Genomic DNA, 65,665 nt, shown 5'->3' on the forward strand with positions numbered 1-65,665 from the left:
GGGCGACCCCCGTGAGCGAGGAAAGGGATTCTCTCAGGGCAGTAATGGAATTCTGGATCCTCTGCAGGTCCTCATCGACAGTCATCTGTAGTTGGGCCAGTCCTTGGTGCTGTGTTGCGAGGGCCGAGATGCATGTGGCCGCGCCGGTAGCTCCTAAACCAAGGAGCATTGTGATGGTGACGCCCGTTATCACTTCTCGCTTGTGGAGCCATTCGGGTTCCTCGAAAAAGCGGTACACCTCTTCTTCCTGGAGATACAAGACTCTGGGGACAATTAAAACTTGGACACAAAAGTCAGTGGAATGATTGAATTTATCAAGGAGTACGCATGGGCTCACCCTGGATTGATGGCAGACCCACATTCCCGATGCAGCTGGGATCACCCACTGGAACTTCCTCCTTTTAAGTTTGACGAATTCCCGACAGACGTCGCCCATTTGCTTTGCCAAGGTTGCATTGCCAAAGCATTTGCCTTGGCCCGCAACCTGACTTAGGGTAATACCTCTCCGGGGGGTGTCCCATTTGCATTGGCTTGGGTTGTCTAACTTTGTGAGAAGATGAGTGGGAGATCGAGGGCAACGCCTTCGTAATAAGGAGGTTGTGCATCATAGCATAACCAGCATGATTCTGTGAGGTTCAGGTTGGATCAGTTTAGCGATAAAAAGGTAGCATTTAACACACTGAAAAATGGATTGGAAAGGGTAGGTTTGGCTAAAGGATCGGATGAGGAAGAGGTAGATTTTGGCGTCTGTGTTTTGCGGCTAGGGCTACGGTTAGCCGCGATTTCCTTCCTGGGTCTACTCTTTGCCAGACCCGGGTTGGGTCCGACTGATTGGGATATTGGAGGTGGGAACCTGATAATTTGTACGTTCACCCAGACGCTGCAAGTGATATGAGCGTACACAGTCCACACTTTGCCTGTGGCCCAATTGTCATGGGTCGGCTGCAAAACTGTCATCGTGTAGCCCGTGCAAGTGTGCCATACCCTGTCTCGAGGCAAGGTAACGTATCTGTCCATATCAAATTTCGGTTCACGACAGCCGTGGGGAGCGTATTTAACTTGCAGGAACTTATCAGGCTGTTGTGGTTTCCATCTATTGTCTGATTCATCCCCCCTAGGGAATTGATTCAACACTAGCAGCGTGGTTGATAGTATGCGTGCCTGGTCACCCGGGGGAATGGTATTGGTGAAGCCTTCTGTCTTTGCCAGTACTTTTAGTTTAGTTTTCAGAGTCAGATTTGCTCTTTCAACGATGGCTTGTCTGGTGCTGTTGTATGGGATGCCGTGTACCAAGGCGATGTTCCGTTTCGAGACGAATGCTTTGACCGTCTTTGAGATGAAGTTTGTACCGTTGTCTGTTTTGATTTGTTTTGGGACTTCAAGCCATGCCATGGCTGTCAGCCAATGTTGGATGGTCGCTTTGGAATTGGTCTTGGGATGCTGCATGGCCACGATCATGCCGCTGTATGTGTCCACGGTAACTGCGAGCCACACTCGGGGTTTTAACAGCTGGCATTGTGTAAAGTCTGTCTGCCATATTTCTGAGGCTTTGAGGCCTCTGGGGTTGACGCCACTTGACCACAGCGGTGATTTCTGGCAGTGAGGGCACGTGGCGACGACGTGCTTCGCGTCCGCACTTGAATCCCATCTGGTGAGTGCGCCCACTGACATCTGGTGTTTGATGAAGTTGAGCGAGTTTATCGCTTCTGGCGTCAGGGTTTTCTGCTCCCATGGGTCCTTTCCTCTCAAGAGGTCATTGCAGAGCCACTGTAAGGACCCTACGAGCTGGTCTACTTGTCTTGTCGATGGTGCGGCGATCAGGATGTCGTCCATGTACTGCATGATGGTAGCGATCGGGTTGCTCTGCTGGACTGGTGCTAGTGCTCGGTCTACTGTGATCTGGCAGATGGTAGGGGAGTTGATCATTCCGTGGGGTTGTTGCTCCATCCGTGTCCCTCGGTGCCCCGCGGGGTTGTTGCTCCGTCCGCGTCCCTCAGTGCCCCCCGGGGTTGTTGCTCCGTCCGCGTCCCTCGGTGCCCTGCGGGGTTGTTGCTCCGTCCCTGTCCCTCGGTGCCCCGCGGGGTTGTTGCTCCGTCCGCGTCCCACGGTGCCCCACGGGGTTGTTGCTCCGTCCGCGTCCCTCGGTGCCCCGCGGGGTTGATGCACCGTCCGCGTCGTTGTTGCTCCGTCCCTGTCCCTCGGTGCCCCGCGGGGTTGTTGCTCCGTCCCTGTCCCTCGGTGCCCCGCCGGGTTGTTGCTCCGTCCCTGTCCCTCGGTGCCCCGCCGGGTTGTTGCTCCGTCCCTGTCCCTCGGTGCCCCGCGGGGTTGTTGCTCCGTCCGCGTCCCACGGTGCCCCGCGGGGTTGTTGTTCCGTCCGCGTCCCACGGTGCCCCGCGGGGTTGTTGTTCCGTCCGCGTCCCACGGTGCCCCGCGGGGTTGTTGCTCCGTCCCTGTCCCTCGGTGCCCCGCGGGGTTGTTGCTCCGTCCCTGTCCCTCGGTGCCCCGCGGGGTTGTTGCTCCGTCCGCGTCCCTCGGTGCCCCGCGGGGTTGTTGCTCCGTCCCTGTCCCTCGGTGCCCCGCGGGGTTGTTGCTCCGTCCGCGTCCCTCGGTGCCCCGCGGGTTTGTTGCTCCGTCCGCGTCCCTCGGTGCCCCGCGGGTTTGTTGCTCCGTCCGCGTCCCTCGGTGCCCCGCGGGTTTGTTGCTCCGTCCGCGTCCCTCGGTGCCCCGCGGGGTTGTTGCTCCGTCCGCGTCCCTCGGTGCCCCGCGGGGTTGTTGCTCCGTCCGCGTCCCTCGGTGCCCCGCGGGGTTGTTGCTCCGTCCGCGTCCCTCGGTGCCCCGCGGGGTTGTTGCTCCGTCCGCGTCCCTCGGTGCCCCGCGGGGTTGTTGCTCCGTCCGCGTCCCTCGGTGCCCCGCGGGGTTGTTGCTCCGTCCGCGTCCCTCGGTGCCCCGCGGGGTTGTTGCTCCGTCCGCGTCCCTCGGTGCCCCGCGGGGTTGTTGCTCCGTCCATGTCCCTCGGTGCCCCGCGGGGTTGTTGCTCCGTCCGTGTCCCTCGGTGCCCCGCGGGGTTGTTGCTCCGTCCATGTCCCTCGGTGCCCCGCGGGGTTGTTGCTCCGTCCATGTCCCTCGGTGCCCCGCGGGGTTGTTGCTCCGTCCGCGTCCCTCGGTGCCCCGCGGGGTTGTTGCTCCGTCCCTGTCCCTCGGTGCCCCGCGGGGTTGTTGCTCCGTCCCTGTCCCTCGGTGCCCCGCGGGGTTGTTGCTCCGTCCGCGTCCCTCGGTGCCCCGCGGGGTTGTTGCTCCGTCCGCGTCCCTCGGTGCCCCGCGGGGTTGTTGCTCCGTCCGCGTCCCTCGGTGCCCCGCGGGGTTGTTGCTCCGTCCGCGTCCCTCGGTGCCCCGCGGGGTTGTTGCTCCGTCCGCGTCCCTCGGTGCCCCGCGGGGTTGTTGCTCCGTCCGCGTCCCTCGGTGCCCCGCGGGGTTGTTGCTCCGTCCCTGTCCCTCGGTGCCCCGCGGGGTTGTTGCTCCGTCCGCGTCCCTCGGTGCCCCGCGGGGTTGTTGCTCCGTCCGCGTCCCTCGGTGCCCCGCGGGGTTGTTGCTCCGTCCCTGTCCCTCGGTGCCCCGCGGGGTTGTTGCTCCGTCCGCGTCCCTCGGTGCCCCGCGGGGTTGTTGCTCCGTCCCTGTCCCTCGGTGCCCCGCGGGGTTGTTGCTCCGTCCCTGTCCCTCGGTGCCCCGCGGGGTTGTTGCTCCGTCCGCGTCCCTCGGTGCCCCGCGGGGTTGTTGCTCCGTCCGCGTCCCTCGGTGCCCCGCGGGGTTGTTGCTCCGTCCGCGTCCCTCGGTGCCCCGCGGGGTTGTTGCTCCGTCCGCGTCCCTCGGTGCCCCGCGGGGTTGTTGCTCCGTCCCTGTCCCTCGGTGCCCCGCCGGGTTGTTGCTCCGTCCGCGTCCCTCGGTGCCCCGCCGGGTTGTTGCTCCGTCCCTGTCCCTCGGTGCCCCGCGGGGTTGTTGCTCCGTCCCTGTCCCTCGGTGCCCCGCAGGGTTGTTGCTCCGTCCGCGTCCCACGGTGCCCCGCGGGGTTGTTGCTCCGTCCGCGTCCCTCGGTGCCCCGCGGGGTTGTTGCTGCGTCCCTGTCCCTCGGTGCCCCGCGGGGTTGTTGCTCCGTCCGCGTCCCACGGTGCCCCGCGGGGTTGTTGCTCCGTCCGCGTCCCTCGGTGCCCCGCGGGGTTGTTGCTGCGTCCCTGTCCCTCGGTGCCCCGCGGGGTTGTTGCTCCGTCCGCGTCCCTCGGTGCCCCGCGGGGTTGTTGCTCCGTCCCTGTCCCTCGGTGCCCCGCGGGTTTGTTGCTCCGTCCGCGTCCCTCGGTGCCCCGCGGGTTTGTTGCTCCGTCCGCGTCCCTCGGTGCCCCGCGGGGTTGTTGCTCCGTCCGTGTCCCTCGGTGCCCCGCGGGGTTGTTGCTCCGTCCGCGTCCCTCGGTGCCCCGCGGGGTTGTTGCTCCGTCCGCGTCCCTCGGTGCCCCGCGGGGTTGTTGCTCCGTCCGCGTCCCTCGGTGCCCCGCGGGGTTGATGCTCCGTCCCTGTCCCTCGGTGCCCCGCGGGGTTGTTCTCCGTCCGTGTCCCTCGGTGCCGCACAGGGTTGTTGCTCCGTCTGTGTCCCTCGGTGCCCCACGGGAGTATCTCCATCGTGTCCATCCGCATCCTGTGTGGAGATAAAGGGTGGTCAGGTCATGGGTGGTCTCTGTTCATGCTTACCTTGTTGTGGGTGGGGGTGGTCTCCGTGGAGCGGAGGAGTCTCTGGTGGGGTCTCAGCGCCCTTTGTTGCGGGGCAGACGACACAGAGTGGATCTGCCCCCAGGGCACCCTTCTCGCCCTGGTCTGGGGGGTGTCCATCTGCAGCCGCTACTGCTGCTCCGGATCCCAAACTGAGGCACAGCAGCCCACCGGCCTCTTTATATACCCGGGCTAAGCCCCGCCCCTTTTGCCACAGCCAATAGGAGTCGAGAATCAAGCTAGGGCACATTGTGAGCTCACAGAGAGGAGGCGTGGCCGGAGCGATCTGATTGGTCAGGAGGAGCATCCCAAAAGGGGCGTGGCTCGCGCCTGGGTGGGGGAGGGGCCAGGTGTGAGGTTGGGGTGGGGGAGGGGCCAGGTTTGAGGGCAGGGTGGGGGAGGGGCCAGGTGTGAGGGCAGGGCGGGGGAGGGGCCAGGGTCACCGTGGTTTTGGGAGCAGCTCCAGGTGCTCCCAGTCCCTCTCCAGCTCTCCTGGAGCCCCGCCAGGCCCTGGAAGGGGCTCTGAGCTCTCCCTGGATCCCTGCCTTCCCCAGGTGAACATTCCCAGCTCTCCCAGCCCGGCTCCAGAGAGGCCCCAGCAGCTCCACATCCTCCAGGTGAGGTCCTAGCTCTGCAGAATCCCCTCGGAGCTGCTGCCCAGGCTGGGGGTCAGCCCAGGGCACCTCTGGGGTCATGTCCAGCCTCTCAGCCACCCACACCCTGCCCATTGTGGGAGCCGTGGAGGTGACACTGATTATATCAATTAAACAAACACATGTTTATGCTGTTTCTCCTCCCATTTGGAGCTGCCGCGGTTGCTGCCAGGTCAGAATTCCAGATTTCAGCTCGGCAGCAGGAGCTCTTCTGCACCCAGAATTTGGTTCAGGTGAAAACCTGGATCAATCACTTTTGGCTGGTATCTCCTGGAACAGATTCTTGGGGTTTGGGATCCATAGGAATGGTGCTGGTGTCTCCTGGAGCACATTTTTGGGGTTTGGGATCCATAGGAATGGTGCTGGTGTCTCCCGGAGCACATTTTTGGGGTTTGGGATCTATGGGGCTTGTGCTGGTGTCTCCTGGAGCACATTCTTGGGGATAAAGGAGTTTGGGATCCATAGGGATGGAGCTGGTGTCTCCTGGAGCACATTTGTGGGTTTTGGGATCTATAGGGATGGTGCTGGTGTCTCCTGGGAACATTTTTGGGGTTTGGGATTGTCTTAGGGCAAATTTGGGGAAAACCTCTGGAAGGAGAAAACAAAACCCCCACGACTCCTCCCTCCCACCACCGGGTCCGGGAAGAATTTCCTCAGAGGAAAAGTGGAAAAAACCTGTTTAGTTAACAAACAAAACACTCCCCCACACAAGAAAAGAAAATGAACAGCCCCAGATGACAAAAAAAAAATCTTTCACCAGTGTGAGAGGATGACAAACTCAGAAAAATCTCTCTTGCGAGTGGTATCAGTCTCTGGCGCTGGGAATGACTGCAGATCACAAATTGCAGACTCCTGGTGTTCCTTGGTGTTTCCCAGGTCCCAGTCCAGAACAGGTTCAGATGGTATATAGAAAGGGAAAGAAAGAAAGAAAAGAAAAACAAAACAAAACAAACAAACAACAGTCCAGGGAAAGAGACTGGACTGCCTAACTAAACTAACTTATTAAAGCAAAAGCAAGCAAAGCCAGCAAAGCAGCCAAAGCCAGCAAGCAAGAACCAGCAAAGCTAGCCGCTCCTAAGCACAGACGATGGGGGAGGGGAGCCAACTGACAAGTAGACAAAACAAACCTTCACTTGAACAGAACACACGATTGGGGACACAAGCACCGTAACATCACCCCAGGACAGTGGGGCAGTGGGATGTGAGGGGCAGCAAGGACAAATGTCACCAACCTGTGTGACACTGCAGATGCTCATGGAGCCAAGGGCCAGTGTGACACTGCAGGGCCCCATGGAAACAAGAGGCCATTGTGAGCCTGCAGGACTGGAACACCCCAGAAAACCTAAAGGCTGGGGGTAACCAAAGGTTCCTTTACTCGAGTTTGGTGCACAGGAGAAACACCAACCAGATACTGTCAACATGGACAGATGCAAAGAATATTCTTGGTGGGACGGGACTCACAAGTATCATCAAGTCCAGCTCTGAAGTGAATGGCCCACACAGGGACTGAACTCTCGGTGATACCAGCACCAGGCTCTAAACAACTGAGCTAAGAGGTGTAAATGACACAAAATTTTACTGGAAAAACACAGACAATCGAGGAATTTGGGCAAAGGGTTTAATACAACATCCAATTCAACAAGAAACTCTTATCATAGCATTAACTTCACTAACTACACTTAACATCTTCAGGGTTAGAGGTTTCTAGGTTAAGTTACCCAAAACTGTTCCAGCTAAGTAGGATTAGAAGAAATAGAGGATACCAGAAGGACAGAAGACAGACACAGATATAGGCAAGCAACTGCTCGGGTTCCAGGATCGAGACCAGGGACTGACCTCGTCCTCCGGCTTTTAACGCCCTGAGCCTTCATGGGCCCGCCCCTTGGGAGGGACTTCCAGTTGCTTGCCCAATCAGAGTCATGGCAGGCACCAGCTGCTGTTGTGATTGATTGATTGACAGCTCATCCAATCAGAGCTAGGATAGTATCACACACACCCCCCCCCCCCCACCCCCCACTTTCCCCCACTGTATGATTGACAGCTGTACCAGCCCCGGGCCCAGCCCGGGGCTCTGTGCCCCCACAATCCAAGGCCTGACCCATCTCTGGCCCCGCTCAGGCATTCCGAGCATCTCGAGATGTCTGGGACACAGATCTCATCCAGCCTCTGACAGCGACCATGGTGACACTGCGGGACCTCATAGAAGCAAGGGGCCATTGTGACCCTGTGGTGCCTCATGGAGGCTGGGGCACTTCCAGGACTTCTCAGGGACACGAGCAGGGCACAGACAGAGCTCCCAGGTGCTCGGCTCTGGCAGGGGTTTGTGATGCCCCAGGTGGGGCTGTGGCACAGTGGCACCTCTGGGGCTGTGTTCTGGAGCCACAGAGCAGCTGTGATGTCAGAAAGGGGCTGTGTGACAGCACAGAGTGGGTTGTGTGAGGTCACAGATGGGGCTGTGACATCACAGTTTGTTGTGTGAGATCACTGAGCGACTGTGGCATCATAGAGGGGACTGTGTGACATCACAGAACAGGCTGTGACACTATGGCATGGCTGTGTGACATCACAGAGTGGGCTGTAAGATCAAAGTGTGTGCTGTGACATTGCAGAGTGACAGTATGACATCACAGAGAGGGTTGTATGACATCGCTGAGGGGGGTGTGACATTACAGAGCTGCCTGTGACATCATAAAGTAGGGCATGAGGCCATAGAGCAGACTCTGCCACCATAGAGAGTTGATGTGAAACATTGACTGTAAGCTGTGTAACATCTTAGAGAAGGCTGTGACATCAGCAGAACAGACTGTGACATCACAGACAGGGTAACATCCCAGAATTGGCCCTGTGACATCACAAGAGTGCTGCGTGACATCCCAGACTGGGCAGTGACATCACAAGGGCTGAGTGAGATCACATGGCTGTGTGACATCACAGGGTCTGTGTGACATCACAGGGGCATTGTGACATCACAATGGCTGTGTGACATCACAGGTGGCTGTGTGACACCATCCTGTTATGAGGGGTTGAGAGCACTTTAAAAATCCCCAGCAAGGGATCAGCAAAAACCAGATTTAATATTAAGCAACAGCACAACAAAGTTCCTTGGTGAGAGTCACTCTGCTCCTGACTGGGAACTTCAGGAACAGCAAGGAAACAAAGCAACACCAAAACCAAACACAATGCAGTCAGTCAAACCAGAAATGAACTGAGAACTGTATCTGTGTGTGTGCATGACAAAAGGACAGTGAGGGCAAGGATAAAAGGAACACGGCCTAAAAGCTTAACAGAGCTCAAACTTCACAGGATTTAACTTATACCTTAACCTTCACTTACACTTTCAACTTCACCATTTAGCAACAGAACAGTATTTAACAGTATTTAACCTAAAATTACAACCTATGACTTACCGACTGAACAGAGGAGTAACATTTAACACTATTTAACTTAGCTTATAACTTATATTAAACTGAATAACTTAGCAAGAGAACAACTCTTAGCAGCATTTAACTCAGCTTATACCTCATCACTTAGCCTTACTTACAGCATGACTGATTCAGATATCCAAGGCACTCAAACCCCTCAAGAGCAGCATTTCTGCCACACACTCGTGTGTGCACACAGACAGAGTCACTGCCAGGGCCTGTGAGGAATTCCCCTGGAGGGCAGGGAAATGCTCACTCCGGATGCTTTGGCATCTCCCCAGGGGCTGAAGGGCTGAGCCTGGAAAAGTGGAGATGGGCCCAGGCTCATCCCTTGTTCAGGGATGCCCCGAGTGCAGCAAACAGCAAACGGGAGAGTTCCCGGCTCGGAGAGGCCCCGTTCACAGGGAGGTGCTGGCCCAGGAGAGCTCCAAGGGCTCCTTGTGCAGCGCTGTTTGTAGGGCCCCAAGAGAAGGGGCTTCAGTCACAGCAATGGTTCATCCTGGCTATACTTGGCATCCACAGCTTTCTTTGCAAGGGGGACAACAGGGATGTTGTGCCACTGAGGGAACAAAACCAGTTCCAGGGCTGCTCCTAAAGAAATCCGGAGCTGGTTGGGCAGCAGCAGTGCCTGGGAGCAGACAGGGTTTGTGCTGAGCTCCAGAGGAGCTGAGCCCAGGGGCTGTTGGCCAAGGCTGAGGCCCAACGAGCATTTCTCAGCTGGCAGGGAGGTCTGGAAAGGTGTGGGGGGGATAATTCACCCCCTCACTGTGGTCCCAGTCCCTCCCAGTATTTCCATGTCCGTGCTGCAAGTGCTGCTCCCAGCCCTGATCCATGGGGATGGGAATGTCCCACTCCCTTCCTGGGAGGGTCACACCTGGGCTGCACAACCCCTCTGCCTCCTCCCCAGATTCCCTCCTGGGGGCAGCAGGAGCTGGGGCAGGAGCCCTGAGGGGAGGGAAAAGGGGGTGACACTGGGATGGGGCAGTCACACACACTCTGGGGGGGACACACACAGCCCCTGGGGACACCCCCCTCACCTTCTCCCACAGCCCCAGGAGGATGAACCCCAACATGGAGCCCCCAAACTCCAGCAGCATCTTGGGGCGTGGGGTCAGGTGGCAGCATTGGGAGACTGGGGGGGTCATGACAGCCCCAAAACTCCATCCCAGCCCCACAGGCACTCCCAGATCTCTCAAACCACCCCACAGTCCCCAGCCATGACAAACCCTCAACAACCCCCTGCAGCATAAATGGCCCCAAAAAACACCAAAACCTCCTTCCCATCTCCCTCGAGACCCACCCAAATTCTCTCCAAGTCACACAACCATTCCAAGACCTCAAAACTCTCTCACAACTCCCCCAGAAGGCCCCCAAACACCCTCCCAGCACCACAAATGGCCCCAAGAGCCACAGAAGCTTCTCCCAAACCCCCAGGATCCCTCAAAACCCCTCCCAACCCCGATGGCCTGGGACCAGGACCTGGTTGGGGATTGACACTTGGACCTCCGAGTTCACTCCAGGGAGTTTTGGGTGCAACCCTGAATGAAACAGGGAGGGACCCCTGCGTGGGGCGGGACGGTCTCGGTTCACATTGTTGAGGAGCAGCCTTTGGGCTCCATGTGATCCCAGTTTGTACAATCCCAGTCCATGTGAACCCAGCTTGGGCAATCCCAGTCTGCATGGCCCTGATCCATCTGGTCCCAGTCTGTGCAGCCCCAGTCTGGAGGATCCCAGTGACGGGATCCCAGCCCCCATGATCCCAGTCTGCATGGTCCTGCAGGGCTCACACTGCCAGGCTCTGAAATTCCAGTTCCCAGCAAGGAAAAGATATTCTCCTTCCAACCCCTTCTCACCCTGGTAGCTTTGGAATCCAGTAAGGTTCTTGTGGGATTGAGTTGTTTTCAGGAGGGAATAAGGTTCTTGGAGGTGGGATTGAGCCCTGTTGAGTTAAAATTGAGAATTTTTCAGTGGGATTTGAGAAGTTTTGAGGTGACAGATCAATTCCTCTTGGCTTTGGTGCACAAAGAGATGGAGAAGAGACAGAAACTAAGGCCAAACCAAAAAGATAAGCAGCCAGGTGTGTTCCTAACATGGATCCCAGGGAATGTGGGTCACCAGGGCTCTGCCCAATGTGGGTCCTGCAGTGGGGGATGGAGTCGGAGCAATGCACGAAGCTCTTCCCGCACTCGGGGCACTCGCAGGGCTTCCCTTACCGGCGCCTCCGTTGGTGTTGGGTCGAGTTTGATCTCTGCCTGAAACTCTTCCCACTTTTGGAACACTTGTACGGCCTTTCCCCAGTGTGGATGCGCCGGTGTCTGGTGAGGTGCGAGTTGGGCCTGAATCCCTTCCCGCAGTCAGGACACTCGTAGGGCCTCTCCTCCGTGTGTGTCTGGTAGTGCTGGATGAGCTCAGAGCTGCTGGTAAACCTCTTCCCACACTTAGAACACTCGAAGGGGGTCTCCCCAGTATGGATCCTTTGGTGGTAGATTAGGTTGGAATGGTACCTGAAGCCCTTCCCACAGTCCCCACTCTCGTACGGCCTTTCCCCAGTGTGGATGTTCTGGTGATGGATCAGTGTGGAGCGCTCAATGAAGCCCTTCCCACACTCCTCACACCTGTAGGGCCTCTCCCCAGTGTGGGTCCTCTGGTGGCTGATCAGATGGGAGCTCTGCCTGAAGCTCTTCCCACACTCCTCACACTCTTGGGGCTTTTCCCCAGTGTGGGTGCGCCGGTATTTGATGAGGTCAGAGTTGTGCCTGAAGCCCTTCCTGCAGTCGGGGCAGCGGAAGGGCCTCTTCTCTGTGCGCGTACGCTCGTGCAGGAGCAGATTGCCACTGGTATGAAACCCCTTCCCACACTCCCCACACTCATAGGGCCTCTCCCCAGTGTGGATCCTCTGGTGGCGGATCAGCCTGGATCTCCATCTGAAGCTCATCCCACACTCCGAGCACTTGTGGGGCTTCTCCCCATCACGAAGCTGCTCATGGCCCACCAGGTCCAAGCTCTGGCTCCATCTCCGGCCTCCTGCCCAGCCCAGGCTGGGTCTTTCCTCCTCAGATCCCCGTGATCTGCATTTGCAGCCCCTCCTTGTGTGGGATCTCCGTGGTTTTTCCTCCCTGTTGGATTCCTGCCCCATGGAGCCGCTGCAAACGGCCTCTTCCACGAGGTTCTGCTGCGGGGATTTGTCCTCCCTGATCTCTGTGCTCAGCTCCTTGTCTGTGGGAGGAAGGACAAAGAGAGGATGGGATTTGCCTCTGTGCCAGAGGGAAGGGCAAGGAGATCCCCCCAGTGCGTCCCCGGCAGGACGGGGTCGGCAGCAGAATTGTCCTGCAGCCAGGGGCCGTGCTGGGCTGGGACGTGGAGCAAGACAGAGGGGGAAAGGGACAGGGACTTCCTCCTCACCTGCCTGGGGCTCCTGGGCCATCTTCCTCTTCCTCGCAGCCTCCTCCTCCTGCATTGGGCCGAGCCTTGGGAATGGAAATCCTTGTTTGGGGAAAACCAAGGAATGAGCGCGTTGTCTTGGGGGTTCCTCCTGCCCAAGTCTATCTCTAGAGCTCTGGTGTCCATCCAAACCTCCCAAACACCAACATTCAACCCTGAAAATGCCTCCCAGCAGTTCCTGGGAATGGTCCCTCCCCTGTGGAGTTCGGGGGAATCCCCCCTGCCCCTCTCCAGGCTGTTGAGGGTCCCGCCAATGGCGGCGCTCCCCCCTCTCTGGGCTCCCCAGTTTGGGGTTCTGGGGTCACAGGGCTCTGCTCCTCCTCGCTGCCTCTGCTGGCAGCCACCACCGGGACCCCCCAATGTCCCCCCAAAGGGCATTTTCTGCTCAGCTTTGGAGTTCTGCATTCTCCCAATATTCCCCTCCCCACCCAAAAATCCCCAAAACAATGCTGAGAGGCACTGGGACTGTTGTAGGCGCAACTGAGATAAAACTGGGGGCAAGTGAACCATGCTGAAGTAACTGGGAGTGCCTGGGAATGACTACGAGATTGTTTGGGACAACTGGGATATACTGGGAGTGTCTGGGACCACAGGGGTGGTGACTGGGACCTAACTGGGAGAGACTGGAAATGAGCTGGGGGCATGACTGGAACCATGCTGGGGCAACTGGGGACAAGTGTGAGTGACTGGGGCCCTGCTGGTAGAGACTGGCATCATACTGGACTTGTACTGGGATAATACTGGGAGTGACTGGGAATGTGCTAGGGGCAACTGGGAGAACTGGGAACACACTGGACAAAAGTGGTGTTGGAAAATGTATCCATTTAAAAACCTTTCTGTAACTTTAATCAAGGGGTTTTGTTTGCCTTTGCCCTAAAAGACTTTTAAGTTTCTTTCCAGGGCATTGCTGCACCAGCTGGGGTCGGATGAGCTCAACACATCACCAGACTGGGAGCAGCCCCAAAGATCAAGGGCCAGCAGTGGCCATTAACAGAACATCAGTGGCCACCCAGGAACAGCTACCCCAGACTCTGCCTCTGGCACAGCTGCAGACATCTCCTGGGAAAAGACTGATAAGGAAATGAGGGAAGGAAGATCTAATTAACATCAGAAGGGAAGAAATCCGGATCCAAAAGGAGACCAAGTACTAGGAAATGAATATTTGCAACTTGAGACTAATGAACACTGAAACAATTCATTTCTGACTGTATAAAAGATCAGGAAAATTTCCTGAAAACGGAGTGTCATGTAATGATTCTCTCTGCACACACGGGTTATGTGTAGATGAGATGATTTCTGTGGTATATCCTGGCCACAACACCCTGCCCAGATAATAAAGTAATGCCTTGAGTTTCTAAATTTAAAATTGTTGTGGGAGGGTTTTTATTTTTCTCGTAGTTTAGGTCACGGTGGGACAAACTGGGACCATGCTGGGGCAAATTCCATCATAACAGGGAATGCCTGAGAGTGCCGAGGAAACTGGAACCACCCGGGGGGAGCACCTGGGCTCAGACTGGGAGCAGCCAGTGCCGGCCCCGGGAGCCCCGAACCCCTTTCCCGGCCATACCGCCCCTCCAGCCCCAGCACCCTCCGCTTTGCCCTTCTGGGGTTCTTCTGTCTCTGGGCTCCCGCTCAAGGAAGCCGCGCCTCTCCTGGGGCTCCCCCAAACCGGTGTCCCCCCGCTGATCCCCCTGTGGCCCTGGCAGAGCTCGCAGGGCCCGGCCCGGGCAGCCCAACCCCCACTGCGGGGGGACCCGCATCCCCCCACCCCGCGCCGGGGCTCTGCCCGCACCCACCGGGACCCCAAAAACACCCCCCGGGGACCCCTCAATGTCCCCCAAGGGCCATCTGCGGCTCCGGAGCCCTGCAGGAGCCAAACATCCCCCCCAAAAACCCCAAACCCAGGGACACCCCCGGGATATTTGGGGCGAGCTTCCTCTCCCCGGGCACCTGCGGGATGGGGGGCGATGGTCCCGGGGGGCTGCGAGTTCAGGGAGCTCCGGGATGGAACACTGGATTCACTCCTGCTCTGTTCCGGCTCTTCCTCCCTCCCTCCTCCTCCTCGCCTGCTCCCAACCCGAACTGTGAGGGGAAGGGGCGGGGTCAAGGCAAAGGCGGGAAGTGTGAGGGGAAAGGATCAGCTCCAATGCTCTGGTTTGGCCTAAAATCACCAGAAAAGGGCCTCAAATGCAGCCTAAATCCACCAAGTTTGGCATAAAACTTGCCAAAGGGGCCTCAAATCCATACAAAGGGGTCTAAAAATCATCCCAATGGGCCTAAGATTGTCTAAAGGGGCCTAAAATCCACCTTAATACCAATTTGGTTTTACCTAACATCAGCCAAAGGCCCTAAAATCTACTCTCTGCCCACAGGGTTTGGTCTAACAGTAGCCAAATGTTGTTACAATCCAATTAAAGGTTCGAAAATCACCCAAACTGTTTTAAAAACCTGCATGTAATTGTCCAGAATGACACATCAATCTCCCAAATTGATGTAAAATCTACCCTGAAAGTTCCTGGTTCTGCCTAAAATCCCCCAAAGGGATCTAAACACAGCCAAATGACCCTGGAACCCATCCAATGAGACCTAAAATCACCCTAAAAGGGTTTGGTTCGACCTACAATTACCCAAATGGGCCTAAATCATCAATGCAGGCATAAGGTCCTCCCATATAGCCTTAAAATCATCTGAAGGGACCTAAAATGCAGCATAAAACTGCCCAGTTTGGCCTGAAATCACCCAAACACACCTAAAGGCTTTGGGACCGAGACCAAAACCAGCACCAGAACCGGCAACAGCACTGAGACTGAGATGGAAATCTGAATGGAGACAGAGACCAAGATTGGGAACAGAACAGACACCAGAACGGAGACCTGAACTGCTCCAGAACTGGAACTAGGACTGGGACCGAGACCAAAACCAGCCCCAGAATTGGCACTGGGACCAGCACTGACACTGAGACCAGCACCAACACTGTGACTGGCACCAGGAGAGCTCCAGGACTGCTCTGAGACTGGGACTGAGACTGAGACTGAGAGCGACACCGGAACCAGCACCAAGACTGGCACCAGCACCAGAACTGAGACTGAGATTGGCACTGGGAGCACTCCAGGATCAACAGCAGCACCGGTACCAGCACAGGGACTGGAACTGCTCCGAGACTGAGACCAAGACCAAGACCAAGACTGAAACCAGAACCGTCACTGGCACCGAGACTGGCACTGCTATAGGACCGAGAATGAGAGCGAGACCAGAACCGCTCTGGGATCGAGATTCAGAGCGGGACAGGAATCAGCACCAGGAGCACTCCAGGACTGCTCCAAGACCGAGACTGAGACCGGGACCAGGACAGAGACTGACACAGGGAGCGCTCTGGGGCCTCCACGTTCACTCCAGGGAGTTTTGGCTGCGCCCCCACACGGGACTGGGCAGGACTGGGAGGGACCCCTGGGTGGGGCGGGACGGCCTCAGCTCGCATCGTTCTGGTGCAGCCATCGGGCTCCATGTGATCCCAGTTTGTACAATCTCAGTTTGTACAATCCCAGTCTGTGTGATCCCAGTTTGTACAATCACAGTCTGTGTGATCCCAGTTTGTACAATCCCGGTCTATGGGATCCCAGTTTGTATCATCCTAGTCTGTATGATCCCAGTTTGTACCATCCCAGTCTGCAGGGTCCTGATCCATCTGGTCCCAGTCCATGCAATCGCAGTCTGGAGGATCCCAGTCCATGGGATCACAGCCCCCATGATCCCAAACCCTGGGGTGTCAAAGTTCTCCAAATCCCAAATTCTGGGGTCAAAAACCCCATAAACCTAAATTCTCTGGTCAAACCCCCCAAATCCCAAACCTTGGGTTGTCAAACATCCCCCAAATCCCAAATTCTGTCCTCAAAACCCTCAAATCCCCAACTTTAGGACCAAACCTCTCCCATCCCCAAACTTTGAGGTCAAATCCTCCAGGCCCCAATTACCCCCCAAAACCACTCCAACCCTAGGAGGTACAGCGGGGTTCATTTGGGGTTGATTTGGGATTTATTTGGGGTGGGGGCAGCTCTAGGGGCAATGTCTGCAGAGAGCCTGGGTACAATGCTGGCAAAAACCCCCAAAACCCCTGGGGAACCCCAAAAAACCCCGGGGAACCCCAAAAACCCCTGGGAGCTGTCACTGTAAGAGCAGGAACAGCTGATCAGCAGCAGCACCGCCTTCCTCTGGGGGAAACAGAGCACTTTATTATGTTCATCTTTATGATCTTTATGATTAAATCTTTCACTTCTTGTTTATCTTTGAGAAAGCTTCCAGCCTGGGAAAGTCCGAGCTGGAACTTCCCCGGAGCCTTCACCAGTGTCCACACATTTTGGGGTTTTTTTCCGCAAAATTTTTTTTTTGGGATTTTTTCCCCAAAATTCCTGGGTTTTTTTCCAAAATCCTGGTATTTTCATCCAAATTTGTGTCTCACCATGGGCTTGTTGTAAAGGGGAAGCCTTGGGGTTGTTCCCAGTTTAATTTGAGAGGGACCCCAGGGCATTTTGGGTGGATTTCCAGCCGGATTTTGGGTTTTTTCCTCAGGAATTCAGGTTTTTTCCCCCAAATTTGGGGATTTTTTTCCCCAAAATTCCCGTATTTTTCTCCAGAATTTTTCACTCACCATGGGCTCATCATAGAAGGGGAACCTTTAGGTTGTTCCTGGTTGGATTTGGGGGATATTTGAGGCTGCATTTTGGGTTTTTTCTCAAGAATTCAGGATTTTCCTCATAATTTTGGAATTTTTCTACAAAATTTCAGATTTTCCCCCCAAATTCTGGTATTTTTGCCAAAATTTGTGTCTCACCATGGACTTGTTCTAGAAGAGGAAGCTATGGGATTATTCCCAGTTTCATTTGAGAGTGATCCCAGGGGATTTTGGGTTTTTTCCTCAGGAATTCAGGGGGTTTTCCAAAATTTCAGGGTTTTTTCTCCAAATTTTGGGGATTTTTTTCCCCAATCCCTGGTATTTTGCTCCAGATTCTGTCTCAGAGGGACTTCTTCAGCTCTGGGGGAACAGGGACAGCACGGTGACATTGGGGACAGCCAGGGACAGCATGGTGACACAGGGGACAGCACAGGGACAGCACAGGGACAGCACAGGGACATTGGGAACACAGAGGGACAGCGCAGGGACATTGGGGACACAGAGGGACCTCTTCAGCTCTGGGGGCACAGGGACAGCACGGTGACATTGGGGACAGCACAGGGACAGCGCGGTGACAGTGGGGACAGCACAGGGACAGTGGGGACAGGTGACATTGGGGACACAGAGGGACCTCTTCAGCTCTGGGGACAGCTTGGTGACACTGGGGACAGCACAGAGACAATGGGGACATTGGAGAGAGCACAGGGACATTGGGGACAGGTCACAATGGAGACAAGGTGGGAATGGCCACAGGGACTGCTCTGGCTCTGGGGACACACGGGACAATGACAGGGACAAGGAAACAATGGGGACAAGGTGAGGGCACAGGGACAGCTCTGGGGACAGTGACAAGGACGGGTGACAGTGGGGACAGGGACAAGGACAGGTGACAGGGACAAGGACAGGTGACAGGGACAAGGAAGGCGACAGTGGGGACAGACCCCCAGCCCCCCTCACTGACCTTTATCTTCTTGTTGGGGTTGTTGATGTCGATGCTGTGCTTGGGGTGGGGGTCCTGCACCACCATGGCTGGGACCCTCTGTGGGGATGGGGGGGTTAGGGGGGGCTGGGACCCCTTTACCCCCTGGCACCTTCAAATCCACCCCAGACCCACCTAAACCCTCCCAAATACCCTCAGACTCCTCCCAGTTCCCCCCAAAATTTAACCCAGACCCACCTGAGACCCCCCAAAATCTTCTCAGAACCACCTGAGACCCCCCCAAACCCACTCAGACTCCCCCAAATCCCCCAGACACACTTCAGAATACTCCAGAGCCCCCCCGGTTCCTCTCACAACCCCCATAATCTCCTCAGATCCCTCCTAAAAACTCTCCAGACCCCAAAGTCCACCTCAGACCCCCCATTTCCCCTCAATCCCCCCCAAAACCTCCCAAACCTCCCTAAACTCCCATGTCTCATCAGACCCACCTCAGAGCCCCCTTTTCCATTCCCCATTTACCCCTAGTTCCCTCCAAAGCCCCCCCAAAGTTCCTCTCTGAGCCCCTAAAATGTCCTTAAGCCCCCCCAGACCCCTCATCTCAGACCCCCCCATTTCCCCCCACATCCCCCACAAAACCCCCTCAAACTGCCCCAGTTCCCCACAGATCCACCCTGGACCCACCTCAGACCACTCAATTCCCCTCATACCCACCTCAAAACCCTCCCAATTCCCCCTCAAACATCACTCAACACCCCCAAATCCATCCCGCACCCACCTCAGACCCCTCAATTCCCCTCAAATCTCTCCCTAAACCCCCCATTTTCCCCGGCCCCACCTCAGCTCCCTGCTCAGCCTCCTCAAACACACCTCAAACTCCTTAATTCCCCTCAGAGCTGCCCTAAACTCCCCCATTTCCCCTCGGACCCACCATAGTTCCCTCTTCAACCGCCCCAACTGCCTCTCAGAACCCTCAATTCCCCTCAAATCCCTCAATTCTCCTCAGATTCCCCCCAACCCTACCTCACTTCGCCCCTCAGTCACTCTACTGTCACACCCTGCCGCCTCCACCGCGTGCGCGGGTCCCTCCCAGCCAATAGCAGCCCGTCGCTCCCAAAACCAACCAATCATTGTGCTGCTACTTTCCACACCAACCAATCAGCACGCGGCTCCCCTCAGTAACGCCCGCCTTCCACACAGCACTGCAGCCAATCAGAGGCTGGCAGAAGTGGCGCCCTCTGACCCCAGGGCCGGGCATGGAGCGGGCGCCTCCTCCCCGCGTGCTCCCCCAGGATTCTCGGGACCCCCGGGAACCCCCCCGGGCTCAGGCGGGTACTGAGGGAGGCGCTGCAGAGAGCGGGGCAGGCGCTGGGAGAGGACGGGGAGCTCCGGGAGCTGCTGAGGCGGCGCAGGGACAGGTGGGGGAGGGGGGAGGTTGAGGGGTCTGGGAGGCCTTGGGGAGGGGAATTGAGGGGGGTCTTGGAGGGAGTCCTCAGAGGGTTTGGGCTGGGGCTTGGGGAGGGGTGTGGGGGTCTTCGTTGGGTCCTGGGGAAGGTTTTGGGAGGGGTCTGGAGGGTCCTGAGAGGGTCTTGGTGGGGTCTGGGGAGGGGTCTGGGGGGTTTTGGAGAGGGGTCTCGGAGGATCCTTGGGGGGTTTTGGCAGGGGGTGGGGGTGTTCTGGAGGGGCTTTGAGGAGGATTCTTCAGTGGGGTCATGAGGGCCTTGGGGAGGGGTCTTGGGTGGTGGGGGCCAGGGAGAGTCTGGGGAGGGGTCGTGGTGAAGCGCAGAAAAACACTCTATAAACCAGAGAAAGAAGTTGCTCTTAGCATAGTCCCAGTCCCTCCATAGATGATCCCAGTCCCTCCCAGCATGGGCCCAGTCATGCCCAGTTCCCACCACTACAGGGCAGTAGCTCCCACTGACTCCCAGTTCTCCCCAGCATGGTCCTGGTTTTTCCCAGTGTGGTTCCAGGCACTCCAGTAAGGTCCCGTACACTCCCAGTATATTCCAATTGCCCTCAGCATGCTCGCAGTCCTTTCCAGTCACTCCCAGTGTGCCCAGTAAGGTTCCCCCTGGCCCCAGCGGGTGGGAGCAGCCGAGAGCCCCACACTGCCCATCCTGAGCTGTCCTGGCTCCATCCCCACTCCTCCCGCGGGCTGCAAGGGCTTTGGGAACGGGGCACCAAGGGTGTTGCTGCTGCTGGGGGAGGAGGAGGAGGGATGGGAGAGGAGGGATGAAGGAGGGGGAGCTAGGGAGGAGGAGGAGGGAAGGAAGAGGAAAGACAAAGGAGAATCAAGAGAAGGAGGAGCGAGCTCGAGCACCCCCTGAATTCATGAGTCCCCCACCCATGGGAGCATCGCCCCCACAGGTGAGCGGGAAGGGGGAACTCGGCCCAGATATCCCAGGGGGTCCTTGGGTTGGGCTTTTTTTGAAGGGATGTTTGGAAAATGCAGAACTCAAGAACTGAGTGGAAAATGCCCCTTGGGGGTACATTGGAGGGTTCCCCAGGAGGTGTTTTTGGGGTGTCCTGGTGGCTGTGCCAGCAGAGCCCTGGCAGAGAGCAGGGGGATGTGGGGTCTCCCCACAGCAGGGGTTGGGTCTGGGCCAGTCAGGCACGGCCACCTCCAGCCCAGAGCCAGGGGCTGCGGGACACCGAGGGAGAGCCAGAGGGGGGAACCTCGAGACCCCAGAGTGGGGAGACTGGAGAGGGGCAATAGCAGGACATCAGGAGCCCCGGGAGTGTGGAGGAGCAGAGCCCTGTGTCTCCCAGGACCCCAAAGTGGGGAGCCCAGAGAGGGGCCAGTGCCACCATTGCCGGGACCCTCAACAGCCTGGAGAGGAGCAGGGGGAACTCCATTGACCCCCTGCAACCCAAAGCGGAGAATAATGCAAGAAGGGACCCTGGGACCCCAAAATCCTCCAGCATCCCTAAATGGGGAGATGAAGAGGGGGCAGCTTTTTTCTTTCCTGGGACTCCCAGCAGCCTGGGGAGGGTGGGCACCGCGTAGATGGGGGACCTCCAATACAAGTGTGACCCCCGACAGCTGGGACAGGGGGAACGCCCGAACACCACAGGGGAGGGACCATTCCCAGGAACTGCTGGGAGGCATTTTCAGGGCTGAATGTTGGTGTTTGGGAGGTTTGGATGGACCCCAGATGCCTGCGGAGCTCTAGAGAAGGACGTGGGCAGGAGGAACCCCCAAGACAACATGCTCATTCCTTGGTTTTCCCCAAACCAGGATTTCCCATTCCCAAGGCCCGGCCCAATGCAGGAGGAGGAGGCTGCGAGGAAGAGGAAGATGGCCCAGGAGCCCCAGGCAGGTGAGGAGGAAGTCCCTGCCCCTTTCCCCCTATGTCCTGCTCCATGTCCCAGCCCAGCACGGCCCCTGGCTGCAGGACAATTCTGCTGCCGACCCCGTCCTGCAGGGGACACACTAGGGGGATCTCCTTGCCCTTCCCTCTGGCACAGAGGCAAATCCCATCCTCTCCTTGTCCTTCCTCCCACAGACAAGGAGCTGAGCACAGAGACCAGGGAGGACAAATCCCCGCAGCAGAACCTCGTGGAAGAGGCCATTTGCAGCGGCTCCATGGGGCAGGAATCCAACAGGGAGGAAAAACCACGGAGATCCCACACAAGGAGGGGCTGCAAATGCAGATCACGGGGATCTGAGGAGGAAAGACCCAGCCTGGGCCGGGCAGGCGGCTGGAGATGGAGCCAAAGCTTGGACCTGGTGGTCCATGAGCAGTTTCGTGATGGGGAGAACCCCACAAGTGCTCGGAGTGTGGGATGAGCTTCAGATGGAGATCCAGGCTGATCCGCCACCAGAGGATCCACACTGGGGAGAGGCCCTATGAGTGTGGGGAGTGTGGGAAGAGGTTTCAGACCAGCAGCCATCTGTTCCAGCACCAGCGCACGCACACAGAGAAGAGGCCCTTCTGCTGCCACAACTGCAGGAAGGGCTTCAGGTACAACTCCACTCTCATCATCCACCAGCGCATCTACACTGGGGAAAAGCCCCACGAGTGTGAGGAGTGTGGGATGAGATTCAGCCGGAGTTCCAACTTGATCAGTCACCAGAGGACCCACACTGGGGAGAGGCCCTACAGGTGTGAGGAGTGTGGGAAGGGCTTCATTGAGCGCTCCACACTGATCCATCACCAGAACATCCACACTGGGGAAAGGCCGTACGAGAGTGGGGACTGTGGGAAGGGCTTCAGGCAGCATTCCCACCTAATCCACCACCAAAGGATCCATACTGGGGAGACCCCCTTCGAGTGTTCTAATGCACTACCAGACACACATGGAGGAGAGGCCCTACGAGTGTCCTGACTGCGGGAAGGGATTCAGGCCCAACTCGCACGTCATTACCCACCGGCGCATCCACACTGGGGAAAGGCCGTACAAGTGTTCCAAAAGTGGGAAGAGTTTCAGGCAGAGATCAAACTCGACCCAACACCAACGGAGGCGCCGGTAAGGGAAGCCCTGCGAGTGCCCCGAGTGCGGGAAGAGCTTCGTGCATTGCTCCGACTCCATCCCCCACTGCAGGACCCACATTGGGCAGAGCCCTGGTGACCCACATTCCCTGGGATCCATATTGGGAACACACCTGGCTGCTTATCCTTTTGGTTTGGCCTTCATTTCTGTCTCTTCTCCATCTCATTGTGCACCAAAGCCAAGAGAAGTCGATCTGTCACCTCAAAACTTCTCAAATCCCACTGAAAAATTCTCAATTTTAACTCAACAGGGCTCAATCCCACCTCCAAGAACCTTATTCCCTCCTGAAAACAACTCAATCCCACAAGAACCTTACTGGATTCCAAAGCTACCAGGGTGAGAAGGGGTTGGAAGGAGAATATCTTTTCCTTGCTGGGAACTGGAATTCCAGAGCCTGGCAGTGTGAGCCCTGCAGGACCATGCAGACTGGGATCATGGGGGCTGGGATCCCGTCACTGGGATCCTCCAGACTGGGACTGCACAGACTGGGACCAGATGGATCAGGGCCATGTAGACTGGGATTGTACAAACTGGGATCACATGGACTGGGATTGTACAGACTGGGACCACATGGAGCCCGATGGCTGCTCCTCAGCGATGTGAACCGAGGCTGTCCCGCCCCACCCAGGGCTCCCTCCCTGTTTCATTCAGGGTTGCACCCAAAACTCCCTGGAGTGAACTCGGAGGTCCCAGTGTCAATCTGCAGCCCCGTCCTGGTCCCAGGCCATCGGGGTTGGGAGGGGTTTTGAGGGATCCTGGGGGATTGGGAGAAGCTTCTGTGGCTCTTGGGGCCATTTGTGGTGCTTGGGGGCCTTCTGGGGGAGTTGTGAGAGAGTTTTGAGGTCTTGGAATGGTTGTGTGACTTGGAGAGAATTTGGGTGGGTCGTGGGGGAGATGGGAAGGAGGTTTTGGTGGTTTTGGGGGGCCATTTATGCTGCAGGGAGTTGTTGAGGGTTTGTCATGGCTGGGGACTGTGGGGTGGTTTGAGAGATCTGGGAGTGCCTGTGGGGCTGGGATGGGGTTTTGGGGCTGTCATGACCCCCCCAGTCTCCCAATGCTTCCACCTGACCCCACGCCTCAAGATGCTGCTGGCGTTTGGGGGCTCCATGTTGGGGTTCATCCTCCTGGAGCTGTGGGAGAAGGTGAAAGGGCGTCCCCAGGGGCTGTGTGTGTCCCCCCTGAGCGTGTGTGACCCCCCCATCCCAGTGTCACCCCCTTTTTCCTCCCCTCAGGGCTCCTGCCCCAGCTCCTGCTGCCCCCAGGAGGGAATCTGGGGAGGAGGCAGAGGGGGTGTCCAGCCCAGGTGTGACCCTGCCCTGGGAAGGGAGTGGGACATTCCCATCCCCATGGATCAGGGCTGGGAGCAGCACTTGCAGCACAGACATGGAAATACTGGGAGGGACTGGGACCAGAGTGAGGGGATGAATTATCCCCCCCACACCTTTCCAGACCTCCCTGCCAGCTGAGAAATGCTGATTTGGGCTCAGCCTTGGCCAACAGCCCCTGGGCTCAGCTCCTCTGGAGCTCAGCACAAACCCTGTCTGCTCCCAGGCACTGCTGCTGCCCAACCAGCTCCTGGTTCCTTTAGGAGCAGCCCTGGAACTGGTTTTGTTCCTTCAGTGGCACAACATCCCTGTTGTCCCCCTTGCAAAGAAAGCTGTGGATGCCAAGTATAGCCAGGATGAACCATTGCTGTGACTGAAGCCCCTTCTCTTGGGGCCCTACAAACAGCGCTGCACAAGGAGCCCTTGGAGCTCTCCTGGGCCAGCACCTCCCTGTGAACGGGGCCTCTCCGAGCCGGGAACTCTCCCGTTTGCTGTTTGCTGCACTCGGGGCATCCCTGAACAAGGGATGAGCCTGGGCCCATCTCCACTTTTCCAGGCTCAGCCCTTCAGCCCCTGGGGAGATGCCAAAGCATCCGGAGTGAGCATTTCCCTGCCCTCCAGGGGAATTCCTCACAGGCCCTGGCAGTGACTCTGTCTGTGTGCACACACGAGTGTGTGGCAGAAATGCTGCTCTTGAGGGGTTTGAGTGCCTTGGATATCTGAATCAGTCATGCTGTAAGTAAGGCTAAGTGATGAGGTATAAGCTGAGTTAAATGCTGCTAAGAGTTGTTCTCTTGCTAAGTTATTCAGTTTAATATAAGTTATAAGCTAAGTTAAATAGTGTTAAATGTTACTCCTCTGTTCAGTCGGTAAGTCATAGGTTGTAATTTTAGGTTAAATACTGTTAAATACTGTTCTGTTGCTAAATGGTGAAGTTGAAAGTGTAAGTGAAGGTTAAGGTATAAGTTAAATCCTGTGAAGTTTGAGCTCTGTTAAGCTTTTAGGCCGTGTTCCTTTTATCCTTGCCCTCACTGTCCTTTTGTCATGCACACACACAGATACAGTTCTCAGTTCATTTCTGGTTTGACTGACTGCATTGTGTTTGGTTTTGGTGTTGCTTTGTTTCCTTGGTGTGCCTGCAGTGTCCAGTCAGGAGCAGAGTGACTCTCACCAAGGAACTTTGTTGTGCTGTTGCTTAATATTAAATCTGGTTTTTGCTGATCCCTTGCTGGGGATTTTTGAAGTACTCTCAACCCCTGGTTCATAACAGGATGGTGTCACACAGCCACCTGTGATGTCACACAGTCATTGTGATGTCACAATGCCCCTGTGATGTCACACTGCCCCTGCGATGTCACACAGCCATTGTGATGTCACACTGCCCCTGTGATGTCACATAGCCCATGTGATCTCACTCAGCCCTTGTGATGTCACTGCCCAATCTGGGATGTCACGCAGTGCCCTTGTGATGTCACAGACCAAACTCTGGGATGTCACCCTGTCTGTGGTGTCACAGTCTGTTCTGCTGATGTCACAGCCTGCTCTAAGATGTTACACAGCTTACAGTCAATGTTTCACATCAGCTCTCTATGATGGCAGAGTCTGCTCTATGGCCTCATGCCCTACTTTATGATGTCACATTACACTGCCTTGTAATGTCACACCCCCCTCAGCGATGTCATACAACCCTCTCTGTGATGTCATACTGTCACTCTGCAATGTCACAGCACACACTTTGATCTCACAGCCCACTCTATGATGTCACACCGCCATGCCATGGTGTCACAGCCTGTTCTGTGATGTCCCACAGTCCCCTCTATGATGCCACAGTCGCTCAATGACCTCACACAACAAACTGTGATGTCACAGCCCCATCTGTGACCTCACACAACCCACTCTGTGCTGTCACACAGCCCCTTTCTGACATCACAGCTGCTCTGTGGCTCCAGAACACAGCCCCAGAGGTGCCACTGTGCCACAGCCCCACCTGGGGCATCACAAACCCCTGCCAGAGCCGAGCACCTGGGAGCTCTGTCTGTGCCCTGCTCGTGTCCCTGAGAAGTCCCAGAAATGCCCCAGCCTCCATGAGGCACCACAGGGTCACAATGGCCCCTTGGTTCTATGAGGTCCCACAGTGTCACCATGGTCGCTGTCAGAGGCTGGATGAGATCCGTGTCCCAGACACCTCGAGATGCTCGGAATGCCTGAGCGGGGCCAGAGACAGGTCAGGCCTTGGATTGTGGGGGCACAGAGCCCCGGGCCCAGCCCTGGGCTGGCACAGCTGTCAATCACACAGCAGGGGCGGTACTAACCCAGCTCTGATTGGCTGAGCTGTCAATCAATCACACAGCAGGGGCGGTGCTAACCCAGCTCTGATTAGTCAATGTGCCAATCAATTACAAAGCAGGGCAGTGCAAACTAAGCTCTGATTGGCTGACCTGTCAATCAATCACCCACTAATAGCTGTTGCTGAGGCTGACTCTGATTGGGCAAGCAACTGGAAGTCCCTCCCATGGGGCAGGCCCATGCAGGCCCAGGGCGTTAAAAGCTGGAGCACGAGATCAGTCCCTGGTCTTGGTCTTGGCTTCTCCTGCGGTTCCCCTGTGAGTGATGCTGGAACCTGAGCACTTGGTACCTATATGTGTGTCTGTGTATAGATCTTCTGTTGTTCTCTACTTCTTCCCCTTCTCATCCTACTTACCTGGAACAGTTTTGGGTAACTTAAGATCTTCCGGGTTAAAGTTTTCTAGGTTAAATGAGGTTAGTGAAGTTAATGCTATGATAAGAGTTTCTTGTTGAATTGGATGTTGTATTAAACCCTTTGCCAGAGTTCCTTGATTGTCTGTATTTTTCCAGTAAAATTTTGTGTCATTTACACCTCTTAGCTCAGTTGTTTGGAGCCTGCTGCTGGTGTCACCGAGGCTGTGCGTTCAGTCCCTGTGTGGGCCATTCACTTCAGAGCTGGACTTGATGATCCTTGTGGGTCCCTTCCTACTAAGAATATTATTTTCTTGGACCATGTTGAGAATATCTGGTTGGTGTTTCTGCTGTGCACCAAACTCAAGTAAAGGAACCTTTGGTTACCCCGAGCCTTTAGGTTTTCTGGGGTGTTCCATCCCTGCAGGCTCACAGTGGCCTCTTGTTTCCATGAGGCCCTGCAGTGTCACACTGGCCCTTGGTTCCATGAGTATCTGCAGTGTCACACAGGTTGGTGACATTTGTCCTTGCTGCCCCTCACATCCCACTGCCCACAAACAGCCCCGAGCCAGCTGGGAGGGAGAGGCCCTGCTGTGCCAGGCCTGGGCTCAGGCCTTGGCCTTTCTGCTTCCTCCGCCCAGCCCAGGCCTCGCTCAGCATTGCAGTTCCCTCCCCAGAGCCTTTGGTTCCTGCAGTCCTGGGCTCAAACAGCTCCAGCAAGGCCCTGTTTGCAAAGCCCCAGGGGGAAATGAAGAGGGGGTTCGTGCTGCTTTTGGGGTGAATAATGCTGAAACCAGCCTGAATCCTCCATCCCAAAGTTCAACATCCTGAGAGGGAGCTGAAGCTGTGGCAGAGCTGGTAAAATCCCCAGAGAAAGGAACAACCAAGAGACACCACAGAGAGCTTCTGCAGAGCTGCTGTGCTGGCCCAGCCTGGGCACATCTGACTGACAGGACAGCACTTCAGACTAGAAAAGCCCCATCCCAAATTTTAGCTGCAGCATCTCCTGACATTTCCCTTCTTGGGGGGATGTGGAGATTCTCCCTGGAGGGGAGACAGCCCTCAGGGTCACTGCTTGAGGCTGAGCTGAAGAGATTTGCCCAGGGTCGTTGTTCTGGGGGAGTGACACCCATCTCTATTTAGTTCTGCTTTGATACAATTGCTTCAGAATTGCTTCCTAGAGCACTATATTAAAATAGATGTTACAGCTCCTGTACTGTGGAGTAAATAATTGTGATTAAGACCTTTCTGTCTAATCATGATCATAATCACTCATATCTCTATGTGTATAAACACTTCTGGTTTGCCATCTCTAATGTTGAGGGACAAAGTTGTACAAAGGTTCAATTCCACCTATAAAATCCTTTACACATAAATCCTTGACAAAGTCTGGGGTTGGGATTGGATCCAGGCACTCCCAGGCTCCTCTCACAGAAGGAGTTTAGAAATCCTGGGTGTCCTGGTTTGGGGGAGCTTGGGGGTGTAATTGGGGTGTTGGGGAATCCTTTCTGCACCTCGTGACCCAACAGGAGCTTCTCTAATGAACTGTGCCTGAAACTCCCACTCTGGGAGCCCCTGTGAGTGTCGGTGATGTCTCAGCTCTGTGGCAGTCTGGGGACTCCTGTGGTGTCACCCTGGAGCCCCTGTGAGTGTCGGTGACATCCCAGCTCTGTGGCAGTCTGGGGACTCCTGTGGTGTCACCCTGGAGCCCCTGTGAGTGTCTGTGACCTCACTGTTCTTTAGGAGCACAGGGATGTCCACACTGGACTCCTGCCACTGCCTGTGACAAATTGGCTCCTTGGCAGCGTAGAGACCCCTCTGTTGTCACTGTGGAGCCCTGTGACTGTCACCTCATGGCCCTTAGGGAGATTAGGAACCCCTGGGGTGTCCCCATGGAGCCTCTGTGACTGAGTGTGACCAAAGAGATCTTTAGGAGCCCAGAGACCCCTCAGATGTGCCCATGGAGCCCCTGTGCCTGCCTGTGAGCTCACAGCTCTTGAGCAGCCTGGAAACCCCTGGGATCTTTTCATTCCTGCTCTGCTGAGGATGGATCCTTGTGGACACTGCTGATGGCTCAGGAAAAATTCCACTTTGGATTTTCCTAGGCTGGGAGCTTTCTCACTTTCAGCTCAGTTTTTTTTCCCAGGCTGGTAGATTTTCTCAAAGATAAACAAGAAGAGAAAGAATTCCATGACACAGACTGGCACCTGTTGTTGATCACAGAGCTGTGTGAGCGCTACGTGATGTTCTGCAGAAAGCATGTTTTCAAAGAGGTGTTGCCTGCTTGGACCAATGAGCCTTTTCTATTTTGTTTTGCACGAACTCTCCTATGTAAGTGTGGTGGCCTTTCAATAAACTGCTTCGTCTTGCTGTCTTAAAGAAGTCGTGTGTGTGTTGCTGTATTTGCTGTTCCTGGTCTGGCAGCAACAGATCCTCAGCAACTTGGAGGTTCCCTGATGGATTTCAGTTCTCCAGAGACGTGTTCAGTCTTCAGCTCTTCAGTTCAGGAATTCAGTGACAAAGGCTCATTAATATTTCAAAACACCCTAACCAGGGAAGTGCCTGGGAATAATTTCATTTTCAGTGTTTAATTCTTCTGTGGTTAATTATACAAATTTCAGAAGTGTATTCAAAGACAATAGACTGTAATTTTTTTTAAATGCAGAGGGTTTTTTTGTCCTATTTAATTTTGTTTTCCTATTTGTAGATGGATATCAGCAATCTCCAGTTGATATTGATCCTGAGCACCTCCTAATGCAGTCTGAATAGATATGAAAACCAAGACCCTTTATGGATGACAGTCAGTCAGACTCTGTCCCTACCCCCACCCCACCAATTCCCTCATCCAGCCCCTGGCACTCAGAGCAGCCTTGTGCAAATCTGAGCTTCCTCCACCCCAGGCTGTGCCTGCAGCTTTCAGCTCCTTGGCTCCAACTCCCACCTGCTTTCCTTGCAGAAGGAGCTGCCCAAGACACAGAGGGATGTTCATTTATGGTCAGCAAACAAACCCAAAGGCAGGCACAGCTCCATGAAAAACAGAAGTGCAGCCCAAGGAGTGCTGGGCAATGGAGCCACATCCGGGGGTGTCCCCAGTGCTCAGGACTGGGGCCAGGGCAGTTCAATCTCTTTATTTCTGATCTGGACCAGGCCATCGAGGGCACCCTCAGTCAGTGTCCAGGTGAGCCCAAGCTGGCTGGGAGTGTGGCTGTGCTGCAGGGCAGGGAGCTCTGCAGAGGGATCTGCACAGGCTGGAGCCCTGGGCCCAGGACAATTGGATGAGGTTCACCAAGGCCAAGGGCTGGCTCCTGCCCTGGGCTCACAACCACCCCAAATCCCTGGCCATGCCCTGCCCCTGATCCCCAGAGCCTGGCCTGTTTCCTTCATCCCTGCATTGCCAGGGACTTTCTGGGACAAGGGAGCTCTGCTGTGGGGATGGAGGGAGGTGCAAGTGCCACCCCTGCAGTGGGCAGCACAACTCATCAGGTTTGTGTCCTTTGGGGGTCAGGAACTGCTGACACTCAGAGGCACAGAAAGTTTCTCTTCATGGCCAACATTAAAAAAGCAGCAATGATATAATTTAATGAGCATCACAATTCTTCCCTCAGCTCTGTGCAGTGTCAAAGCAGTGTCTGATACGTCCACCAGGCACAAGGGATTTCCATACAGGAAGAGTTTTAGACAATGACATTAGAAAGGGAGATTCTATAATAGATGTAAACACAATTAAGATGTTGACTAGTGTGGAATGAGCAGAGAAGAACTGGAGGAGGACATCTGGGAGCAATGGGAAGGCCATAGAACCAGCTGGTCTAGTGAAGAGATGTCCTTAGACATGGCCATTAAACAGGAGAGGTGGAAACACCCAAATGAAGAGGGACATGAAATAACAGACAGGATAGTGGTAACACAGGTAGAGGGGAAGAGCAGTATTTCTTCTCCTGCCATCAGTACACATCCAGGAAATTTCTGTTCTCTCCTGGTGGGAAAACTTGGACATTTCCTGAAGTACTCCAATGCCCCAGCTAATGAGATGTGCTGGTGCAGCTTGCAAGTGTCAGGTCCCTACAGCCCCAGAGGGCTCCTGTCCCATAAACATCTGCTCCAGCCCATTCCAAAATTGGGAGCAGCATCATCCTGGGATCATCAGGAAGCTGAGGTTGGAAGGGACCTCAGCAAGTCTGCAGCCCAACCTGTCAGAAGCTGGGTCAGACCGAGCGGTTCAAGGTTTGATTTGGTCTGAATCAGAAAATCCCAAAGGACAGGAAGAGGACAGCATCTCAGAACCTGTCTGAGCCCATGGGAACAAAGGTTTCCCACATGGCCTGGCTGTCCCCTCATTCGCCTTCAACTCACTGTGTTTTGTCTCCCCCCAGGCCCCCAGTGAAGAGCCTGGCTCTGTGTTCTCCATCAGCTCCTGGCTGGCACTGCCAGGCTGGGATGAGGAGCCCCTCAGCCTTCCCTGCTCCAGGCTGGACAAGCCCAGCTCCCTCAGCCTCTCCTCACAGCCCAAGGGCTCCAGCCCCACCTTGGAGGCCCTTCCCTCACCCTGCTCCAGCTGCCAGAGATCTTTCCTGCCCCAGGGAACCCAAACCAGGCCCCAGTAACCTGGATAATCCCCGTCCCTGATGTCCTGGGCACACAGCCCTGGCCCCTTGTCCCCGTGTCAGGCTCAGGGGTTGATTTGTGGAACATCCTGGGGGGAGGCTGTGGCTCCAGGTGGAGCAGGGGGATACCGAGGGACAGGGGACCCTGCTGGGCATGAACAGCATTGGACTTGTCTGGGGAAACTGTGAGGGGGGCTGGGGCAGAGTGACCAACCCAGTGACCTCATACAGCCCTGCTGGGATGTCATAGAATACTCCTGTGATGTCACAGCCGGCTCTGTGATGTCCTTGTCTGCTCTATGATGTCACACCTCTGCCTGTGATGTCACACTCAGCCCTATGATGTCACAGAGACAGGCTGTGATTTCATAGCTGCTCAATGGTCTCACATAGCCCTCTCTGTGATGTCATAGCCCACTCTGTGATGTCATAGCCCACTCTGTGACCTCATGTTACCAGATGATAAATTGGCCACCCCAGGTGAGATGACACAATGCTTCTCCAAATCCACTGGCCTCTGGAAACCACTCAGTGCTTGTTGGGTAAGAAGGGGAACTGGAAGTTCCCCAGCCTCAGTGTCCTGCCAGCTCAGCCAGGCTGACTGGAACATTGGGGTCCAGGACCACCAGGGATAAAACCCTTTTGATGAAACCTCCAGGCAAGCAAGAGTGCCCTGCCTTGCTTGGTCTTCTTGGAAGAAGAATCCTGCAGCACTGGAGACTGGCAGGAGGAGCACTGGAGGAGGCCCACTGACCTTGGTCTTGTTTCTTGCATTCTTTGCACAGTCAGTAATGCCTGTGGAGTTTCGAAGGGGGGTTTTGGGTCCTGCTGCAGGGTGCTTTGAGGGTATTTTTTGCAGTGTTTTGGGGGTGTTTGGGAGTCTCTCAAGTCTGTCTCCTTTAGGGAGCACTGGAAATGGTGCAGCTCCTCAGGATCTGCAACACCTGCTGTGGAAGGGGCAAGAAATGCAGCTGAACTGGGCCCCCTGGGATGCCTTAAATCCCCCAAAGGGCCCTGGAAGAACCACCCCCAACCAGCCCAAGCCCCAACCCCACAGGCACCACACCTCACCCCCTTGCCCCTCCAAGGAATAAATCCCTATACAAGCTCCCCCCAGGACTTCCCTTAACGCACTAAAACCCCCTTAACCTGCCTTGCAGGACCCGTCAAACGCCCTTAATCCTTCCCTTCCCACATGCCCAGCCTGCTTGCCACCACCCCTTATCTCAGACTTCCCCAATGCCTTCAAGGCCCCCCCAGGCACTCCCTTAAATCTTCCCAGGATGCACTGAGCCCCCTGTAAATTCCCCCAGCTCCCACTCCAGGTAACCCATCAAACCCTGTGCAAACCCTCTTTGGGAACCCCCTCAAGCTCCAATGTGGGCTTTATCAGTTCTTTTGTATTCCCAAAGGCCAGAGGCTCTCCACACTCCAACACAACCTTGGGGGGAGGGGGGTGGCTAATTCACTTTTTCTGCAATCGAATGGATCTCTCTCAGGACCCCATAACTCACCTCATGTCCTCTGTTGAGGACTACCCAGAGACCTTCAGGACTCTGTACCCCCATATTTCCCCCATATCTCCCCCTATATCTCCTCTCAGCACTCCCAGTACCCTCCCCAAGGATGCCCCTTCATGTGGCAGTAGAGGCTGGTGCCCCCCACAGATGAGAAGGGTGTGGGAAGGGGGGTGGAAAACCATGGAGTAGCTGGCAGTGGGTGGGGGGCTTCTCCCCTGCCCCTAAACCCCAAACCACTCCCTCAGCCCCCCACAGTAGGAACCAGAGCAGCTCTGAGGAGAAAACGTCCTCAGATGTGTGGCCCGGGGAGGGGACCCCAAAATCAGGGGTCACAACATTAGGGGGAACACCTACATTAGTGCATGGGACCCCCAGATTCCCCAGGCCTCCCTAGAGTGGAGGAGAGACCCCCCCAAGACCTGCCCAGCCACTCCTGGTGAGAGGAGAACACGTACCGTGTGGACCCCAAAATCGGGGGAGGCCCAAAAATTAAGGGAGCTCCAAAACTGGGGGACACCCCAAAATCTTGTTGGAAGACCCCAGTATCAGGGCAGAACCTCTGCCAAAGAAGCTGGGACCCTCGAACCTGCTCAGATGGGAGGAGAACATGTCCTTGGATGTATGTCCTGGGGGGAAAGCCAAAATTAAGGGAACTCCAAAATCACAGGGAAGACCCCAAATCAGGGGACACCCCAAAATCAGGAAGGTGTTGGAAATGCTACAAAGGTTAAAATTTTTATGTAACTTTAGTCAGTTTTGTTCACCCTTGGCACGGGGGAAGGGAATTGAACTTTCTTGTCGGGGCACTGGTCCAGCAGGTGAGGTCTGACGAGCTTCACAACTCAATGGACTGGGAGTAGAAGAGAAGATACACAAAAGATAATGACCATTAACAACCATCAGCTTCAAACACCACCCCTGGCATGGTCATAAATCCCTAGTCCGGGAGAAGAGAGATAAGAATGAGAACCTAATTAGCATCAGAGGTGAAGAGATCTGTAACAAATAGGAAACCAAATACTGACAACTGCACAATGTGGGACCAATGTACATTGAACTATGCATTTCGATGGGTTTTGACTGTGTCTCTGAAAAAATCTAGTAAAATTCATGAGTGATGAAAATAATTTCTCTGCACACCTGGGCAAAGTGTGGATGAAATTGTTTGTTGCACATCCTGGCCAGAATAAAGTAATGACTTTGATTCTCTAACATTAAAAATGGTGTTGGAAAAGCTTTTTTTTATTTGTTTTGTTTTCCCACAGTTTCAGTGACAAAGGGACCCTCCACAAAAAATACTATGTGATCCTCAAAGCCCACCTCCCTCCCAGACAGGAGAAGAAAACACCCTCGGCCCTTTGCTGGGGTGGCAGGGGGCAGCACCCACTAATCAGAGGGGGCCTCAAAATCAGCCCCCAGTCCCCTCCCCACCTCTAAAGACAATCTTGCCCCCCAGCCTTCCCATATCCCCCCCATTCCAAATTGCCTCCCTTGCCCCAAGATGTCCTGAAACTCCCCCAGCCACTGTAGCCCCTCAAAGTCCCCCCAGACCCGCCCTGGACGCTCTGAGACCCCTTCCCAGCTCCAAACACGCAGAGCCGCTCATGCACCAGTGCAGCCGCACGGCTGAGGGGCTGCGGGGCCATTTCGGGGCGCAGCTCCTCCCAGCCTCCCCCGGAGGGGCTCCAGCCCCACAGGTCCTTGGGCAGGATGCACTCGCCAGCTCCCACCTGAAGGCCACCAGGGTGTCCCTTCAGGCCATGGCCGTGTGTAAGTACCGGTGGCATTGGGGGGTAGGGGGAATAACCCTTTGGCTTCAGCAAAATATCACCTCATCTCCTCCAGTCCTGTGACATCTTTGTTCTTCTTCCCAAAGTTCAGGAGTTTAGCATGAACTTGGCTGAGGAGCAATCCATGTCAATTAGTAAAGCTTACTAAAATATCAATTCATTTAGCTAGTGGTAATGATCGTGGATCGTGTGTTTTACGGAGGGCACACACTGAGGGGGGCATGGGCAGGCGGATCGGGATGCCCCGAGTGCCTTTCAAGTAACTCAGCCAACGGGGAAAGGGAATGAGGGGAAAATGCGGCCAGGAAACGAGCAGACAAGAAGGCTCGTTGCTCCAAATAATTGAGAGAGACCCCGTCGGACACACGCTTGATGGACTCTCTCTCTTTGTTCAAATCAAGGGACTTTTACAGGACTCCTCTGCCTCCTTTATGGACACGAACCTCTGGCGATGGGAATTTTACGCTCTGGGGCATGGGGATGGGGGACACTGGAACTCCTCTACCTGGGGAGGGGGGACAATAAACCAGTATAAACCAGTCCAGACTGGGGCAGCTGGGGAAAATTCTGAGTCCCGAGGGGGCACTGGGAGCGAGGCAGGGCAGGGCCAGGAGGGATCGCTGAGGGGACGGTGGGGAGAAGTTCCGACCAGGCCGAACCCCCTCAGGGATTGACAATGGCAGGGCGGCTCCACCCAAACCGGGGGCAGGGAAAGTGCCCTCAGGGATTGGCTGGGCGGGTACTCAGAATAACCCAAAAGAGTCTGGAAACCTCCTCGGAACTGCAATTAACTGACAAAAATGCAAAAAGTTGGAATAAGTGTGAAATCTTTAAGGCTATATTTAAGTTACATTTGAACAATGGAGGCTTGAAAAGGCGGATTGTGCACTAAGATATGGTAAAATGAAGAAAACCCCCAAACCCCTTTAAGAATCCCTCAAAATTACAGTAAATTCACGAATACAAGCTGACTGAGTATAAGCCGCATCTCTGGGTATTGGCAAATATTTCATTCTTTGTCCATAAATAAGCCGCACCTGAATATAAACCGCTCTGTTGTTCGCAGTGAGGACCCGCGTGCAACAAAGTTGCCAAATACTAACATAACCGCGGCATGGTGGGGAGTTTACTGGCTCAACTAAGGCTGTGCAGGCTCGACCCGCTAGGGGCTGCTGACAGGGCCAGGTAGCCCAGCTCGGCGCTGCCGCTTGGGGCTGGCCACCGCCTCTGGATTTGCTCGCCCCGGCCCCGCTCAGGCCGCGGTGCCGGCCGGCCACGGAGAGAGCGCCCCGCTCCTGCCGCAGCGCCGGCCGGGCATGGAGAGAGCGCCCCGCTCGCGCCACAGCGCCAGCTGGGCACGGAGAGAGCACCCCGCTCGCGCCGCGGCGCCGGTCAGGCACGGAGAGAGCCCCCCGCTCCCGCCACGGCGCCGGCCAGGCACGGAGCACCCCCTGCTCCCGCCACGGCGGTGGAGGGCGGGGGCAGAGCCCCCCCCACCTCCTCCTCGAGCCACGGCAATGGCGGCGCGGGGCCCCCGTCGGCTTCCCGAGCCGCGGCAATGGCGGCACAGGCTCCCCCCCACCCTGAGCTGCGGCAATGGTGGCGCGGGCCCCCCCCCTCCTCCCCGGGCTGCGGCAATGGCGACGCGAGGTCCCCCCTTCTCTCCCCTGGGGCTGCGGCAGAGGAGCGAAGAAGAGAGCTCTCCCACCTCTCTCCCTGCCCCCTGTGCTGCCTGCAGGGATCCAGGGCAACGGAGTAACACTTTGTAACAATTGCGAAATGCCGGCTTTTACTGGCAGGTGCTCGGCTCGGCGCCCTGGCTGGCACATCTGGGGTTGTAAATGTCAGAAAATTATTCACATATTAGCCGCCCCTGAGTATTAGCCGCACTTCCGGGTTTCCACCAAAATTTTTGTCAAATTGCTGCGGCTTGTATTCGTGAAATTACTGTAAGTAAAATTGAGTAGAAGAAAAATAGAGGTGAATAAATATCAACCAGTTAAAGCTGTCGCTAACATATGATTAAAAACTGGGAACATGTAAAATGGGGCTTGGGGTGCTAAAAAGCCTCAAGAAAGCACCAAAAATCTCCAGGCCCCAAGTTGCCCTCATGCCTGGTCTGGCTGTCCTGAGCTCGAGTAGAAGAGTCCTTCAGTAACTCATGGGAGCAGCAGCCCTCCTGCTGATGCACAGCCTGTGGAGAAAGGGGTCAGTGGCCCAAATGTGTGCTTTGGAAATCAGTTCCGACAGCATTTAGGAACCCAGCTCTGTCTCTAACAGAGCTGTTGTGGCTGAGGAATATGCGTGGGAAGGGTTTGCCTGCCATGAACTGGACTTGTTGATCATCTGCGTTCTGTTCAGGGCCAGTCTGGAGCCTGTTCCTTTCCCCTTGCCCAAGGGCAGAGTGTTGGTGAGGGCTGGAGTTGGAGGCTGTGTGTGCCCCGACAGCCGGTACCATGGAGCTGCTGATGCTTCTGCCAGCGTGGGCTTGTCTGAGCCGGGCCTTGTGCCTCTCTCAGGTGTCCCTGCTACAGTCACAGCTGGCCAGGACTGCCAGGACCAGCAGAACTACACTGAGAGCTGCGCAGGGAGCAGGCAGGAGCTGCCAGACCTTCCCCAGGAGCTCTCCTGCTCCTTTGCAGCTCTGCTCAAGGAACCCAAAGCTGCTCTTGTGGAAGCAGAGACTTGAAGCTGCATTGGTCTCTGAACCTTAACTTGGCAGTGACACCCTTGGGCCATCAGTCTCTGCAGAGACAGGCCCTGGAGAAGGCAGGTGCAGCTCTTCTCTTCCATGGAGGATTTGTGTCCTGCTCAGAAGCCAGTTCCTGTCAAATGGGCACCCAAATCCTCCCTAGGACACAGGAGAATGGTATTTAAGATGAGGGCAAAAAATACCTGCCAAAGCTTTTCCAAGCAGACCCATTTGGTTCTTGAGGGCCTCTTCCTAGCAAGAAATCTTTAATGTAAGTTCCAAGACTTTTCTTCTACCTAGAACACCTAGTGATATATTGCCAACCAGAGAGCAGAAGAAAAAAACTGGCTTGTCACTATCACATGAAAGAAAGCAATGACAGCAACACAGAACTTCTTCATAGAAGAGAGCCCTTTATTGACCAAAACTCGGGCATATTTATAATAAGGATCACAAAGCTCAGGCAGGACAGAAGAATTTTGGACAGAATAAGAAAACTATCTCTGTCACGTACTCACAGTACAGTTACGTGAAAAACAACGTAAGGTGTTTAATCTATGTTTTTCTTTTCCTGCCTAGGAATGTCCGCAGCCCCAGAGCTGTGTATTCAAAACAACCTGGGAAGGTTTTAGTTCCCAAGAGAAACTAAAGCTCTGTGCTTGCTACAGCCTGAGAGAATCAAGGCTGGAAATTTTTCTAGGCCCTGTACAGCTGCCACACTTGCCTTTCAAGGAGATGAAGGAGAAGGGACTTGTCAACATCAAACACCTGGCTTTCAAGACTTCATGACATTTGCTTGGCAATTACCAGTGAGGTGAGAACATTGATCTGGATTGTGCCCTATACTTCACAGCTGGTGTGTAGAGTAGATATGTCCTTGTTCATTTCCATGTGTGTTTAGGGAGTGCCTCAGTGTCTGTTTTTAGACCTTCTATTTCTAATGTCTGTCAGCTATCTATAGGATCTGTGTGTACATGTAGCTGTATTTACGGGTAGGTTGGGTGTCTGACACTTATCTTTGAGTGAGCTGCCATTAAAATGAAATGTGCAATTGCAGAAACTGAGACACTAATGATGTTATTTGCCGGAGTCCTAATCTCTGCCCAAGCTGTAATTCAACACTGCAAATTACAGTAATTTCACGGTTACAAGCCACACCGTTTTGACCAAAATTTTGCTCCCACCCCGGAAATGCGGCTTACACTCAGAAGCGGCTAATATGTGAATAATTTTCTGACATTTCCAACCCTGAAAGTCCAAACCGAATCAGTGCGAACTGCCAAGCCGAGCACCTGCCAGTAAAACCCGGCATTTATGGGATTGTTACAAATTGGTTACTGTGTTGTGCAGCGGGTGGAGCCGCTCCGTGCAGGCAGCACGGGGTGGGGGAGAGGCAGAGGAGCTCCCTCCTGCTGGCCCCGCTGCTCAGGGGGAAGGCGAGGGGCTCTCTCCTGCTGGTCCCACGGCACGGAGGGAGGCAGGGGGTTCCCATCCCCTCCTTCCGCTGCCGCCATGGGTGCCAGTGGGCTCCATCCCCGCCTGCCACCACGGTGCAGCGCCGGGCCGGGGCTAGCGAGCCCAGTGGCGGCGGCGGCTGGCCCTGAGCGGCCCCGCCGAGCGGCAGCGCTGGGCTGGGCCACCTGGCCCCCTCGGCAGCCCGGAGCCCGCACGGCCAGAGCCGAGCCAGTAAACTCCGCCATGCCGCGATTCTGTTACTATGTGGCAACTTTGTTGCACGCGGGTCCTTGCTGCAAACGACAGAGTGGCTTATAATTGGGTGCAGCTTGTGTATGGACAAAGAATGAAATGTTTGCCACCACACGGCAATGTGGCTTATAGTCAGTACGGCTTGTAATCATGAAATTACTGTACTCTGTAGACCTGAGCCAGAATTTTCTGTTTCCTGGCTGAGTGCTTCAACTGCTGGTGTTGGTTTTTTGAACAGGAGCACATGACTCTTTTACCTTTATAACTTGTACCTTTATGGTTTGAAAGCAACCTTTGCTTTAATTTGGTTCTTTGTTTTTCAAATATAAGGGCCTAAAATCAAAGCCGTTGACATGATAGAAGGATTAAGTAGATCACTTTACTGAAAAGGTTTTTTTTATTCCTGCAGTAAGCAGGTCTGAGGCCAGAAATTGGTGCCAGAGTAGGTGCCTTTCTGTGCTCGTGCTCTCCTGCTCTTATTGTGCTTTTATGTTCCTCTGGACACAGTGGGATGTGTTGTCATTTTCTGGGACTTTTGTCTAAGGCAACTTTTGCTTTGGCAAGGTTTTCTTTTCAAGATGATTCTTATGTTTCCCCTCATGACTTCCCCAGGTGACCAACCTGCCCCGAAAGGTGTCCTACTCAGCCATTGTCACTCTGGGAGAGCACTTTGTGACCTTGAAGAGGGACATGGACTCTGAGGTGGATGAGGTGGCTCGGGTCCTTCTCCAGATGGTGTGGAACTCTCCAGAGTTTGTTCAGAAAGCAGCCAGCCAGACCCTGGGGATGATGGTGGAGAATGTGACTCCTGCACAAGCAATGACTGCTCTCCTGGACAGTGGAGTCAAGTAGGTTCTTCTTCTTCTTTGAGTGATATTCTTCACCTCCTAGTGTGCAGGTGGGGGAAGGGATGAGAGAAAGAATGGGAATGGTGGGAGGGAAGGGTCCTGTATCCTGCCTCTTGTGTCACCTCAGTCACTGGATTCTCCAATGCACCTCATTTCTCTCCTCTTGTCCCCTATTTCTGCCCTCCCTCAGCATATGAGTTCTCAGAATCACAGAACTGTAGAATCTGGGGAGTTGGAAGGGGCCCATCAGGATCATTGATTTCAGTTCCTGGCCTTGCACAGAACAGCCCAAGGGTCACAGCATGTGCCTGAGAGTGTTGTCCAAATGCTTCTTGAGCTCTGTCAGACTTGGTGCTATGACAACTGCCCTGGGGAGCCTGTTGCAGTGCACAACCACTCTGTGGGTGAAAAACCTTTTCTTGATATCCAGCTTAAACCTCCTCTGACTCAGCTTCCTGCTGCTTCCTGGAGTTCTCCCAGTCTGTCAGAGTTGCCTAAATGTGGTGTCCTGGTTTAAAGGACAGTATTGCCAGGAAAAGGAAAAGGCGAGAGGTTTTTTTTTCCAAAAAATGGATAGTGAAAATCCCCTCCCTCCCAGTTTACTATAATTTAGAAATTCAGGAACTCTCAGGCAAAAGGTATGGATTTGGAATAACAGTTCTTTACTGATATATCTACAAGGCAAACAAAAAGATCAGCTATGAGAAAAAAAAACCAGTGACAGAACAGAACGGTACTCAGTCTCAGTCCCTTTTTCCAGTCACAGATGCCCCTCCTCCGCAGTCCCAATGGAGCAGGGCAGGGCAGCCTCTCAGTCGCGGATGCTGCAGGAGCAGGGGAGCGAGGCGGCAGCTCCGTCCCAGGTGGGAGAAGGGTGAGGAAAGAACTTGCTCACCGTGGGCATCCCGGTTCTCAGTGCTGTTCTCAGAAGCAGGAAGCTTTAGCAGTCGGAGTGCAGGGTCCTGGTCCCACCATGGAGAAAAACAACCTCTCTCTTAGAGTTCGGGCCGGCGAGCCGCAAGTGTCCCCCCCACCCCCGGAAGGACAAAGCAGCCCTTCACCATCCCTTTGTCTTGAGCACTTAAGAGCTAAAGGGGAGCCGTCCTGGCCAGCTTAACATAATAATGGGAAAAATTTCTAAAACCTCCCCCAACCCCCAACATTATCCACCCAAAATTTTTTCCATTCTAACATACTACATCAAGTTAGAACCTTTAAATTATACACATACATGCAGTTACAGACACAGTATCATAGATAGTTCACCCTAGAACAAGGTCTCCTTGGGATATGCATCGAGTTTCTCCATCCTTTTGTGTCACCCACCAGGTGCAACCTGGTCCTTGAGCAAAAACCACCCCATGGACAGGATTGTCTTTGCTGGAGGCAGAGTTCACCCAGTTTTCCCTAGCATACCTCTCATGTGTACCACTGGAACCTTATCCCCATCTGGTGTTCCCAAGAGCTCAGATTGGGCGGGGCCTGCTTGGTTAGTGGAGCCTCGGGTATTCACTAACCATGTGGCCTTTGGTAGATTACTCTCCCAGTTCTTGGAAGTCCCCCCACCAAGTGCCTTCAAGGTGGTTTTAAGCAGGCCATTGCACCGTTCAACCTTCCCAGCCGCTGGTGCGTGGTAGGGGATATGGTACACCCACTCAGTGCCGTGTTCCCTAGCCCAGCTGTTTATGAGGCTGTTCTTGAAATGAGTCCCATTGTCTGACTCAGTTTTCTCAGGGGTACCATGCCTCCAAAGTATTGGGGGATATGGCAGGGGCTTTGGTGGATTCTACGAAGGGACAGGCCATGAGATACTATACAGGGCCTGGCTGCCTAACATTGTTGTGAGAACCGACTATGAAGACATGGACATGGGATACATGACTGGAGACACAGCCACTGACGAATGTAGCTGTAATTGTAGCTGTGATAAAGGAAACCAACTGGGAGGTAGTGTCTTTGGCCCATTGATAAGAAGACAGATCAAAAGAAGGGAGTATAGGCAGCTTGGACGTCAACATCCAGGGGTCCAGGAAGTGGCTTTGACTATAGGCCAGTGTCCCACGCCAGCTTGCCAAGCTTACGCTATCATGTATTTGCGTGATCAGTAAACACAAACCGATTGCTGCTAGCATATAGACGCGTGGACAATAGCCACAAGCCAATCATATGTAAGCACAAAGCACGCGAACCCTTGCTTTGCACTATAAATGTAACCCTCAGATGCCCAATAAACTGAGCACTGACCATACCTCTAAGAGGCTTTGTCTTTGACTGTGAAATGCCCTCTTGTGACAGAGATCTGCTCAAAACAATCTTGGAATGATCCCAAAGGCCTTCATACCTCAGAAATCTGCTCAAAACAACACTGGAAGGATCCCAAAGGCCTTCACAACTCAGAGATCTGCTCAAAACAACACTGGAAGGATCCCAAAGGCCTTCACAACTCAGAGATCTGCTCAAAACAATCTTGGAATGATCCAAAAGGCCTTCACCCTCCAGGGAACTGCTCAAAACAATCTTGGAATGATCCAAAGGGCCTTCACCCTCCAGGGAACTGCTCAAAACAATCTTGGAATGATCCCAAAGGCCTTCATCCCACAAGGATCCATTCACTGCAAGACCAAGGTGATCCCAAAAGCCTGAAACCCCACAAAAATCTGCTCAGTGCAACACTGGAATGATCCCAAAGGCCTTAAACTCCACAGGAGCAATTTTGGGACGATCCTAAAGCCCTTCACCCTACAGAAGCCATGTTGGAATGATCCCAAAAGCCTTTAACCCCCAGGGATCTACTCAGTGCAAGACCAGTGTGATCCCAAAGTCCTTCACCCCACAGAGATCTGCTCAAAAATCCTGGAATTATCTCAAATCCTTCATCCCACAGGAGTAATTTTGGGATGATCCCTAAGTTCTTCACGTCCTTCACTCTCCAAGGATCTGCTCAGCACAACCTTGGCATGATCCCATTCCATTACTGACCCCAAACTCGTCCATTCCCCAAAAATCTGCTCCACACAACACCAGCACCATCCCTATGGATCCCAAACTTCTTCATCCGAAATAATCTGTTCAAAAACCATCAGGATCGCCTCCTCTCCATCCTCGTGGATCCCAAACTCCAAAACCAAACTCAAAAACCACTGGGATCAACTCTCTACATCCTGTGGATCCCAAACCCTAAAAAAACCTGCTCAAAAACCACTGAGATGACCCCGCTCCATCCTCATGGTTCCCAAAACTCGAAATCTGCTCCAGGAGACACCAGCACCAATCCCACTCCATCCCTGTGGATCCCAAACCCCCAAAATCTGCTCCAAAACCCTTGGGATGACTCCACTTCACCCCTGTGGATCCCAAACTCCCTCATCCCCCAAAATCTGCTCCATAAGACACTGGCACCAATTTCACTCCATTCCTGTTGATCCCAAACTCCTTCAATCCCAAATAATCTGTTCAACAGAACACTGACACCATCCCTGTGGATCCCAAACCCCAAAATGTGCTCCAAAGCAACTGGGATCACCCTGCTCCATCCCTTTGGATCCCAAATTATTTAATCCCAAACCATCTGCTCAAAAAGTAGGAGGATCACCCCCTTTCCATCCTCATGGATCCCAAACCCCAAAAATCTGCTCCAACAACACTGGGATGACCTCACTCCATCCCCATGGATCCCAAACTCCTTCATCCCATATAATCTGCTCAACAAGACACTGACACCATCCCTGTGGATCCCAAACTCCTTTATCCCCAAAAATCTGCTCCAGGAGACACCAGCACCATCCCTGTGGACCCCAAACCCCAAAAATGTGCTCCAGGAGACACCAGCACCATTCCTATGGATCCCAAACCCCAAGAATCTGTTCCAGGAGATACCAGCCAACAGCGATTGAACCAGGTTTTCACCTGAACCAAATTCCGGGTGCGGAAGAGCTTCTGCTGTCAAGCTGAAATCTGGAATTCTGACCTGGCAGCGATCACGGCAGCACCAAATGGGATGAGAAACAACATAAACACATAGTTGTTTAATTGATGTAATCAGTGTCACCTCCACGGCTCCCACAATGGGCAGGGTGTGGGTGGCTGAGAGGCTGGACATGACCCCAGAGGTGCCCTGGGCTGACCCCCAGCCTGGGCAGCAGCTCCGAGGGGATTCTGCAGAGCTGGGACCTCACCTGGAGGATGTGGAGCTGCTGGGGCCTCTCTGGAGCCGGGCTGGGAGAGCTGGGAATGTTCACCTGGGGAAGGAAGGGATCCAGGGAGAGCTCAGAGCCCCTTCCAGGGCCTGGCGGGGCTCCAGGAGAGCTGGGGAGGGACTGGGAGCACCTGGAGCTGCTCCCAAAACCACGGTGACCCTGGCCCCTCCCCCACCCCACCCTCACACCTGGCCCCTCCCCCACCCTGCCCTCAAACCTGGCCCCTCCCCTGCCCTGCCCTCACACCTGGCCCCTCCCCCACCCTGCCCTCAAACCTGGCCCCTCCCCCACCCCACCCTCACACCTGGCCCCTCCCCCACCCAGGCCCGAGCCACGCCCCTTTTGGGACACTCCTCTTGACCAATCAGATCGCTCTGGCCACACCTCCTCTCTATGAGCTCCCAATGTGCCCCAGCTTGATTCTCGACTCCTATTGGCTGTGGCAAAGAGGGCGGGGCTTAGCCAGGGTATATAAAGAGGCCGGTGGGCTGCTGTGCCTCAGTTCAGGATTGGGAGCAGTGGCGGTGGTGGTTGCAGGAGGAGCCTACTCCATGGAGACTACCTCAGCTCACAGCAAGGTAAGCACGAACAGAGACCACCCGTGACCGGACCCCTTTATCTCCACGCAGCATGAGGATGGACATGACGGAGACACCCCCGTGGGGCACCGAGGGACACGGATGAAGCAACTTCCCCCCAGGCGAGGACAACGCAAACACTGACCCCCACCAGCCCCTGGTGCTCCCCTGGAACGAGGAGGCGCCCTGGCCTGCCAGACCTCACCACTGGGTGAGGTAGATGGAGACCACTCAGACCCTCTCCGTGGGGAAGGAGTGGCAACGACGGGCACGGAAACCCCACCAGAGACTCCTCCGCTCCACGAAGACCACGCCAGCTCACACCAAGGTAAGCACAAACAGAGACCACCCATGACCTGACCACCCTTTATCTCAACACAGGGTGAGGATGGACACAATGGAGACACCCCCATGGGGCACCGAGGGACATGGACAGAGCCACCACCCTGTGGGGCACTGAGGGACGCAGACAGAACAACGTGGGAGTGGGGATACAGGGCGAGCGTCTCCCTGAAGGTGATGACGACGATGAAGACACCACAGCCTGCCAAAGGTGAGGTGGATGGAGACCACATAAACCGCCTGCAAACTCGAAGGAGTTTGGCTATTATCCCAGCCTGCCAAAGGTAAGGACGAAATAATAAAGTTGGCAAAAATCACATCAAGTGCTGTGCCCGATCTTTGCTTTCCCACCGAGTCACTCACCACCCAAACCAACCACAAAGCCCTGCCCACCCCATGCAGAGGAGGATGGAGACCCCCGGCCCTTGGCCGGGCAGGGAGCTCGGGTGGCCCAGGAGTCTCTGTCCCCTCCTCCCTGGGCAGTCCTGGGGGCTCTGCAGTCCTCTCCTGGCCGGGAATGACGGGACTGGGGGGGTCTCTGGCCAGGTCACACCGGGGGATGCTCAGGGTGGTCACCCGAGGGCTGAGAGGGACAGAGACCCCTGCAGTGTCCCCTGGTACCAGAGGGATGGAGACCCCACCCCCAAGGGAGACAGACAGAGACCCCCTGGTCTCCACAAGCATTTCCCACCCCCAGAGGGATGGAGACCCCTCGAGCATCCCTGGGGCACTGGCCCAGATAAAACTGGCCCAAATCAAACTTTTAAATGCACAGAAAATGCTCTGGCAGTGAGATTTGCTTTCCCAAGGCCCTGCTGTGTCATGACAGCAACCTGGGACAGTAGGAGGTGTCCCTGCCACGGCAGGAGTGGCACTGGGTGGCCTTTCAGGTCCCTTCCAACCCCAAACCATTCCAGGATCCTGATCCTAAGAAACCCCCAGCTGCAGGGAATCTGCCTGGGCCCATCCAGAGGTCTCCCAGTGACAAGGACCACGGCACACACGGCCCTCAGCATTTATTCCAAACACCAGATACAGATCCAGGGAGAGGCCATCTCCAAAAAAAAAAAAAAAAAACCCACAAAAAAACCACAACAACAAAAAAAGGCAAAACACCAGGAAAACTCTCCTCGGGTGCCACAACCCCCCTTGGGCACTTGGAAACAGCTCCCACCACACCAGTTCCAGAATGGAAAATCCCCCCCAGTCCTCCCCTGGCCCAGGGGCCACTGAGATTTTTTTGGGGATTTGTTTTTGGTGGGAATATCTTGCAAAACCGCAGAGCTGGACTCTGTTCTCCTGGATCCAGGCGAGGAGGGTGCTGCCATCTCAAACTCTGAGTCTCCAGAGCAGCCCTGCTCCAACCCTCCCCCTCTGCTGACCCCTCTGGGGACCCAGTGACCCCTCCAGGGGTGAAGGAGAGGCCAGCAGTCCCTGAGTTAGGAATGCCCCTGGCTCAGCAGTGGCCCTGGAGCCAGGACACCACATACAGGGGCAGCCACATGGTGGGAAATGGGGAGTGGGAACCCCCAAAGTGAGGAGGGGGCAGCACCTGGCTCATCCAGCCGGGAAAACTCATCCCTCTGGGAGATCCAGCAGCACCCAGCTCCTCCCAGCCCGCAGGGGCTTATCCGTGGGGGGCTCTGGTGGCCACACAAAAGGAGGTGCTGGGAATTCTCTCTCTCCAGCAAGGGAATCCAGCAGGGAAGACGAGGGATCCCCACGTGGATCCAGAGTCCCATAGGGATTTGGGGGGTCCCTGCCATGAGGGCTGGTCCCTCATGCCCTGGGAGTCAGGATGTGGCCAGCAAAAGGCCGGGATGGGCCAGGCCAGGAATCTCCGAGTCAATAGAAATGTTTGCGGCTCTGCTCCTGCCAGCTGTTGTAGACGATGATGCCGATGATGATGGTGAAGACGATGGCCACCAGCGAGAAGAAGATGATCAGGAAGAGGGCGAGGCCACTCATGGGCTCCAGGGGTGCCTCCACTCTGGGACAGAGTGAGGGAAACAACCCTGAGGCCCCCCTGGCATCCTGGAGGATTCCCTGCCTTGGGATCCTGGACCCAAATACCAAAAATCTGTTCCAAAAATACTGGGATGACCCCATGCCATCCTTATGGATCCCAAACCCCAAAAATCTGCTCCAAAACCACTGGGCTGATCCCCCACTCCATCCCCATGGATCCTAAACTCCTTCATCCCCCAAAATCTACTCCAGGAGACACTGGTACTAATCCCACTCCATCCCTGTGGATCCCAAACCCCAAGTATCTGCTCCAAAAACAATGAGATAACCCAGCTTCATACCTCTGGATCCAAAACTCCTTCATCCCAAACAATCTGCCCAACAAGACACCAGCATCATCCCTGCGGATCCCTACTCTGGGATCCTGGGGGATTCCCCACCCCCAGCTGGGCTTTGGGATGGGATTTTGGGAGTTGGGGTTTTTGGGATGGGAAATAGGGAGTTTGGGATGGAAGTATGAGATTTTGAGATGGCAGTTTGGGAAAGGAGTTTGGGATGAGTCTGTGGTATTTTGGGATGGCACAGAACCCATCTCCCACACCCCAACCCCACCCACCGCAGCCCAGCGCTCACACCCTCACCGTGTCCATCTCTGCCTGACCCCAAACCTGGGGCTTGTTCTCCCTCCACAGCTCCACACCCCACCCCAAATTCCCAATGCTCCCACCATTCCCAAATTCCCACTCACTTCCTGGCAGTTTCAGGTTGTCCACAACGGGCAGGAACACTTCCCTGTCCCGCTTCTCCTCCTCCGGCGTGCACTCCACTGTCAGCTGGTACAGCTTCAGCGAGATGATGTTGTGGTTGTCTGCAAAAGGCAGCAAAAACCATCCCTGGAATTCTGGAATTCTCTGGGATGGCAGGAGGTGGTCCAGGGCCAGCAGGAATTTTTTTTTAAGCTGCTGAAAAAACCCCCTCAAATCCTGCCCCAAAAGACTGGGAGGTTATCAGAGTTAGAAGTCGGAAAGCCAAAGGAATGTGCTGGGTCTGGAAAATGCAGCAAAAACCTCTTCTTGAACTCTCTGAGATGGCAGGAGGTGCTCCACAGACAGCAGGAATTCTAAAAAAAAAAAACCCTCTCAAACCCTGCCCCAAAAATCTGGGAGGTTATTCGAGTTGGAAGGGCTTGGAAAGCCACAGGAATTTTCCTGGGTCTGGGATCTGGGAGGGAAAAGGAGTTTTTGTTGGAAGACAGGAATGAGTTTTTTGTGGGGGCAGAACTAGAATGGGGCTGAAAACCTCTGGAAGAGGGGGAAAATAGGATTTGTGCTCTGTAAAATCATTCCCTGGAGAAAGTGGCTCTTGGGACAGTGGGGACAATGCCAGCAGCTCCTGCTTTTGGGGTATCCCAGGGGCTGGGCCAGGTTTCATTCTAGGCTCATCCTGGTATTATTCCTGGCTTATCCCAGTTTATTCCATGCTCATCCCAAAGTTTTATCCCATGCTAATCCCAAGGTTTTATTCTATGCTCATCCCAAGGTTTTATCCTGTCACGGTCCACACAACCTGAGCGGGGGTCGTGATTGTTCATTGACCGTGGGGTGCAAAGAATAACAGCAAGAGACTAAGGGTTTGTTCAGCAACAAGCAGCAAAGCAATTTATTGAGGGCCAACAATTCTGTTTTGGGATAATGGTGAGAAGGAGAGAGATAAAAAGATGACAAAGTAGGGAGGGAGAGAGAGACAGAGGGACAGAGAGAGAAAGAAAGAGAGAGAACAGGGGGAATAGCTACCAACAGATGGGACGTCCTTGGATCATCCGACGATGTCTTCCATCCGTGGGGAGAAAGAAGTCTCAAAGGTCTCTTCTGAGGGTGATAATTTTATAGTCATTTTCCAGGCGAGGGGCCGCTGGCCAAAAGGGGGGGAGATTTATGGATCATTATGAGTGAGGACTGTTGTTCAGCTGCAGAAAGTACGGTTCAGCCTGCACTTTGCTAGGGTGCAGTGCACCGTGACAGTACAGCACATACCCAAACCCAGTCCATTAGAGCATCCGCCTTGGCTAGACTCCACAGCTCCTGCCCAGAGTGAGTGGTGGGGGTCTCAGGGTCTCAGTCTCTGACGATGATTGTGAGGTAGAATGAGGCAATCTTCGGACTGACCCTTACAGCACCCCATGACTCACGATCATTGTCAGGAGCGCTTCTTTGTGGTGCTGTTCCGACGTCTTCCGACTCATCTGAGTTGGTAGCACATCCCAGGAAAACAAAGATAGGAAAATGGACAGTATAGACGAGTAAGAAAAGATAAGGGAAAGAAAAAGAGGAAGAGAAAACAAACAAATGATCAATTTTTCAATTATTCAATTATTTTTCATTCCATAGAAACAATTTCTGATTATAGAGAGAATGATCAATTTCAATGAGAAATACAATGCAACAATCAATTTTAATCAATATTCAAAATGTAATTAGACTAAACTAAGCAATTTGTAAATTGATATTCAAAAGTTAAGATAATCAAAAATAATCCATTTTAACTATCATTCAAATTATAGGACAGTCAAAAGAAAGTAATTTTTTAATCAAGAACATGTTTTGTCTTATTTCAAGATCACATAGTTCTCTTTGCATCAATAACCTTAGGGATGTCAATGGTGACAGATTTGTGTAAATTTAGTGTGGATGCCAAGTGTGTCAACTGTTTCATAATTCTCCAATTCATAATGTAGAGAATTGTTGATAAAACAAAACCAACCAAGACCAGGATCAGGAGGACGATAATGGGATGACTCAGTTTGTTTAGGACTCCTGTGGCAGTAGGCGACCACCCAAAAAGAGTATCCCACCATCGGTGTTCAGCAACTCTTTTTACTCTTTCCAGAACATGATGAATTTCTTTCACATTATGGAAAACAATTATTAAAGTTCTTTGTCCATTACTTTTAATCCTTTCCAAAATGCCAATTAGGTCTTGGTGAAGCAGCAATTGCTTTACGAAAGAGAGAGGTCCATTCCAATGGGAGTAGGCAATAATTGAGAGATCAGTGTGTAATTGGACTGTAGAAGGTGATGAGAGATAACTGGAGCTACAAAAGAAAAGTCACATCCTGTAATTTTAGTAAAATTACAAACACAAAGATTGGAATGATTTTTAGTACTTACTACTGAATTTTCTACAGAAATACTATTACAAGCAGTTCTTTAGCATGCACAGCCATTGCCTATATATACCAGTACTGTCTCAGGAGTCTCGTTGGGGTGAATTTCAAAGTTGCAGACGTTCTGTTCAGTATCTAAACAAATATCTTGAGCTCTGATCACATTACTTTCACAGATAAACCCCTGTTGTTCTCGAGTGATGCAAGTTTCCAGACTGACAGTTTGCCACTTCCCACCAATTTGACTGGCCCATTCTCTATGCTCAAAGGATAGAGAACAGCTCTGTCGTGATTCAGTGCCAAAGCAATGACAGGGACTATTGAATGCACTGAAGCATCACATATTGTCAGCACAAAGGCTGTGGCCATGTTTGTGCTGGGGTCGTAGGTAAAATTTACCAGATTACACCAGCATTTGAATTCCCTTTCAAAGTCAGTAGCATTATCCCAAATTAATTTACGAATTTCAGTAGGAAGAATGCCTTGCCTTCCTTGCCCTCCCTTATGATCGAGGCAGCAATTGATTGCATCCACAATTGAGCCTGGATAGAGCTGAGAGCCAGAGAAATGTTACTTTGTGTAGCACCGAGTTCATCAACTATCAATTTGTGGTCATTCACATCTACTTTTTCCCAATTTGGTAATATGTTTGACAACAACCACTGTTGGGTTCCCAAGGCTTTAGGGAGGACTGCAGTGGTTGCCGCAGTTTAGTTAAACCCCCGGTTGTAGCAGCCAATTTATTCATTAGTGTTTCTGAATCAATGCTATTCAAAATTCCCAGTCTTGTTCCCACAACAACTGTTATGTCTCTAATAATTTGTTTTCTAGAGGGGTCCCGCTTTTGCAACCAGGTAATCCATCCTTCAAAGGAGGTTTGTAAGAAAGAGGAACAAGCAGGCTGAACTTCGGAGACATTGTTTTGCATTAACAATTTGACTTGTTTAAGGGACCATGCCGGATTAAGCAAAATTTGTTGTTGGCCAGTTTTCCTAATTACATACGGTCCAATTTCAGAAAATTTTGGAATTAGCATAACTGGTGGTTGGGTGGTAGATGTTACAACATTGACATCAAGTTCTGCCCAGTATTTAGTATTGTTTTTACCACACATGATTTTATGGGAGGATTGTACAGCAGTAAGGTTTAACCAACATTTCTGGTTTTGGATTTCACAATATAGAATACAGCCGTGAGGTCCTATGCCATAGCTGCATACAGATTCGCTGAGGGATCCAGCAATTAATTTACACCTTATCACGACATCATCACCTCGCATTGCCACAAAGGAAGGGAAAATATTGTATTCGTCCCGCACTAGGGAGGTGCTTACATTATGGTATGTAATTATTGCAATAAGCATGGGTTTAGCCATAGCATTAACTTTGAATCTAAAAATTAGACCCTTCAGACCAGACTTATCGGCTGGATCATTCTGCCAATTACAGGTTACATAGGTAGATTTGGTCAAAGTGAAATTATACCAGCAGTCAGCGAGTTCATCTCTGCAAAGTTTGGTGATTTCAATGTTGTTGGTACTGGTGTCTAAAGTGTAATTACCAACATTGTGCTGGCGACAACACAATATGAGAGGGGTTTGTTTGCTACAGGACCATGCTGTTGTGAGACAGAGTTTTGCTGTGATGTTGGGATGCAAGTTGCTTGTCACGTCTGGTTCTAGCAGATTGCCAGCAATTGCAATGGTGGAAACTTTCTCGTGAAGGGAGAAAGATGCATCCTACCTTAATTTCTTCACCAATTGTTCCAGTTAATGCTCTAGCCCAGTCATTTCTGTCCCAGACCCAGTCACTTGCACGGTATACCTCAGAGTCGTGCAGCACCACGGTCGCTAGGTTTGGGCGATGATCACTGGGCTAGGGCCCTAGGACACTGGTGTACCTGATGATTGCTTCAGACCAAGGCCAGTCAGTCGAGATTTGGCCATGGTGTTGTGGTAGGATGCAGAGAAGAATCAACAGTGTTATCATGGTTTATCTGGTTTTCATGTCCCTCAGTGTTCTTTCTGTGAAAAGTAAACACAACAGAGTCTGCCAGCAAGCGGCAGGAGATTAAAATGATGGAACTATCCAGCGGATGCTTATTCGAAGTTCCTTTCCCATAGCGTTGGTGGCAACCCATGCCTTTTTATTCAGGGGTTTTCAGCACTAGTGGTACTTCTCCTACAGGAGGGAGGTCCACTAGAACAGGTTGCCCAGGATAGTGTGCTGGATCCTTGGGGTCATTTGTTCCCCATAGCACATGAATTATGTTAGGAGCTTTTGGACAGAAGGCGGTTATTTTGGGACATCCATTAACCCCCCATCTATCATTTATACCTTTTACAGCTTTCCATAGCCATAGGTCCCAACCAGTCTCTTGTGGTTTGAGAAGTCGTTTCAGGAGACCGTTTGTCCTTTCCACAATTCTGTGAGCTTGGGGGTAGTAAGGGGTGTGAAAGACCCATTTTATTCCTTCATTTTTTGCCCAATCTTGTACTACTTTAGCAGTGAAATGGGACCCATTGTTGGATTGAATCTCCTGTGGCTTTGGAAAAGTTCCAAACCACTCCAGCAATGCTTTAACAGTATTTTCTCCTGTAGCTCTTTTGAATGCCTCAGCTTGGACTAACCCAGATATTATTTCCACTCCTACCAATACAAAGTTCTTATCACTTGATTTCCTGAAAGGATCAATGTAGTCTACCTGCCACACATCCCATAAGACTTTATCATCTCTTAAGTGCAGAGGGTCATCTTCCAAAGGATGTCTTTCTAGCCGTTTTCGACATTGCTCGCAGGCTGATATGCATGTTCTACACATTTCCCTGGTGACAGGCCAACCACAGGCAAGGGCTTCTTTGTACAGATCCTTTGCACCTGTGTGCTGTCTTTTTACATGCAACCATTTTAACAAGTGCTCCCAATCCTCTGTGATCTGCTCCTTTTTAAGGGGGCTCAATCTAGCTAGTTCATCGACTACATTGTTCCAGTCCCCAGCTGGATTACCATTTGTTTGGTGAGAAGCTACCCACCCTACAGAAAAATTTCCTTGACCTGCAATATTTAGAATTTCTTGCCATTTTTCCTTTTGCCATACTGGAATAATGTTAACTTCCCAATCATTCTGTTGCCAGAAAGGAAGCCACTCTGTACATCCCTTAAACACGGCATAGGAGTCAGTATAAATACACACAGGAGTGGTATTCTGCTTTTCATGTTGGAAAACACTCCAAAAAGCTATTAGCTCACCAACCTGAGCGCTGCCTTCTCCTTCAGAGATAATTCGTTCACCGAAGGAAGTGTGGAGGGCAAATGCTCTGTAGTTCCACAACCTTCCCTCTCTTTTAGCAGAGGCATCGGTGAACCAAGAATTTGTTGATTGTTCAGGGGAGAAGGGAGGAGCAACCTTAATTAACAAGACGGGTTTGTCCTGATCATTAACCAAACTCTCAGTCTCCTATATTGCCAGATTTTTTACAGCTCCTTCTGTCACCAAGAAGGTGTTACAGTAATGCTCTATCTGGGCATACCACTTCCTAACTGTGGGCCACCCCGTCAGGAGGAGGGTTTCCAGTAGTAACCATTTTAATGACTTCGAAAGGGCCTTGCAATACAATGGGTTGTTGTCGTGCAATTTTTTTCAACCTCTATGAGAGCTAAGCTAACCACAAAGAGCCCCTTTTCCCAGGTAGTGTATCTTTTTTCAGTATCTTTAAAACCACGGAAATAAAAACCAACAGGCCTAGTAGGGCCTTCTGGGCCCCGTTGCCATATGTGTACTGACAATCCTGAGATGGCAAACCCCCATTCTACCTGGAAAGGATTTGTGGGGTGAATAGGACCCAAGGCTTGGTGAGCTGTAGCTTCAAATATCAACAATTGCAGTACTTCTTCCTGTGAAGGAGTCCAATCCCATTTTACCCCTTTCCTCAGCAAGTCGTAAAGAGGTCTAGCAATTATTGAAAAATCTGGGATATGTTTTCTCCGTAAGACTAATAATCCTAAAACTTGTTAGAGATCTTTTCTGGATTCAGGCATTTTAATCAGATCTAAAGAAGTTAGGGTATCAGGTAAAATACATGTCATAGCTCCTTTCCACCAAATTCCTAAAAACTTCACTTTATTTTCTCTGAGGGGATTTGTAAACCAAGGCTTTCTAAATGGGAGATTATTTTCTGTTGGGTGTCTCCCACTACTTCCATTTCTTCTCCTCCCACAAGAATATCACCAATGTATTGGTATACAGCTACATTGTCAGGTGGGAGTATCTTTTCTAGTTCTTGAGCTAAACCGTGATGGGCTAAAGTGGGAGAGTGTTTATACCCTTGGGGAAGCCTAGTGAATGTGCACTGCTGACCTTCCCAAGTGAAGGCAAAGCAGTCCCTATCTTCTTCTTGTATAGGTATCATGAAAAACGTGTTAACATCAATAGTGGCCATGATTAAGTGAGCCTTTTCTTGGATTGAAGTTCTTAATTCAGCCGAATTTGGGACTGCTGCTGTAAGGCATCTGTGTTGGCATTAAGCCTGCGAACGTCTGCAGTCAGCCTCCACCTCCCATTAGGTTTCCAGACAGGCCATATAGGAGAATTGAAAGGAGGATGAGCATTAATTATTACTCCTTGGTCTCACAAGTCCTCTATAACTGTTCTGATCCCTTCTTTGGCACCAGAGGGAAGGGGGGACTGTTTTACATCAGTGATTTTGCTGAACGACAGAGGAGGGGCGACTTGAAGCAGTCTAACATTAAGGTGTGGTGTGCCAAAAGACCAAAGGCAACCCTCTTCATCTTTCCACTGCCTCCCAGCAAGGACATCCATTCCTAATAAATTGTTTGGAATATCTCCAATTACCAATTTGATAAGTAACTGATTCTCCTGTGTGAGCAGTTAAGATTTTTACCAAAGCAATGTCCATAACTTCTGTGGTTCCTAAGGCATTGAGAACAAAAACCTATTTGGAATAATCCCACATTTCTGGGCAGTTATATTTGTTAATGCTGAAATCTGAGCTCCAGTGTCAACTGCAAAAGTAATAAGTGCCCGTTTAGGACCAACTATTGCTGTTATTAATAAATCTCCATTTTCAGGATTTCGGGTGAGCGATCTCAGAAACACCCAATCACCCCTGCCTCTCTGCCCACCTAAGAGAGACAGAGATTTTAGTTTCCCTGGTTCTGGAGTTGTTTTGGCTCCAGACCCACAAGTTGGAAAGAAGAATGCTTTGGCATTCTCATCCACCTGTGGAGGACAATGCTTTGACTCGACAGCAAAATTCTGTAAAATTGGGGGAGCGCTAGGCTGGACAGTAGTATTTGATACAGTGGACAAAACCAGCTGCCTCCATCCCTGAGGAAGTGGAGCAGAGCCTGGACTTCATTCTGGAATCTTTAAATCAGGAATAAAGATGGAAGTTCTTGGCACTTGATACCAAAATTCCACATCATGGAATAAAACAGCATTTATTGGTCCCAAATGTATATTAATTTGCTATCAATCCCCTTCCCTCCCAAAATGGGGTTTGGGGGTCCCTCAATCTCCCTGGAGGCTCTGGAGGAAGTCAAGGATTCCGGGATCAAGCCAGGCACGCTCAAGGCAGGATTGCAGCTGGGACACTGTGGCCTCCTGTCGCTCCTGCCACCGCCACTCCCATAGCATCTCGAAATTCCACAGGATAGGATTGCAGGGATTTCTGTCCTGGATCTGCTTCAGCCTGCTCCGCTCCAGCCCTAGATGCAGAATTCCCAATTCCTGCCACTCTTTTCCCAGTCTCTGGGTGACTTGCATCAAATCCTTCTCTGTCAAGCGCCGGGGATTCACCGGTGGAGCTGGAATCCCACCAGGACGACATCCTGAAGAGGAGATCCCCTTCACATTGGGGGTGTCCCCATTAGGTTCCCAGGGAGTTTCCTCTAGGATTTGCTGCTCCAGGGGCAGCTGGAAGAGCTGGATGAGGATGAGGCGGCTGAGCTGCCACAGGATCCCGGCGCTCACACGCAGGGAATTCCCTGGGAAGCACTGCAGGAGGAGGTGGCACAACTCGGGGTGTGATGCCAGGAGCAGAAGCCTGGCAGGAATTTACCCTTCTAGCAGGAACTTCACACTATGGAACTGCTCCTCCGAGAGCGCCAGGTGCACCTCCAGCAGCGTCGTTCACTCGTCCTTCGCCATCGGGACAGAAAATCCCGTAGGGAAATGGGGTCACTCCTGGGACACAAAGGTTGAGAGAGAGGGGTCACCATACAACCCAAAAAGTGGTGAAAAAGGGGCCACTCCCGGGCCCCAAAAATTCGAGGTGGGGGTAGAAAGGGGTCGCCCTATGATCCACAAATTGGGGTAGATGGGTCACCGCCCACCACGAGGGCTTTCCTGGTGCCCCCGGTCCCCCCACCCTGTCCCGGGGCTGAGCCTTCCCAGCGTCCCCCTAGAGCACCCCACCCTACGATGAGACTCCAGTGCCACCTCTACCCTGGGGCTGGGTCCCCCCAGTGCTCCCCCATCCTTCCCTGTGCCTGGGACCCACAGTGTCACCCCAGTGCCTCCACTTTGTCCTGGCTCCCACCCATGTCCCTCCCGATGTCCCCGCCGTGTGGCTAGTGCCCTTTCTCCGGCCCCCACGATCTCGCGGTGGTCTCGGTGCCTCTCTAGTCCAGACCTGCACGGTTCTCCCCCCAAGCCGCCCGTTGTGCCCCCGCCCCGCTCTCACTGCGCTCCTCTCCCGCCACGGCGGTTCCGCGCTGGGAGCGGGGCGGGTTCCGGCCGGGGCGTGGCCTCCGCTCCCGCCACAGCGGCTACCATGGCAACGGGGGCGGGGCTCGGCTCGCGTGGGAAGACAGGGAGACAGGAAACGAGATCTTTAAGGATCTCCCATGCTAAGCCATCACAAGAAAAGGACTCTAGGTTCAGGTCAGTGCATTTATCAAACCTATCTAAACTGGCAAATTCTGGTTTAGACAAGAGGCAGTTTTGTAATCTTTTGACTAATGGCAGACTTTCATTACTTTGGAAACAGCCAAGACAGGTCAGGATTCAAATGGCAAACCAGGATGGGAACAAGAAGCAGGACCTGGTTTGCTGTGCCTGCTGGGACAGCTGCAGGATGCTTAGCAAGATCCCTCATGGGGAGACTGTGGCTCCCACATCAAATGACACCGAGGTTCATTTCACAAACAAGTTGTCAACAGGTGATAAAAATTCAGCCAATTAGCCCATTCAAGCTTAATTAGAACAAATTACTGGGAAATTCTTAACTCTAAATTGTTCCCACAGTCAAATGGGTCTTTCTGTCCTTATTTAGATTAAAACTGTTCTTGGAAGTATTTTTGGCATCACTGTAGTGCAGAGTTTTGCAAACCCTCTACTGGAACTGGTAGCAAATAAAGCACACCCAGCCAGGAGATGAAAACTTGTAATTCCTCCTTGGCTCAGTCTTCCAGGCTGGTGTTGCTGCCACTTGGTAGCATTTTAATGCAACTCTGCTCTATGCAGGCAGCTATGGAGCTCTGGCTGTTCTGGGAGTGGCAAAAAAGTCACCTCTGCATGTCTGTGCTGCTGCTTCATACACACTGGTCACTGATTTTGAGCAGAAGGTCACTTACTGCCCTTAGTTAAAGTTTTCCTCACTGACAGAAGGTCAAAGCTGGCAGACAAAATGCACAGGTAAAAAAGTCATCTTGTTCATGTCCTAGAACAGGCCCAAGTGAAATCAATTAGCATCTTTCCTGACCCTTTGCAGGTCCTTGACCTGGCTTGTGGTTGAAATACAATAGATTTTAAAATTTTTTCTATTATTTCATAGAATCACAGAATAGAGAAAGAGACATTAAAGATGGTTTAGTTCCAACTCTCCTGCTATGGAGTAAAAAAGGTTTGATAGGTAAAATGGGGAGGGAGAACATGGACCTTCCTTCTGGCCATTAGGACAGCTTATCCCTGAAATGCACTGAGGCTTTTAATAAAGTGAACATAAAATCCATGTATTATTGATCATTTGATGACCATTACCAATAACTTGCTTTCATATTGGAATGCAGTGGGTTGTGGGGTAGTATGGGGGATACAACTATAGAAAGGAAGCTCCTCAGCTGTGTTTGAGGGACAATGAAACTACTTGTACAAATAAAACTTTTATTGAGCAGTTTTTTGAATCTGACTCTAAATATCTTATATGAATATATTTGATCCAAAGCCCATCAAAGTCAACAACTGTGACTGCAGAACTTGGAGGGGTTTGGGGCTTCCTTTTTTTTCACAGAGGCGTGACTTCTCTGTAAAAAATAACTCCTTGAGCCATACTACAAGATTAATTTCCAGGAAATCTCTGGGAAGAGAAGGGTGTCAACTGAGCACACCAATGCTGTGGATGCTTCCTCCACTGTTAGTGTGGCAAGGGAAAAGTGCTTGCAAGCAGCTCATTATTCACTTTTGGATTCCCTTGACAGGTTTCTAAGTCACTGGGCCCATCCTAGAGTGTGGCTCCCTGTGGGAGAGGGAGCCCAAGCTCTCTCCCACAGGAAGGACTCCCTACTTTGGTACCAAATTCTGCTCCTGGACATTCACTGGGACCAGCAGTGCTTGCAGCAAATACCCAAATGAAAAATGTGCCTTACATTGCACATTCAGCCACTTAATCCCTCCTTTATCAGCAGAGATTCCTCTCCCTGGAAGCTCACAGATTCACAACAAGGCCCAATCCCATTGCAGTTTCCCACCCTCACCAACCCAAATGCCAAAAAGCAGCCCAAGTAGGAATCCCTGTGAGTCCCATCCCTCCAGTACAGGAGACAGGCAGAGCTGTTTCCAACCACACCTTGGGTGTCATTTTGCCACCCAAACTCGGCTCTGACAAGGGTAAAACTGAGCAAGATCCTCAGTAACAATCTGAGTGCAGATTTCCTGTCATTGAGAGGTGTGAATATTGTCCTGTTAGTTATTCATTATAGTTATTCTTAATATTCAGCATGGACAGACCATCAGCACAAGGGGCCATTCAGAAAATTCATTGCACTTGGTCATTTTAAAGGCAGGTACCACCCCCCAGCTCTTCTTTTGCAAGGCAGGAAAGCATTACCCTCAAAAACCACAAAGTCTTCCTACGGTAAGGAAGAGAATGTAAAACTTTACTTAAAACAAACACAAAAGTATGCAGGTGCTTTGCATTGAACAGTAAGAAAATAAACAAAACAGAACTGTTTCTGAGCCTCCAAAGAAACAGAGAACATGGAACTATCAAAAAAACCAGAGCACATGGAACTGTTTACATCCTGGAGACCCAGTAAAGGCACTTGGGTTCCAGTCAGAGTCACTATAAATTCTGTCTCATTCAGTGTATGAGGTCAGGCCAGCTCCTGGTCACATTCTCTTGGTTTGTTCAGCAGAAATCTCTGGAACAAAAGGAGGGATAGAGAAAACATTTGGTTGGGTTCATCCAATAGGCACATCTGGCAGAAGACAGTCAATGACTGGAGTCACTTTACTCAAAGAGGACCTGCACAGATTTTTTACTTCCAGCAGCTGCCTCTTTATGAAGAGGATTTTTAAAGCCTCCCAGCCCTTCTGCCAGGCACATCCTGATTATTTTCTTTTGCAAGTTTGCCAGCAGATCATGGCAATCCATCCCTTTGTCCAAAGGAGCCCACTCCATAAAACTCCATAAAACTTTGTGTTTTATGGAGAATGACACTGCAAAGGCCCTGTGGGATGGCAGGTTACAGCTTCTGAGTATTCCCCACTGCTTGCATCACAGGACAACACAATATTTGCAATGACTAAACTGTACAATCAAAAACGTAGCAGCAACTCTAGGAATTCCTTTGGGCAAATACTGGTCACAAGCCCAGCAAGCAGTCAAAAATCCTAGTGCTGCCCATTTGTAGCCAAGCTGCTCAGCACGTGCTGCCCTAATGGGGCAGCTCTCCCCCATCCCTCCCTCTCTCTTTGCCCCCAAAACGAGGAAGCAATGAGGAAGCAGAAACCAGGGTGGCTGCAGTGCCAGCCAAGCCTGGTGTCTCAGGAACTACAGGCAAGGCTGTGAAAAAAACACTTACTGTTCAAACTTCTGTCATCTTGTCTTCATTTGGCAGAAAATCTCTGGGAAAGGATTCTTCTCATCCCCTGCAGATCCCTGAAAAAACACAGAGAGAGAAAGCTGGTCAGAGAGAGATGCCTAAAGCAACTCCAAAGCCCAGCTTTTCTAAATTTCCATAGAAAATGTTCATTTGTCCCAGGCATAGTCTGTGCTCTGGGCTCTCCCCCTCTCTCTGAGAAATCCCTCCAGTAATGGAAATGGAACCTTGGATTCTCACTTGGCAACTCACAATGCTTTGTAGCCATTAAACTTTTCCCAAGCATGGAGAAATTCAGCAGCAGGTTTCCTTGCTCAGTGGCAGAGAGAGCAGTGACGCCTGCAGCCTGGAAAATTATGAGGGGAAAAGGAGCTGTTAGAAGGCAACAGGAACACTGTGCACACCCTGGCCTAACTCACAGCCCACCCTCCCCCAAACATCCTAAATCCCGACAAACCAACAGTAAACAGCCAAATTTTAAAAAACAGCCAGGAAAATCCAATTTTATAACCCAGAAATGCAAAGATGCAAGGGTTATGAACAATTTTCTAAGCAAGATTTAAAACTTCAGGCCCAGGTGGCAGCCACACGCAGAGGTTTGCTGTTTCTTATTTTTAACCTAACCACCCTTTTCTGTTTATAAAGACACTCCTTTTTACACCAGTCTCGTATTTTCAGTTGCTCAGAAATAGTTACTTATCTGAGGGGATGAAGACAACACACAGCACACGTGGGTTGCAGAAATCCTCCAGCCAGCTCTCCTGGATACCCATGCTGATATCCTGGGATTGTACCTTGTGATCTTCCTCCACTTTCCTGTGCTTGGCAAAGGATCCTGGCAGGGCTGTCCATGGCAGGTAGGTTCTGGTTCCTGGCAGGGTTGTCCATGGCAGGCAGGTTCTGGTTCCTGGCAGGGCTGTCCATGGCAGGCAGGTTCTGGTTCCTGGCAGGGCTGTCCATGGCAGGCAGGTTCTGGTTCCTGGCAGGGCTGTCCATGGCAGGCAGGTCCAGGTTGTCAGTCTCGGTTCTGGGTCCCTTTCGGGTCATCGTGTCCAGTTTGGTGCACGTTGTGCAGCAGTCATGTCTGGCAGTGGTGGCAGCACCATATTCTTCCTCTCAGTTTGGAATGAAGCTTCTGATGCTCTGGACAAGAGAAGGAATTTCATTAATATGATGCACACAGAATGTTCTTAAAAACTTGGCTACATCCTGTACCAGTTCTTGTCAGTGTCTCAACTAGACAACACTTCCAAAGCTGAGAGGCTTCAAGTGAGAGGGACTTTGAATTGGCAGAGACTTTAACATTCAATAACACAGCAGCCTAGCAGATTTCTGATCATCTGAAATCAGGATGACCAGGGAACTCTGGCAGCAAGAAGCAGCACCAAATAGCTCTCAACCTTCTTTCACCACTGCTCATTTCCACCATTTTTAGTCAGCTTCTCAAAGTTTCCAAGAATATACCAGGCAGTGAATCCCAGCTCATGAATTGCAGCATCAGCAGAGGAAGAAATGGAGTTAAACACAGTGAGAAGGCTCAGATGTGAGGCTGCACTTCTGGCCTAACTCTGCTGTGCATGGGACAGTCCTCTCCCCTTTCAGCACCCACCTTTCCCTTTGGTCCCCACTCCCTGCACCTGTGCTCTCCAGCTGCTCTGCCTTGGCACAGCTGAGGACAGCTTGTCAAGAGCACAGCACCATCCCAGAGCCCCCTCTGCCCACAAACACTTCCTACCCCTCTCACCCCAAAAGCCAGCACATGACTAAGAGTGCTCATTTCCCCTGAGAAAAAGGGAGGAAAGAACTCCAGAATTAAAGCTTTTCCATTCCCACCACAATTGGAACATCCTTTCCCCCAGCCAAACACCACCCCGAATGCCTCTGAGCTTTCAGAGGATGTCAGAAGGGAAAGGCTCCCTACCCTCTCCCACCTACACCTGCAGAGCTGCTTTCTGCACTGTGAGGGCCAATCTGCAGCAGTTGAAGTTGCAGAAGGCACACAAAATGAGAAGCAAACTCTCAAGTGTCTGACAGGAGATACAGTTCTTTGTCTTACCCTTCTGAAGAGAGACTTAGATTTACACATCCCACCACTGCACACTCACTTCAGTTTCCTGGAGTGTTTTTTAGCAGAAGGTTGGCATTTTTGGGGGAATTTTTTTTCTCACTCCTTTTTCTTCCTGGAAGTGTCCCCCTTGTCTTCTCTCTAACAGGAAGAAAGAAAAAAGAGGGAAAAAAACCAGTCAGGTCTTGAAAGTTCACATAAAGTACAGACCAGTAGGACTTAGTTTGACAGATTCTGGTTGAAAACAGCAAAAAACATCACACTGGAGCAACCTTTAGAGGAGAAGGATCGTGGCTCTAGTGACAACCCATGAAGGGAATCTCCACATGGGTTTTTCAAACACCACTTGGTCATTGTCCAAACCCACCTCCCCCTGCCCCTCTCACCTTCTTCTTTCTGGGGTACTCCTCAGGACTCTCCATTTCTTTTCTCTTCAAGTCCAGTTTCCTTGGAGGAAAGAACAATTTCTTCTCCCCAGGAGGTGAGGGCACTTTCTCTTGGTGGAAATCCCCACACCTGTGGCCATTGGGGATGAGGGCATCACATTCCTGAGCATCTCCCAGCAGCTCAGGCTCCAAAAAGCCTTTGGTGTTGGCCTGGGGGGAGCCCTTGTCCTTTCTCTCCTCAGAGGGCTCCTGAAGTGCCAGCTTTGGGTCTCTATTCAGCTGATCCTTCCATAACTGCTCTGTCACCTCCACAGGACCAGGCTCACTCTCCTCCTTCCGCGCTCTTTTGTATTTTCAGTGCTCCAGGGGCTCTCCAGGCCTTTTGGTAGCCACAGACTCCTTGGGCAAGGTCTTCTCAGTGAGCCCAGGAGGCTCCAGGCAGCTCTGCTTAGTCTGAAGATGAGCTTGCTGAGGAACTTGAGCCACCTGGCCACTGCTCTTCTGGGAATCCTTGGCCACTTGGCCACAGCTCTTGTGAGGAGACTCCCTTGTCATGGAGAGCTGCTGGCAGGAGTTGCTGCTGCTGCCCTGCTCCTGCTTGTCCCTCTGCTCAGGCCCATTCCACGGGCAACTTCCCTGGCACCCTCTCTTGGAGCTGCTCTTCGCTTTGCCTCGGCCATCAGGACGTCAAGGTGCCACTTTCTATTAGCTGGTGGCTCAGGCTGCCAACAAAGAGAGAAAAGAAGGATTCAAGGCTGAGGCCTTTTTGGGCTGTTTCTGTTCTAGCACAGCTCACCAGAGCCCAGGGACTCTTGCCCAGAGCTCACAAAGCCTGGACTTTGGCCTCTGAAGAACTGACTAAAATAACAGGCCATGTGCACTAACTTGCTCCTTGAGCACCATGGATGGATATCTGCTGAATAAAAAACCATAAACCAGCCTGTGGCAAATAGCTAAGCCTTCACTGGAGTGAGAGGGATCTTACCAATCAGTATTTGCAGGACACACTGGGCAGAATTTGGTAACAGAGGAGAAGTACAACATCTGCTTCCTTCCTGAGGCACCAGCCTGCAGTGGGCAGGGGCTGTGGGAGCCTCTCCACGGTCTCTGCTCTCACCTTTGGAAGGTTCTCATCACTGTCACTGGAGCTGCTTTCACTGTCACTGGAGCTGCTCTCACTGGAGCTGTCAGAGGCTGCAGAGCTGTGGCTCTCCCTGGAGCTCCCTGGCTCCGAGCTGCTGGGCTGGGCAGGTGCCTCCTCCTTCTGCTGGGGCTGGGGAGATCTGCAAGGCACCAGGAGACAAAATTAGACAGCAGCTGGGGGGAAATGTTATTGACTTGTTCCACTGACATGGCAGCATCCAAAACAGTAAACCCAAACCCTGTGCTTGGGCACTGAGGGTAGAGGGGAGAAGGCCAGAGGAACACAGAGCATTTGATTTTTGCCATGCTCCAAAAATCAAGAACCAGCTGAAAAACCCTCTGGGGGAATAATCAAACCTTCAATTCACACCCAGGGAGAAAAAACAATACAAACAGGATCTCACTGCTGGATTTATACAGTTTTTGTAGCTGTAGCTTTGCTGACTCAGCTGATATCCCTTAGCATTTACTTCAGTCCAAGCCATTATCAGTAGATTCACAAGCACAAAGTATGATAAGATGCACCACGGATTAAAAGCACCACAAATTAAAAGAAGACAAACATTTCAGTCTGGTGCATGAAGACCTGGGGGCTTTTTCTTCACTTTTATTTTGTTTGGGTTTTAAACACAGTCATTGTAATCATGGCATGGTTTAGTGAACTTGCTGTTGTTGGATTAACCATAGCATTTGATCTTCAAGATCATTTCCAACCTAGACCATGTCACGAGTCCATCAAGAAATAATAATTTTTCTGTTGATGAAAATTCCCTGAATTGAAGTTTTCTGAGGAAAATCTGACTGATAACCCAAATTTTTGTACATTCCAGGTTCTTTTAAGTAACTGCCCAGCAGAGATGGGAACAGAGTCTGGTAACTTACAATGTTATTGGCGGAGAACTCAGCAAACTTTCTGAAGCTTCACCAGCCTGCTCTGGAAATCAAAAATGAAAATATTGTGTTTATTTGCCTGACCTATAGCATATTTTACCCTGTGATCTCTGAGCACCAGATTAGGGAGGTGCTTTCTTCCAGGAGGGTTAGCCCCTCAAAGATCATCATTCCATTCATCACTCCAGATGGGAGATTCCTAACAAAATACTGCTTGTGCTCTGCTGAACTACTATCTTGAGTTCTAGGCAATGGCTGTTTAGAGTTTCTCAAGCCATTCCTAAATTCAGCAAAGCAGAGGAAATCATGCTGCTTAATCAGTGTGAACCCTTGATGGTGTCTGCCACATATAACACACAAAATTACCTGGCAGCATACAAGGAACTGGGTTTTCTTTGCATTTCTACTTACCCTTCTTCTGTGCTGCAGATCCATCAGGTTGGGGCTCCTAGAATTAAAGGACAAAGTAACTCAGCATGTAGCTCAACAACATATCTACTGACCCCAAAACTGTGCTAATGGCATGTTAGGGGCACGTGCATTTTTGAATAAATATTTTTAAAACATTCTAAGAGTTGCCAAACAACCGAGTTGGACTGCTGCTCAGCACAAAGATCTTTTGTAATTTATCAGAAGCCCTGGCAAAATTAGGCTGGTTTACCTCTGTTGCCAATGGAAGTTTGGAAGTCTCTGCTTCAGTTGGTGACTGAGGAGGTGACAGGAGAGGTGTCAGTGAGATGTTCATTTCCTGGAAAGAGAGGGAGAGAAGCACCTCTCAAAATGTATTTTGTCCTCACCTATTTTCTTAATGTATGCAAAGCATAAGCAAACACAGAGATTTTCTACGTAAGAGCACTTACACTCAAAATTCCCTCAATGGATGGATCATCAATTTCAGTGTTTATTTCCTGAGAAAGGAACATGGGAAACAGAAGGAGTTTGTTTGGGCTTTTTTAGTAATTGGCAGGTACTCAGCAAACCTTTGCTTACCAATAGCTCTATTGATGTCTTAGAAGTGTATTAACAATAAAATAAGGATGAAAAGGCCTATCTGACGGGGATTTAATAACACAGACCAGGCATGGAGAGAGTAGAAACCACCATTGTTAACTTCTCGTCCTCTGAGATGTCTGTCTTCCCTTTGGAAACCACCAGTCAGGGAAAACTGTTTCCATTTCTAAACTGCTACTTCTACTCCTACCCTTTATTATTATCAACACTATCTTTATTATCACTATTTCCAGGCACATATATTCCTGCAGCTGCTCTCTTTGTGGAGCTGCACTTTCCTTAAGTCGCTGGTGAAGCAACTGAGCCTTGC

General features: G+C 52.5%; 1 protein-coding gene and 1 long non-coding RNA gene across 2 annotated transcripts; one reads left to right on the plus strand and one right to left on the minus strand.

The window, feature by feature from the left end:
• Window positions 1–19,130: 19,130 nt before the first annotated feature.
• LOC117004487 (zinc finger protein 239-like) lies at window positions 19,131–22,348 on the plus strand. The gene is given in 4 exon segments (XM_033075258.1): window positions 19,131–19,206; window positions 21,381–21,635; window positions 21,638–22,151; window positions 22,153–22,348. Coding segments are annotated over 4 exon segments (1,041 nt in total).
• A 36,708-nt stretch (window positions 22,349–59,056) lies between these two features.
• Window positions 59,057–60,432, minus strand: LOC117004500. Its single transcript, XR_004419630.1, has 3 exons — window positions 60,112–60,432; window positions 59,842–59,918; window positions 59,057–59,178 (listed from the first exon to the last, which is right to left on the minus strand). It is a non-coding gene; the product is annotated as an uncharacterized LOC117004500 (long non-coding RNA).
• Window positions 60,433–65,665: the final 5,233 nt, after the last annotated feature.

The sequence above is a fragment of the Catharus ustulatus genome, chromosome 17, assembly GCF_009819885.2.
Source record: "Catharus ustulatus isolate bCatUst1 chromosome 17, bCatUst1.pri.v2, whole genome shotgun sequence".
In the NCBI taxonomy this organism is placed as follows: Eukaryota; Metazoa; Chordata; class Aves; order Passeriformes; family Turdidae; genus Catharus; species Catharus ustulatus.